Here is a 70,608-nt window from a genome sequence, read left to right on the forward strand (position 1 = left end):
AGGCTATGCAGTGTGCGTGTGTACGTTTGTGAATGTCTTTGTCAAAAAAAAAAAAAAAAAAAAAAAACCTCACTAACCCAAGCTTACGGTTCTGTATATTTCCTGTGCATCGTGTATTTGCAAGTGTATTTGCAGTCCCTATGTCCTCTATTGTAAGTCGCTTTGGATAAAACTGCAATAACACTGCAATTTCCTTCGGGATTAATAAAGTTGTTCTTATTGTTCTTAAAAGCGTCTGCCAAATGCAATGTAATGTAATGTAATGTAATGTAATGTAATGTAATGGAGGTTAAAATCCTGTTGATCAGTTTAAAAGTGATAAATTTCTGGATCAACAAAATATTTGCATTGACATACACTGCATCACAGTCCAATTATCTGTAATAATAATTAGATTTGATTGAATTTGTTATAAAAAATATATTCTATTTTTTTATTTCCTAAACTTATTGACATAGTTTGTTTTCATTTTGTATATTTTCTTTTCAAATTATTCATATTTCATATTTCATATTGCACTTGCAATATCTTTGTTAAAGAACACCGCAATAATTTGGTTTTCCATGAGGGCGCAAAAAGAATCTCTATCGCAAAAAAAAAAAAATGTTGGTATCGCCCATCCCTGTCATGATTACACGATCATGCTCCACTCAAGTGATTCTCCCTCTCGTCCGTGTTTGGTACAGTCCACTAGTGTGACGTTTCGTCTAACCCGGAAGTAAAAAGGCTTTTAATTTGACTGGCGGACAGGCTGATATATTTTTCAAGAAGTTACGCGACGGCAGAGAGTATGGATACCGAATGTAGCGGCAAAAATAAGGCAAACAACTTTACCAAAGTTTCAAGTACGTGAGTATGGTTTGTGATTTAGCTACACTTGCTAGCCGGCTATCGATACCGCTCATTTGACTTGCCCACATACGACTTGATGGACCGATGCAAACCAATGTTTCGTATAACTTTTCACGGGTACTTCTGTTCATGAGATATAAAACAACGGACACATAGGGATGAGAAGGATGTCCTTCGAAGTGGTGGACAGTGAACATATGACGTTACGTTTCAACCAGAATTTATTCAGTTAATATCGGTGACATCGGAAAACATCTTTTGAAATATTTCCCGTTCCACGTTGCCTCAGAGTTTAGTAAGTATTTTGAGTCAATGCGTGCATTCGCTTAAAAAATAACATCACTTTAACCCTGTCGCACTCACTTACTTTTTATTATTTATAATAATAAATAAAATAGTACATTTATATATAAAATCCTGAACATGTGCCCTTTCTCACTGGTGCAACTGTTTTGCAGTTTAGCTCCCGTTACATTTTACAGTGGGACTCTTTCTCATAATGGGGATAAATTCACTGTTTTTTTCTAATTGTCTATGTAAAATTATAACTCCTCAAACATAATTCTGACAGTTGAATGAAATAATAATTTAAGTAAAGTTAATTAGAATACATTTCATCTTTGCAATTGTTAATGTTGAGCAACTAAAGGTAAAAAAAAAGGGTAAAATAGGGTTTTCTGTAAAAACTGTGAGCATTTGTTGAGAATTTAATGTCAACAATGTTAATCTGATATCTTTTAGGCATTGATATTGCCACTCCTAGCTCTTTTGTTCATAGATTATTCTTCAGTGTCACGTTTTGAAATAAATCTTGGTCAGTCAGTCAATCCAAATAAATGTTGTGCTGCAGGTGGATGGATATCAGTGAATGAAGAAACGTCACTCATTCTGTAAAGAACACAAGCGCATTTTGTAAGTATCTTATTCCCTTGAAGCAAAGCTACTCTTCTTTAAGCTAATTCATAAAAGAACACTATCTTGACAGAACCAAACACTGGCAGCAGAGTAGAAACACAATGAAAAAAAAATCTCAACAAAAGGATGGAAGGAGGCCAAACAGACGAGCAGGCCAGCAGACTACTCCAAAAGGAAGAAGCAGGTCATATACAAAAAAACAGCAGGTGAGCAGGGCTGTAGTATCTCAAACATTCAAATAATATTTGTCAGATTCATGCATGGGGCGTGCGTGCGTGCTTGCGTGTATATATTTCTAAAATTGAGGAGCAAAAATGCTCACTGGCTGCCCCATATATCCCACCCACTGGCATTTCAGGGGTCAGAATGTTATGGCTGATTGTTAAATGCTGCATTCATTGCAGTATGATACTTTCATTATGTTACCAGTTGTTTTTGAAACTAAGCACTTGACATTCCATTTATCTTTGCCGGCAGTGAATTTTTGCCTGCAGAAGTCTACCTTAAATGTGTTTGTTATGGTTGTGTTGATGTTTTCTCACAGGGTATTACACATGCAAGATTCATGACACAGGAGTTCAAGGAGAAGAATACTTTAATAATAGATGGAGAATTCCTTTGCAGACATTTTCTTTATGGAAAGTGCATCAAGGCAGGTTTTGTTTTGATAATTTTTGATTAATGAAATATTATAAGGGAGATTGACTTTTCAAAAAAATAGACAAATTATAGTCGAGGCATTAAGTTGTTTGATTTTTTTTTTTTTTTAGCTTGACATTATTCTCTTTCCCGCAGGGAGATACATGCCAGCTGAAGCATATTGAAGGTTACAATGACTTGATTAAAGAACCTTGTAAATTCTTCATCCAAGGCTTCTGTTCCAAAGGGGAGACCTGCATATACATGCACAATATCCTTTTGGGAAGAAAAAAATACCAGCAATTTATAAGCTTTTTTGGTCATGCCCTCATCTCCTCATCCTGATTCCTCAAGGGGGAAATACAATACTCATAGCAATTTCTAACTGTGTCTTAATGTGTTACTCTGACCACTATCGAAACCAATTATCATTGATGAGTGAGGACTTAAGGTTTTGATGACAATTTACCTCTTACTTCACAAAGTGAGTAAGAATGGCAGGGGAATGGTAGGACAAAAAACTCGTACAAGTTATCTGTATCTGTTGCATTCATTATGCAGAAACTTCTACTTTTATCTGACAGTGGAAAGAAAATATTTATTTGTTGCTTGGTTAATGATCTTTCTATAAATTGATCATTTCTATGTTTCGTGAAATAAATGGGACTAAAATACAGCATGCAATTATTGAATTTGATGTCAAGTCAGATTTTATTTGTACAGTGTCAGTTCACAAGCTGTCTCATAATCCTTTACATGTAGAGCACATCTCACTCTCACAAATTAACAGAATCAACTTAACAGATTCCCCCATGATCAACCACTAAGCGACAGCAGCAAGGAACATCTGCCTTTTACCTGGCAAACACCTTGGACTGATCTGAACTTAATGTGGATGGCCTTCTGTCTTTAATGGTTGAGCTGAAAAAAGACAGAGAAAAAAGAGCAATGGTGTGATGCACAGTTTGGGGTTTGGGAAGGACAGGCACGAATGCCGATGGATCTGTAACTACTACGTTTAGCGACATTTTTTTCTTTATACACAGGTATTGCTACTCTTCCAATATTTTTCAATCCATAGTGTAAGACAAATTCACATTATTGGATAAATACCTCAAAATTCATTCATGCATTCACCTAACCCTTCTTTATTGGAAAAATAAAATGTGATTTTAATTTATATATATATATTCACATATGCATACGTCTTACCGATGCTTTACATGGTGTTTTACCATGCATCAACATCACTGTGTGATGATGAACAAATCCAGCAAAACATGATTTTCACACCAAAACAGTTAGGACACTGACTCCCATGACGTCCCGTTATACATGTGAATCCATATAGCACATATTCATCTGACCACTTTCTTTTTTCCTCGACATAATTGGTTTGACAGGATTAAAATATTAAGAAAGAGATCACACGACGTACCATCACGACAGTCAAAAGTTGACTTCAGAGTGCACCAAAATCCCACAGATAGGCCAAGCTGTGTTGCGTAATCATCTGCAGCCAGTGATGGCCATGCGGGCTGTGTCATCTCAAATTATGAGTCGGGTGTGTGTCTTGACCTCCGCCAAACCCCTGAGACTGACTCACCAAACCCAGCTTAAGAACAATTAACCTATTTGTTTTATGAATCTCAGTGAGAGGCTCTTCTTTGGGACCTGTCAAAACGCTTTAAAGTTAAATCTTTTGAAAAATGTCTGACACTGTAGAGAAATGAATAAATCCCTTTAATTTTATAGATTGTCTCAATAACCACTGTCAGGCATGGTCTTTTTTTTATTTTTATATTGTGGTCTAGTGTTTATATATTCCTTCACAAACTGTCACAGTCCATCCCCTGCAAGTTCTTCCATTTATACAAATGTTCTCAAGGGACAGATTGCAGGTTTTCCCATGAGCCACTAAATGACATCACAAAGAAGTTGCTGGAAGAGGTATGTGAATTTTGATGTTGTAAAAAAAAGAAGAAATTTTGCTTATGTTAACATATAATGCCAATATTCATTGCTGACCATTTTTTATTCAATCAATGCACTTTAAAAATGTGATAAAAATTTATTTTACAAAAAAAAACATTTAAGTATTAAAAACAGTTAATTTCAAATGATTCTTAAAATTAACTAGATAAACATTACAACTCAGTCATGCAATTATTGTAAGATATTGTATTGAAATCAAAATGCAATAGAATTGCTTTAAATTAATTAAGAAAACATGAAACTGCTTAAAATTTGGAGGAAAATAATTAAACACAAGATTATCAATAGCATCTCTGAAAAATGTTAGCAAATATTTCAGGCATTCCTCATAACCTGCCAATGTGTTAGAAGTTACCTGACAATTGGTGTTAAATCAACAGATAAAGACAATTCAACTAGTTTAACATAACAGAAATCAAAAAACTGTCAAAAATTGTTTGGGAAAAAAAAACGCTCCACAATAAATCAAAATAAACACTGAATTGCCTATAACTTAGTTGTAAATTAACTGAAATGAACAAATTATATCCTTCTTGAGCTTTTGTGAACAATACGGAAACACCCTGATAATTGAAACCAAAAGGCAACAAGGTACCTCACGAGATTAGGACCACTCTCCCAGGGCTATACCTTGAAAAGAGAGCTTGCTGGTGTATCTCTAGGGGCAGCGCCTTCTGCCATAACCCAATGAGTTCAACAGCCAATTTATATCCTGGCTGGCCTGGTAATGTCTCAGTGACTTTTTGGAAGAGCATTGTGTGTTTTGCAAGGTTACTGGATGTTTGGCTAGACATACGGTGTTTTTGTACCACGACCTGCCACTGGACAAGCAGTGCAACAATGTCTTCTATGATCATGAACAAGTAATGACCAGAAATGACTTCAAAATAGATTAGCTATTGGAAATTTCGAGTTACAATGTATTCAAACAGTCCAAAGGTTTTCTCAATAAGATACTTTGTATTTGCGTGCTGACCATGACTATGGTTCATTCCTTTCTTGCAGATTGTGAAAAATGACATGCGTGCGAAACAGAGGGATGAAGCAGTATCATCAGAACAATCAGAAAACACAAATCAGCCTAACCAAGAAGTAAACCAGATTTCTGATGATATTAAAAAGCCTCTCTGGTACGACCTCTGACCTCCTTTAAACATTTCCCTTAAGCTTTATGTAATACACCTGTCGATGAGTTGTGAAAGTTGACACATGGTAACCAGCATGTTGATATTATGTTTCAGGCTTAACTTTTACAACTCCACAGACTCCGATGTAATAAAGGAAATTAACGAAGGGATTGAAAACACAACAGATATAACGCCAGAACATGAAGCTACTAGCTCATGCTACATTGCTCCAACTAATGAACCCAACAAGGATGATCTAGTTTGTTACTCTGTCAGAGCAGTGCTGGGTCCTCAGCTCGCCAGACCTTTCTCTAATTGTAGTACAACTCCTACAAGTGGGGACACAACTTTTTCTGGCACAAAAATTGCTGACTCGTCAACCTATAAATCACCAGATGCCTCTCTTACCCATCCTGCTGCTTCCCCCCCTCCATCTGACAACTCCAATGAGAGCCATGATTCTCCAAGCTCAGCAGATAAGTTCTTAAATTTTGTCAATCCAGAAAATGAAGAGAAACAATTCCAAGAAGGAGCATTCAAGAGTGTGTCATCGTACACTAATTTAATTTCAGTTAGTTGTCCTAATCCTGTGGCCCCAACCCCCAAGTCTCTTCATCTCGGGAAAGAAACGACGAAAGAAAGTCCTATGTCGTATGGAAGAATACGTCACAGCTGCTTTTCAAGGCAGCTCTGTCAAAAGGATCATCCCAAAAGCCCGACAACATTCACCCTACAAGAAAACCTCATAAATGCCAAATCCCCACAAAGGCAAAGTATTACCAAGCCAGTTCATGCAGTATCTCACTCAGACTCCAGTCAAAGAAATGTACGGACTATCCCTTCATGCTATGACACAAATAATGTAAAACAAACCTCCCTTGAATGGAGACCTAACGAAGTTACTCAAGTTCCTAGTCATGAGCTTCCATGTGTAAAGCCTGCAGAGCAACAGTGTCAGATTCTGGTTCGCAACCCTCTAATGAAACAGGTGTGTAAGTATTACCGGTACTATTATTCTCCCTTTGCAAAGGACATTTTAATTGACTTTAACAGCGTGTTTGTGTTTAATTGACATGGTGGTCTGGCGAATGATTCTCCAACAGGGGGAAAAATCCAATGTTTAATTAATAGATGCTTTGGTGAATACAGATAAAAAAATACAACCATTTTGGTCATTATTATATGTTTCCAACTTAAACAGTGACGGTCTGAAATGGTAGGCAGCTTTGTAAAAGTGGTACTGCAGTGGTAGTCCCTGAGTGGCACTCAACCAAGTATCTAGAATGTCCAAATTGAAGTAGCCACAGAATATTTTCATAATAACTCTTCGAAGGAGTATTCACATTAATTGACAAAACTTCAATAAGATAATATGGTTTATCGGGTACATAACAAGCATCTATTGGCTTCCTCTTGTGGACGCACATCTACCACCAAGTGTCAGCTTTCTGAGGGACTTGCTTTTCCCCAAGTAGCTTCTGTTCCCCCTTGGCCAAATTCCCCTATGCCTTGTTTGATGTGACCCACTATATCTCGGTGCTTGGATGGCAGCTTTAGCATCTAGTACTGCAGCGTACGGGGTTCACTTTCTCATTGTGGCATGAGGAGGGCCCACGACTCTTACCACAGGTTCTCAATATTCAGTGATTGCCATCTCCAGTCATGTTTTAGCACTCTTGCAGTCTTCAACCAGACTGGAAATGGGCAATCAGCAAGCTGAATTGGAAACTACAGCTTCAGTTTTCCGGGGCGGGCAGTGTAGTCTGTCTGTTTGAGACCTTTGATTGTGTTCTGCTCTGCAACTTGCTATGTATCTTTTAGCTTGCCAGTATACCACCTTCTTAGGCTTTTTACAGGCTTCTCTTGCACAGTTGGTATTGCCTGATGTTGAACTTTTCATTCAAGAGCTGTCCCTTCACAGTGGAAATGGTGTGGGATATGTTGGGTTTCACTTCCATTCTTGCCCATGCAGTGTTTTCCTAAAGCTTGTTCGGGAGGCATTTGGTGCATGCCTTTGTGGTTGATAAAGTATTCATCTCATCCATAAATGCTCTTATGGGCCGTGGTCAGAGCACGCTGTTCAGACAATGACCTTCAATCACACACCTTGAAACTCGGAAAATGCGCTCCATTGCCATGGTTAAGGCCAGTGGCAAAGTGACACATCCCACCATTATTCCTTTATCCTAATGCTTCCATCCAGTGCTGTTGTCCTGCATCGTCACACAGAACAGGAGGCCTTCTACATATGACTTGACCAGCCTTGTGATGCTCTCAGGGGTCTTGAAGAAATTGAATGCCTCCCTTATTACCTTGTCTTCTTCCACAGCTTCTTTCTTTGCCCTCTCTTCTTCTCAACCTTTGCCAGTTTCTGCTGCCTCTGGGACTTTGGCTTGATACAGCCATCTTTCCATGGTTCTTGGTTGTTGCTCCAAATCTGTGTACACTGTAGCCATGTATGATATCTGCGAACCTATCCAGTTTTTTCTCCTTAGTTCCTTTCTGTGCCTACAGGAGGCCAACTCGGTCTGAGTCAATGGTATGCCACGCTCTCTGGCTAGATTTGGGCCTTGCAACCTCTGGTTTTGTTCCTCCTTTCTGCTTATGGCCAAGGGTGGTTGGGCTCCTGACTTTTGTCGGTTGGCTGATCCATGCTGGGCTCAACTTTGGCCGAGGTACTGATACCTTGCAGAGTCTGGTCATTGCGCTGCTGCTGGGCTTTAAATCCTATCTTAAGTTACTTTTGCCCATCCACACTGGGAGCTTCTAAGGCGTTGTCCTCTCAACAAATGTAGTTGAAACCTTTCTCCATCTTTCAGTTTACCTATGATATTGTACTGAACTTGAGACCAGAGGTAAAAAGGGATCTACTGAGTTGTGCTGCTTTATTGAAATGCCTTTAGTGAAATATATGTGGTGATGACCATGATTACATATGTTTCCATTATTTACATTGCAGGTTCAACTGAACCAGAGAGCTGAATCATTTTCCTCAGGACAATCGGCAAACACAAATCAACCAAAATTTTCTGAAGCTATCAAGAACCCTGATTTGGTAAAATGTTCGGATGGACTGATGTCAACTGAAGAGATGACAGCAAAAGCAACTGAAGAAGTGGCTAATACTTCTGCAGATGAAGAGGCATCTGTCACATTTTGCATGCCCCCAAGGCATGACCGCAAGAAACAGAATGCAGCATATCATTTTAAAGAAGCAGGGCTCACACCCCAGTTGTCTAAATCATTCAGAAGCCACTTTGGTACTTTGGACCCTGCAAGTCATGGTACTCTTTTTCCATTAGCAAAGTGTGATGGTATAATGGTTGAGCCTGTCCCCAGGAGCATGAAAACCAGTGATTCTTCAGGATTTCAGAAACACATGCAATCTCGCCTTAACCCTGGAACAAGACAACAGTCTCCTAGTTACAGTCTCTTAGAGTCTAAAGCAAGACAATGTGGTGACTTGCTGGGATATAATAAACCCTTTAAAAGATTGTTTAATGGCCTTTTTGCTAAACCGTTGACAGAAACGATAAACTCCTCGACGGAATCTATAAAAAGTACCTGTCAGTCTGCAGCTGAATCAGATAATGCCAGTCACAATCCATTCAGGACAGGTTTTGCCCTTCCTCTGGGGGAGCTGACTGCTATCCATCCATGCAGTGGGACCGCCAACCAGTTGGGCAGTGATCTATCACAGTTACCAGTCTCAAACCAGAAAGCCTCCAATTTAGAGACTCCTCAATCCTGCTGTGGTACAACTAGTTTAAAAGAAAGCCCTAATGCTTCAAACCTCGTATACTGCACCCCGTGTCCCAGTTCTAACACTCAAGTAAATCAGCCTTCAGAGAGACTGGTGGTCCCTAAGGATTCCAGTGTACCTCAATCAACAGCCTATCAGCGACTGACTATTCCCTTTTCTTCAAATGGTAAGAATGCTCTGCTTTTATATTTGAGGTAGAGATTCAACATTTTTTACATCTTGCTTTGTCTTTTTGAATTCAGCAGATTCTTCATATTCAGTTCTGAAAACACTCTTCCTGCATCTGAGCCCTTATCATGAAGTGGAGGACTCCTAGGACTGTGTCCAGATCATCTGTCTCTCTGGTATGACATTCAGCACAGAGGATGGTTAGTGATAGTGGACGCTGAGCTCAGGGTGGAAAGGAGCCTATTCACCTCAAAAATGGTGAAAAAGTTCTTGAGTACCTCTGCCAGAAAGATGTCAGCTCTAGCGGACCTGGGTGGGCTACTCTTGTCGCTCGACTGGTATTGTACGCCCTGGCACACATCGCCACTCACGTTGTAATCCATGCCACACACGCAGTGAGTTGCCGTGTGTGAAGCTTCTGCAGCTCTGATGCCTCTTCTCAGGGTCACCCTTTTGCTGCATTGTGCTCAGTCACCTGATTTGAAGGCTTAGTTGCATGATCTCAGGAGGGATCATTGCGAGTTTTGGTGAGGATAAACCCAGATGTGATTCCCAATTCCTTCACTGTAGTGTCCGTGCAGTGTTTGCCATATGATGGAACAGCCTCTGTCTGTCATACAGGTTAGGTATGAACTAGGCCAGATACTGAATCATTCCCAAAAATCTTTGATCATCTTCTTTGGCAGAGGTGGATTCCTGCTTCCTGTGTTTTCTCATGTGGTCTTAGTCCAGTGGCATTAGGCGTAAGACTGATTTGATTTAATTTGTCCTTATTTTGCAGTTGCTTATATTGGGTTTCGGATTGTACTCATCCATTTTCAAATGACTTTCTACAGTTTTTGATTATGTGTTCTTTTGTGTCTCCAAATAAAAGCAAGGCATACATAATGTTTACTTCACCAGCTATATCCAAGACCCTCTGTGCTATTGCCCCAAGAAAGACCTCCGTTGCTGATGAAATCCAAACCAGCAGCTGTAGAAACCTGTAATCTCTACTAGGTGTGTGATAAGCGCAGTCTGAGACTTTCCTCATTAAGGTATATCTGCCAAAAGCCCTGGTTTACACCTTGTATTTTGCATTCGTTATGCGAGAGACTTCTTCCTTCTTTGTAAGAAGCCGTCAAGGTTCCTTTTTTTATTTCTTGTTTCAAGTTTTTAGGATCTATGCAAATACATATTTTATGCAGTGTCACTACAGTCACCATGCTGTCCCTCACCATTTGTTCAGTCTGCCTGGTTATCACTCCCTTTTTTTCAACACACTAGTTCATCAACTATTCTGTCCCTGAGAGCTGTTAGCATCCTGCTGGGAACATGTATGACATGTGTTCCAGTCGGATGTCCATTGAAAATGTCATCATAGTCTTTGAGAATGTCCTGCTTTTTTCCAACTTCATGAATTCTCTTTACTAAGCCTGGTTCCTAGCATTTTGTTTACTGCAAGGTGCCTTTAGCCTATAGGCTAAAGGTTATAGGTTTTAGCTGATAGAGCAGTCTGGACCTGTGTCCAGTTTGAAAGTGACATGTTTTACATGTATTATCAGTTTTCCATTCATGTTTTCTTATAGTGCTCCACTTTTTGCAGACTCCTATTATTTTGTGTTTTTCATGCTCCATGTCGACTGCGCCAGTAAACATCATTTGTGTTCTCAACTTCCCAACTGCATGCATTCTCTTCTCTTGATGCTGCTGATTTTGTGATCTGCATATCTTGGCTAACTTATTATTAGTGTCTGTCTGAATGTTGGTCACTTCAACATTTTAACCCACATCTGTCACAACTTGACTCATTTTGCTCACTTTTTCAGTCTGCTATCCATAAAGCACTGATCAATTTCCAGATTACATCACACTTTACCTACGGGTAACTGTCAGGTACAAAGTCAATGTATTACAGCATCTTATCAGGATGAATTAAATTCACCTTTTTTTGTATTCATTATTGCCATGTGCACACTGTTGCAAAAGGGCATGTACACAAAAACTGCACTTAAAATGAATGGCTTGGAATGGATTTTTGACCAGTAGGGGGGTTTATATGTATATTTTGCCTTGAGAAATAAACCTTTTTACAATTCAATTAGCTGGAAATCTTCATGAAACTTCTCATTTATTGAAAAGTGGATACCCTATGAACTGGCATAAAATATTCTGGGCTCTTCAGAAAGATCCATTAGTGTTTGTTAATACCCACTGCATGGCAATCACACACCAGAATTCCAGGCTGCGCCAAATGTGGAACAGCCTGGCACATTGTGGTGTGGTACAATGTGGAACCTTAGGTGATATTTTATGTCACCCCCTCCATCAGTGATTTGGATACAGTTTACAAAATACACCAAATAGCATTGTTTTTACCATTGTGTTTAATTTATAAGATAATATGCACACAGTTTACATGCTCACACAGGTAAGAGGTCGATTTTCTTTCACCTAAGTGTAACCTGTATATGCAATCAATACTCGCCAATACTAGATATTGTGGTGTCTTAGAGGACCCCTTCGAGATGTGATTGGTCAGATCTTGATCTGGGGGCTCATTTTAAATATCTCGCTCCCAGGATCTTAAACTTAAGAATGATGTCGGTTTAGTCAGGAGATTGGCAATAGCAGCCTCTGTAACAGTAAAGAAGACTTCCGACCCATGTAAACACACATGATCACAGATTTTTGCAACAGAAAATTCAGGGTCATTTAGTTATTCATATTTCATACCAGACATTTCTTTAACGCTGTATATTTAATTTTGATTCCTCTTTGGTGTAAATACATAAATATACCACAAAAAGTGAGGTTTATCCTTCTAATTAATGCAAACCGATGATGATAATAAACCTCAAAATCAAGAAACGTGTTCTCAGTGCTTAATAAATGATAACCCTAACCACATCCCAACTTTCCCACTTTGAATGTCCCTTGACTGACATCTTGAGTTTCTTTATGACTTCAGTATTTATTCATCTTTCCAGCAGGACAATTGGGATCCTAAAACTTTCTCACCACACCAGCACCTTACCCCTCTCCCTTGCAACATGGCAGCTCTCATTTCAACAATTTAATACAGTTTAAGTCTAGTATGGAAGGTCCTGTGTTTTATTGGTTCATTTGTTTTTTTCCCGTCGTCATTGACAGCAACATAACCGTCTGCTGTAGCATGATCAGCCATGCCATGGATTGCTACGAATTGGCAAGGGACTCCTCTGACCTCACTGATAACTGCATTTGAGGTGTTTTGGTCCCTGTAAATTACAATACTTACCAGATATAGATATGCATAAGTAGCATTTTAATTATTACAACCAGGGTTACATACGCATGAGAAGAGATCTATGCATTTTGAACATTCTGATTTTCACTGCACTCACATTTTAGTGTGTCCTTTGAGTTGATATGAACGTTTAGCTAAACATGGGCTGTACTGACACTACTTAGTAGGGGCCTGCAAACCTACAAATCTTGGTAGTAGTCCAATACCAAGTAAATACAAGGCCAGTAATTGCTGATACTGATACATTTTAGAAGAGTAGATTCTCTATTGTCTTATAGAGAAAGCATCATCAATCTGTACATTTGAATGAAAAATGTAAATGGGAATTGTAATTTCTCCTTTAATTAGTTGATCATGATTATGATGATAGAACACAGGACAAATTTCAGGCAAAAAAGAAATCAACAAACTCAACATGAATTTTCCTTTTTCCTTCACGTTTTGTTCATAAACAATATAATGTATGAATACGACTAATCCCACGGTAACTTGTTCCTGCAAACATTACACCTAGCAGTAATTTTGTCTGCAGCTGTCAAGTATTATCTAATGGTGCTCTTCTTTGCTAACATGCAGTCAGCAGTGTACTGCTGAACTCACAGTATAGGAGGGAAAGAGAGAGAGGGGCAAAATGGGATTGAGTCAGGTTAAATAAGAATAAGAATAAGAATAAGAACAACTTTATTAATCCCGAAGGAAATTGCAGTGCCAGAGTTACAGAAAATATAACAGTAATAAATAATAAAAGAAAGGCAGAATTAGAAATAAAAATAAACTATAAACTATAAAGTGTTTCAGTGAAACCATAAAGTGTCTTAGTAAGCAGTGATAAAACTATAAGTGTCTTAGTAACAAGTGAGGTAAGGAGTGCACAATAGTATGATAGAAGGGAACATTATAGTGTAGCTGTTATGAGATGAGATGAAATATTGCATAGTGTAGCTGTTATGAGATGAAATATTGCACAGTTTCTGAATATTGCACAGAAATGAGATATTGCACATTTTTGTTTGTTTTTAAGTTAAAGATAGGTTGTTATGGTTGCCGGCGGCTGAATGGAGAGGAATTAAAAAGTCTGATCGCCTCAGGGAGGAAAGACCTCCTGTGGCGTTCAGTGGAGCTCCTCGGTGGTATCAGTCTACAGCTGAAAGAGCTCTGACAGGACGTCAGTGTGGCATGCAGGGGGTGATGGATGTTGTCCATGATGCTGAGGAGCTTCTTCAGCATCCTCCTCTCTGACACCTGCACCACAGACTCTAGCTCCACGCCAAGGACAGACCCAGCTCTCCTGATGAGCTTGTTGAGTCTGTTCGCATCAGCTGTCTTGAGCCTGCTGCCCCAGCACACAACAGCGTAGAAGATGACGCTGGACACCACCGAGTGGTAGAACATCTGCAGCATGGTCCTGCAGACATTGAAAGATCTGAGCCTCCTGAGGAAGAATAGGTGGCTCTGACCCTTCTTGAAGCTGGCATTGGTGTTAATAGTCCAGTCCAGTTTATTGTCCAAGTGGACACCCAGGTACTTATAACTGTCCACAATGTCCACCTCCGTACCCCTGATGGTGACTGGGGTCGGATGGGTCCTCTGTTTCCTGAAATCCACCACCAGCTCCTTTGTCTTTGTGACATTGAGCTGGAGGTGGTTCAGTCCACACCACTCCACAAACCTGTCCACCACGCTCCTGTACTCCTCCTCCTGGCCTCTGTTGATGCAGCCCACGATGGAGCAATATCTCTTAACACAAACACGATTACATAACAGAAGATATGTACTGAATTTGGATAGCTACGTATGTGAGAGTCATATTTTCAAAAGCAAGTCTCCTTTTTGACATGACGAGAGTAACTAAAACTAGAGGAGAAAACCAAACTGAAGTATTGATCTGTTAGGGCCGGTATTGATCTAACAGCAATTCCAACATTGGTAATTCATTCATATTGATACTATCAATATTTGGATTGATCTGGCCACCACTGTCATAATCAGTGTTCTGTTCTGACAAACTGGACCTCCACTTCCTCTTTGCCACGGTCCAATATGCCATGAGTTTATGGCCAGTTTCACTCTTTGTAATTTGCTACAGTTGTTTAATAAATGTGTTTATTTTTGCACAAATTCATGCAGCCTCTGCTCAAAAGGTTCTGCTGTTTTCAAACTCTCACAGTTTCACGATTCAACAAAACTCTGCCCCTACAGTTTTCTGCCCCTGTTGGTCTTTACAATTTCAGCTTCCAGCAGACCAAAGTACACTCAACTTGAACACAGCATACACGTGAACAGCTTATTCTGTATCCATATGCATATACTGCCAGTGTAGAGCATAAATAAGCCACTGCATGCATTCATTTGTCCCACTGTGTGGAGGCATATGTGAATAGCCTTGTCCAATATGACACTACTGTTATGTTTTGTCTGTGTTATCTTTTTTAGTTGCAATAAGGGGAATTGAAAACCTTTTCTCCAAATATCACCACCTGCTGTGGCTGAGAGCAACCAAGAATACTTTTGAGTTGAATTAAAAACAACAAAGCATTAATAAAAATATTTGTATATTTTTTCAAATACCAGCTACCTTCATATCCTCTCTCACTACATCCAAATCTTCTCCTTTGTCTTCCTCAAGACCTCCTGCCGGGTAGTTCCAATTCCAACATCCGTCAGTTGAAAGATATGAATCAAGTGAATCAAGGCCTTCCAAGTAAAATGCTTGCCATTGTAAGACTGGCTGAAAATTTGCAAAAAAACAAATCAAAGAATACATGGTACAAGAGGTCAAATCAAAAGCACCACAGGAATTCAAACATGAGTTAAAATAGGTTTTATTCAAAGAGGGGGATTTTTTTTTTTGAGAAAAAAAAAAAACATCAGAAATTATTTCCAAAAACACAAAATAAATATTTCATATTAATAGAACAGACACTTGCTTCTTTATCCTCTGTATTAACAACTATCTCAAAGACAAAAACAAAAAAAATGTTATGACTTTCAATAATGAAAATATACTAATAATGTTTTGAGATTTTAGGATTTTTTTTTATGACAATGAAGTAATAGTAAAAATATCAGGATATTTCAAGCATTGTTTGCATCTAATTAAAATTTAAAGACTAAATACAAAAATATCTACAAAAATATTCAAATACAGGATTTTTTAAGTTAAATATCCACTGCTTTTATTATTTAGTATAAAGTCTAATCTGCTTTATTTTAAAATATTCTGATTAATTCTGTGATTCAAAACAGATGTTCTTTGGAGTGTTCCTAGCAGGTGTGCTGCTAAAATCATCGATGTTACAGAACAATTATATAATGCTAAAAAAAATATTGAGTCTAAAGTCTAAACTGCAGCTGCTACAATTGTTGGCAGATTCCTCTTTTTTGCAAGTTTCTGGTAGGCAAGAACACATTACAGGTCACTAATTCAAACCTGTCCTCAAACCTAGTGAGCAAAGCAAAGACATGACCCTACCTTATCAAGGAGATTTGTTCCCTCCAGGATTGGAAGACTTAAATTGGAAAAATAGATATTACTTTCTAAATAATGCCTACAACCTATAAGAGTCATGCTTAAATTGTAAATCTTAAATATTTTCTGACAAGAAGGGGAAAAAAAAAGTGTGCCGGACAGCCTCTGAGCTACTAATAGTAAATTCAAATCTGTATTTTCTATGCATCTCCATTCAGCTTGCAATCATCTTTCTCAAGAAATGCCTGTTTTTCTGCTGGCGTGTCAGGTTCTGATTGGTTGGTCTCTGGTTTGTTGGTTTCAAGAATGTCCTCTTCTTCTTCCTGTCCCTGTTGTTCCTGGTTATACATTGGTGTTTTCCTCTTGAAGCAGCCACACTTTGGAAACAAGAAAAATATGTAAGACAAAAGCCAGACCATGTTCTCAACTAATTGCATTCATTGATGATTAAGCTCTATTGTCTGACGAATCACAGAGGTATTGGAGTGAAAAACATTAAAACTGGCTGATGATCACTGACCTTGTACATAATAATTGTTATTATAATCAACAGCAAGAATCCCAGTCCCGATCCAGTTGCGATGATGAGTGGTCGATCAAGTGGAATTACAAACTCCACATAGATTTCCGTCTGTTTAGAGAAAATTAAAACTAGAATTCTTTACCGATAACAACTTAATTGTATTTGTTTGATGGATTTTACCAGTTTCTTTGTGGGATCATTGTCTTTCTCCAAGTCAGTCTCATTGCTGTCCTATGTAAAACAGAAGGTAAATACATAATTTGATGGAAATAAATCAGGGTAAATCAAAATGGATAGATCAAACAGGCAGTTTCAGTTTAGTAAAAACCTACCTTGTTTTTGTGGGAATCCAGAACATAGCGTTGTTTGTCATAATTGACATGTATAAAGCTTTTAAACTGTACCTTTGCACTCTCTCCAGTAAATCGTTTCTGAAGAGGAATATTCTGTGAAGTGGAAGAGCCACTTTAACATGTGCATGCACACATACGTGCACCTGTGCATCTGTGTGTGTTCTTACTCACAGATATATACTGTTCAATCTCCCTAAATTGTGCATCACCGGACAAAGTAAACTCTGTGGTCGATTCTTTATCCATGATGAAACTGTCACATACTATGATTTTGCAGTGTTTTTCCGGTGAGCAGTACTGAAACAGATTTGTGATTTTATTATTTTTCAACATACATTTTAATACCTACTTTGTGATACATTTTGCATTTTGAATACTATGCATGATTTACTTACTTTTGAGTTCCAGTCAGAAGTGTTTGTGCATTGACTTCTATTCTGAAAATATTAAAGTGAGAATGGTTGGAAATGTTTGACAAATATATGATTGTATAATTAAAACAGTAGTGGCAAGGACGTTACCTCCTGAACAAAGATGTGATAATTTTTTATTTCAAAGTTATAGCCAAGCTTTGTTGGCAACATCAGAGAGACACTGACGGGAAACGGGTGCACACCAAGATTAGCCACCTGAACACAGTTTTAAAGAGAGTTGGTTGTTAAATCTTCACGTTGTCACGGCAAAACTTGCCTATATAATGTTAATGGCACTTTTACAGATATTTCCTTTCACTCTCCCCTGTTCATGTCATATGAAAAGTGATTAAATGAATGAAAAAAAAATAACCTCACCATGTATCTGGCAAATATTTTTTTTGGACCCTTGTCTTCCAATGTAAAGTTAAGGTAGGAAATAGTGTCTTCACTCCTGTGAAGGAACAGGATTATGATCATGGTATGAAAGATGATGCTGAACAGACCCAAACACCATTAACATGGATTGTTGCACTTACACTGTTATAGCCATTTCTGCTTCAAATTGCACTGGAAGGCTCTTGGTCAAAGATGCTCTACTGGAGTTGCTGTTATCACTGAAATGGCAGATTGTATTACTAGGTATTAATATGAATCAATTACTTGACAGTATCTAACATGGAGATTCATGGGCAAGGGTTCACCCAAAATCTTAATTCCTGAGCAAAATATAGATGTGTAGTTCCTTTTTGTGGTAAAACATAGTTGTTTTTGCTGATAAGAGTTTTTCTGGACACCCCTTTTCCTATTCTTTGAATAAAAAAATGAAATATGGCATTTATTAACATATTGATCTTCATCTTCTTTTCCTTTCGGCTTCCTCCTCCATCTTCCCCTATTCTCTGTATCCTCTTCTCTCACACCAAGTAACTTCATCTCCTCTTCCACAACATTTACAAATCTTCTCCTGGTCTTCCTCTAGACCTTCTGCTTGGCAGCTCCAATTCCAGCATCTTTCTACCGATACATTCACTATCCCTCCTCTGTACATGACCGAAAAATTTGAGTCTGGCATCTCTGACCTTATCGGCAAAACAAGTGCTGTCCCTGTGATAGAATCATTTTTAATACTATCTATCCTTGCCACTCCCAAAGAGAACCTCAACATCTTCATCTAAGCTTCCTGTCTTCTCTTCAATGCCACTGTCTCCAAACCATACAGCATCGCTGATCTCACCACTGTCTTATACACCTTTGCTGTCATTCTGGCTGATACGCTTTTATCACACATTACCCTTGACACTTTTCTCTAGCCATTCCAACTTGCTTGAACCTGTTTCTTCATCTGTGCTCTCCATTGCTCGGGACTGCTGACCCTAAGTTCTAAGTACCTTCTTTATCTCCACTCCCTGTGGCCTCATCGTTCCACCTGGGTCCCTCTCATTCACATAGATTCTGTCTATCTATGACTAACCTTCATCACTCTCCTTTCCAGAAAATATCTCCACCTCTCTAGATTTTCTTCCAGCTGTTCGCTGCTCTCACTTAAGATCACAATGTCGTCTACAAACATCATGGTCCATGGAGATTCATGTCAAACATCATCCATCAGCCTGTCCATCACCACTGCAACAAGAAGGGTCTCAGAACTGACCCTGATGCGGTCCCACCTCCACTTTGAACTTCTCTGTTAGACGTACAGCACACTTCACCACTGTCTCACAGCTTGCATACATGTCCTGCACCAGTCTAACATACTTCTCTGTCACTCCAACCTTCCTCATACAATACCCTAGTTCATCTCTCGGCAATCTGTCATATGCTTTTCTAGGTCTACATAGGCACAATGCAGCTCTCCCTGACCACCTCTGTACTTATCTACCAGGATTCTGAAAGCAAATACTGCATTGTACTCTTTCTAGGCATGAAACCATACTGTGGCTAACAAATGCTGACTTCTGCTCTTAGTGTAGTTTCCACTACTTCCCATAACTTCATTGTATGGCCCATCAACTTAATCCCTCAATAGTTATCGCAATTCTTCACATCTCCCTTATTCTTAAAAATGGGTACCATCACACTTCTCCACTCCTCGGGCATCTTCTCACTCTCAAAGATCCTATTGACTAATCTACCGGTAACCAGAAACTGTACAGCTGCCTCTCCTAGTCACATCCATACCTTCACAGGTATATCACCAGCACAAACTGCCATCCACTCTCCATCCGATTCAATGCCCTCCTCACTTCACTTTTTCTAATCCCTGCATGTTATCTACCATAGTCGCCTCTTCTACCCTTTGCCCTCTTTTCCTTTTTCTCATTCATCAGATCTTCAAAGTGCTCTTTCCATCCTCCCATCACTCAGTCAATGCATTTCTAGCTCAATCCTTAATCACCTAAACCTGTTGTACATCCTTCCCATCTCGATCTCTCTGTTTTTGCCAACCTGTATAAATAATTTTCTCCCTTCTTAATGTCCAACCTAGCATACAAGTCATCATACGCCCTTTGTTTGGCCTTGTCTACCTCTACCTTGTTTCTGAACATGCCTTCCTCCTCTCCTTCTTTGACCGACAGTAGCCCAATTTCCACTGGTACCCTGTAGGTTATCTGCACCAATGGCCATCATTGTTAAGCCAGGCCCCAAATCCAGTATAATATTCGATTCAGATAAGTTCGATTCACATATTTGGGTTTTAGCACAATTTTCATGCCAGATTCCCTTCCTGACGCACCCTTTTCAGTTACCGGGCTCAGGACCTGCTCAGAGAGACACTCGTTTGTGATGGATGTAAAATCCAATTACTTTAACATAAAGCTGGCATGAATTACAAATTGTTCCTCTGTACCTTTGCCCTGTGACACTGATTGAAACAGTATCATTCCATTGATAGCCATTCAAGATGTGGAACGAGGCCATAAATGTTGCCTTTAAAATAGAGAAGACAGCATTAGTTTTAGTGAAGAAACCAGAGACAGAGTGAAGCTGGGTAGATTTCTGAAGGATAACTCACGGATGTTTGGCTGCGATACACAGGAAGGCTGATGCCACATGTTGTCCTGTTCAGGACATCTACCGGATTGTCACAAACGAAAAGTGTTGGCCTGGTTGCCTGATAAGAAATGAACAAATGCTAAAACTGAGGCTCCAAAGTCCTTCTTCCCATCATTTTGAAAATAAAAAATCATGTAAAAAGAAGTATTTCGAAACTCTGTGCTGGCATGTATCCACACAGTTTGATTAGGTGTATGGGCTTAATATACACAAAGTTAACTTAAAATACATTAACACATTAAAGTATTGTTTTATCAAAATACACTGAGTGTTGAGAGACAAAATTAGCACAAATCATAAAAATTAGTTTGTGTGTTGAATCCTGTGAGCTCATCAAGCAAAGCAGTGCATACACACTGTGGCCACCAACATTAAAATTTTGCTCTCGAAGTTTGTGACATATTGTGCCGTAAGTAAAAGTGCTGTCTAAATTAAAATTGTTGGTATATATGTCGGTATACATTAGAATTGCACATGGTTTTTATACAGCTGTTTGAGACCTTTTTCTTAAATACACTCCACAGGAAGATTTGGATCCCCAGAGGTTTCAGGTGAATAAAAGGAAAAAGGTCACTTTGCACTTCAACTTGCATTTTGCTAGTGCAGAATGTATCTTGCATTAAGTGTCCACTTTATATAATGATTAGAAAGCGTTGAATAACCTTTGTGAGTTGTAACGAGGAGAATGACAGGCCTGGAGGGTAGAATATTGTCAGGTTGGTGTTATATGAGTCGTCACCATGATTGGTCAATTTAATAGACACCTTGAAACGGTTATCCTCTGCTACAAATAATGAAGGCCCCCTGAAACACAAAGTAGATCCTCTTATGTATGTATCTTTTTTGGTTTATTATCTTGCGGCGATGTATACACGATTTTACATACTCGAAGCTGAAATCCACCTCTAGATCAGCAATACATGTATCATTTTTTTTACATTCCTTCTTAAAAGGCACCTGGAAAACAAAACAAATTTAAATAAAAGAAGTGACTTCTTGAATTAGTAAACATCTTTAACACATCATTCCATTGAAGCACAAATGCACGTTTTCTAATCAACTCTTTTAGGCAGGTGGAAGATGGATAGAGACTATATCTAAATGCCTACACATAATATTATTTGGTTAATTGTTTTCATACTAATAAATTATATATTTTACACAGCCACATTTTTAGCAGTATCTTAGTACGTACCTCAATGGCAGTTTGTCTCTTACTGTCCAAGTTGAGGAAAGCACTCACACCCTCACTTTTTACTTGTGAAAAGTTAAGCTTAATGACGACAGGGGATAATGTATCTTTCACACATGTCTGCAAAAAACAAAGAATGTGTTAATTCCGGTTGACAATTTTGCAGAAAGGTTAACTGGTTCACATAAATGTGGGTTTGAGATGTGATTGCTCATCATATAGTTGCTTGACAGTGATGTGATAATAGTCACAAATGATGAGTTAGTTGTGGTAGTAATAAGTTAATGAGGCTTAGTAAGAAATCTCCTTACAGGCATGTGCAATGAAACGTTGATGCAGGTCTTCCACTCTCTCAGGTGGCAGACAGAAGTTAGGGTCCCAGACTCTCTGTCATGTGATTTAAAAAAGCCTCGATGTGCTTTTCTCGTGGGATCCACATTCAGAAAATATGAAATGTTTAGCCCAGAGTTTATTCCGCCTGAAGAAAGGGAGAAGAAGATTTGAATGTAGAAGACTTAAGCAAGACGGTTATTGTCATTATCATTATATGTCATTTTCTTTATGAATCATTACTAGTTGTTCTTTGTTTTACTTATCACATTGCTTTGCTTGTTTTTAAAATTTGTTTTTATAATAATTTGAATATTTCTTTTGCTAAATATTCTGATGTTCTTCATGTTGATTTTGATTTCATGAGAAGATATTTCCAAATCAGGTAACTACTTTGAGTATCAATTTTGAGTATTTGATTTAACGTTATGTTTGATTCAGGCTTTTTCTCTTTTTTTTTTCATAAATCTATGCATGAATGTATAATGCACAAATTCCTATAATTTCCTATTAATGTAGGATGAGACATTTTTTGAACAATGCATTGCCAAAGACAGTAATTTTGATTTCCTTTTGTTATGATATTGCATCTGTAATGTTATTTGAATGATTTCTCTGTAATGTTGTCTTTACTCTCAAAAATTTGAGTAACTTGCAGCTAATATTATTTGCAAGTTTATGCGCCTCTTAAAGCCCATTTGGCTCTGTACTAATGCTTAGCTTAGATATAAGGCATCTTCTTACCTATTTTGTTCTTTGTTGTCTCTTCCATGACAAAGCAGATGTTTATATTTGCCATCGGTAGATTGACGTTTGTGTTGCTCAAGCAGTCAATTTTGTCAGTGTTTATCTCCTTCGGTTGAAAAGACAGGTGAGCCATAACATTTAACACAGGCCAGGACCTAGAAGACAATGAATAAATTAATTAAAAAAAATCTAAAAGGAATTATTAAAATGTAATACACTAAAAGCCAGTTTTTAGAGCTGTGTAATTGTTGTGATAAAATTACAATGTTGCAAATAATTTTTTTTCTACCTTGCCATTCAGTGAACATTTGGACAATTGAACATATATACATAGATGAACCATGTATGTATAGCGTGTGTATGTGTGTGTGTGCATGCATGCGCACCCTGTGCAGCTTCTTGTGGCAATCAAATTTCTGACACACTCACTGACATGACAATTTTGATAACTTTAAGTGTTGTCAAGCAAGACACTGAACCCCTAACTGCTCCCCTGGCGCTTGTCGACAGCAGCCAACTGCTCGTGGTTCATCCATGATGGGTTAATTGCAGAAAACGAATTTCCCCACGAGGGATTAATAAAGGTTAAATTTGGCACACTTATTAGGAAGAAGCTCTGAGCTACTTTTAAGCGATCAAGGCTGATGCTCGTGCAAAGTAAAAATAAGTGACATTCAAAAATGCATACGCTTGCAAGAGATCCAAACTGATACGTAAACAGTACCAGCTCCTGCACCTATGCACAAAACGTGTTTTCCTACATTTGGATGCAAACTATAAATTCCCATTGGTCATATGCTCATGTGTGTGTCCATTTGATTCAACCTCTTGTTTCGATCTTTGTCCCTGCAACATGGAATATGTATTTAAACCTCATCTGGAGTAAAGATGGTATTGTGTCAAATAAGCTGTGCACAAGATAGTACTTTAGAAGGAGTTAGCCTGAAACACATTCCATTTCCAGAAAAACCCAGGTCAATAGTACATATTGGTGCACAGTGAAAGAAATAAAAACTCTGGCAGGTTAAATTGGTCAAACAGTCCTTAAAAACAATTTGGACTTGGCTATGACAAACCAGTGATTCAAATTTCATGCACTCTATTGAAGACTGGGATTTTAAGAGAACGGCAGATGTCACCTCACTTTTTTAAGATATAATGGCATCTGAATTTCTGAGGATTTACTTGTTTAATTGAAAATATGTAGATATTTGAGAGCTTGCATAATGAGCGGATATGTTAAAACCTCTAGCCAAAGATGGGGATTCAGATGTTGGTGAAGAATTTGTAACAGATACAAATAAGCACAGTATATTTGCATAATTTCTTGCTTCCTGCATGCAAATTAAATTAGAGTGTCTGTACCTTCCTCTTAGCATTGATGGGGTTTCAAAGTGACAGTTTTAAGCCCAATTTCAGTTTGCTCGCTACATCTCTCTTTGAAAACCCAAACCCCTGACACACACTCCACAATAAAATAAATAATCAAAATAAAGTAAATGAAATCAACATGATTGATTGTTGATTACAAGCATTTTTCCAAAGAAGAGAAATGCTGTTGTCTCTCAGAAATTGACATTTTGTCTCCAGACCTTAAGACAACAGCAGCGCCATCAGATCCAACCACAATATCAGGCAGTCCATCTTCCCCCAGGTCAATGTCCCCGTTGATGGCCTGTCCAAAGAATCTCAGGCCAGGCTTTATTTTGCGTCCCATTATTCTCTGGAATTACATTTTATCATTGATACAATCAATAAATGATGTGTGCATGTGTTACTCTTCAAAGATGGGGTTAAGAGAAATGCTGACCCACATTGGAATTAACGGTAGCTTTCCACTATAAGACAGACTCATCTTGTATTCAGTTTAGTTAATTAATAACAAATGAGTTAGGTATAAAAAGCAACATAAAGATTACAGTCTATACCCTGCTCTATGAAAAGTACCTTTAGATACATTCTGTTGTGATTTAGTGCTGTACACAATATTGAAATGCATCAAACTGACTTGAGTTACATCAAGGATAAAAACAAAAAATAAGAGTCCAGGTTGACATGTGAATACGAAGACATCCTCAGGGACAATTTGATATTAGAAACTGAAGATAATTCATGACAATTTTAAGCTGTTTTTATGTTACGCTGGTAAGTGATTGAAAGTAATTGCTCTCCTTGAGGAAAAGCTACATTAATTTATGTTAATATTTTGTCATTTTCAGGTTCAATGTTAAATATTAACTTTGACCTCATTTTCAGATTTAGGATCAGCCAAGTAGCCAGACAGTAATACCCAAGGCATGTGACTGAACCTACATCCATAATGTATTTACCAGTTGAACTTGAGTTAATGATTTACCTTTCGATCTTAAGCTGTCAACACTCTGATTTTAAACAAGTCTTTCTGATTCAAATTTGACACCTTTCCAATTTTTAACTGATGTCATTTAACTGAAATCATCGTATGAAAATCATTTCTATATCATATCAACATCTTTCTAATGTTAAATTGAAGTTATGCTCTGTATTGACAGAGAGCTGAATGTTACACGTGTAACATTACAAACAATACAAAGGGAGATGTAACATTATAAACCACGTGTTGAAATTATTCCCATTTATCATCCCCACTGTGGAATGATGAATGTGACCCAGAATTCCATCCATTATGTTAATATAGCCATTCTTTCCAATCCTACAGGTAGCATTTAGAATCCTGTGTCAGGCTTGAATTGAAAGATTTGATAAACTGTGGATAACGTTATCTGTATATAACATAATTTATAAAACAATCAAATCAACATTTGCAACATTTTCCTCCTGTTTTTTTTTTAAGTAAAACAAAACAAAAAAAAAAATAAAAAAAACACAAAGTTGTCAATATGTACCTGACTGAAGTCGCTGCGTATCCCCTTGTTTCGGTCACCTAGGTAGATGTACACAACCCCACTGTTTTCATCCTCCAGAGGAGCACCAACAGCAACGTCTTTAAGTCCATCTCCATTCAGGTCAGCAAGGCTGGCTATGGTTGTGCCAAATCTGCCCATCGAAGGCGCTTTCATCCAATCTTCCTTTTTCAGTTGCAGCTGTGGCATACAAACAGTTAGGATGGTAAATGAGTTTTAGCACCCAAGTGAGGCTTGGCATTGGCTCACCCCATCGGTAAGAGAGTAGATGTATATCTGTCCTTCAGCCCTCTCCTGATAATGGAAGAACATTGGCGCACCAACCAGGAGGAAATCACTGTCACCATCTGTGTTGACATCCAACGTGCACAGCTCTGCCCCGAAGTAGGAGCCAATCTGTAAATATGTTGGGTGTCAGTTTTATTTATGTTATTTGGGAAGATCAGTCGTTCACTGAGACTTTTGAGTGCTGTTTAAAAGCTGACATTTATTCATGATTCTTCAAAGAAAACATGGTAAATTAATAAATCTGTGCTATTTTCACAGCATAACCATAGAAGTCAATGTCTCTACACATATTAAGATTGAAAAGCTGAAGTGTCTTATTAAGATGAAACGCAATCTTTAATCAAACCTTTTTGATAGTGAATCAATTTTTCAGTGACAACTTCACAGTGATGTGTAGCGTAATAACGAATGCCAATCCACCAGTTTGTTTTTTCTTGTTTTTATATATTTTCTGACTGTAGTTTTGCCCTTTGCTTTTTTTACTTGCATTACTAATTTAGTGAAATACTAGAATGAGTAAAACTCACATAGGCCCTTTTCAGCACCAAAATGTAAATAAACAAGCTCCCGAGGTGGACTCAAAACTGTCAGAGATAGGTGTGCAATGTGCACGCCAAAAATGATACGATTGTGCTCCTATTTTATTATTATCCTATTTATTATTTATTATTATCCTATCAGGTGATCTTCACCACCCTCTTATCCTCTTATCCTCACCAGCACCTGATCACTCCACTCCTCTCAGCTCTGTAGCTATCTGCATTTCTCATAGCTGTATTACTGGTTATAACATTTTCTCTTTAACAGCATCTGGCAGCTGCTCATCTGGTTACACTATTTTTGGTTATTTTATTTTATTATATCGGTTAGGCTTGTATATTCTGTCAAATTTTGTGTATTCTGTATAATTGTTCCTATAACACCTCTGTATTATCCATCCTGTAGAGTTACTGTATAAGACATCTGTATAGTTCTATCCATATATTGCCATCTATTAATCATACTAATCACTACCTATTTGAACATAATTTGCACATAACAATTATCCACCATACTTGCACTAGCTGTAAAAAAAAAAAAAAAAAAAAATTGCATGCATTCTTTAATACTGCATTTATCTGTAAATACAGCACATTCTGTTCATATGCACTTCTGCTTTTTGCATTTCTGATTAGATGCTAACTGCATTTCATTATTTTGTATTCTTACATGTGTAATGACAATAAAGTTGAATCTAATCTAATCTTATCTTATGTTTATAAAAGTTCAATGTAAAAGGGGTTAACAGGTGTTATTTTGTTCTTAGATATTGGCCGGGTACCATGCATTCTATGATGATCTGGTTATGTTCCAGTATTTCTAGATTAAAGAAATTACTTCAAAGTACTGTACACCAAGATGTGTTTTGATGTGCCCAAGTGCGCAACACTTGTTACGATTCACAATCTTCATGACTGAAAAAGATTTCACGAGTGACAGCCACCAACCTGGTCTCCATTTATTCTTTGGGCTACAGTCCAGTTCTTCTCGTTCTGTCTGAAAAATACGACCTGTCCTGTATGGTCATATCTTGGTGCACCCGTAAAGTACAGAGGCGTGTTTTTCTTCATTCCCGAAGATACTGCATATCCTGTGACAACACACCATTGCCGAAATATTATACCATGTAAGTGAATCAATATATAATTGGGTATGTTACTAAAAGTGTTGATAGGAATATATCCGCATTTATTGCCCAAATAATGATGGAATCAAGATTGAATTTTCTGCTTTTGTCGCAGTCCAATTTGTATGTAATACAAACGTCACCAAAAGATAAAAATAAAAAATAAATTGAAATTAAAAAAAAAATATGCTTGATAATTTAATAAAAGGGTAAACTATGGCTAGTACCCATGTATGAGTCATTGTGCATGATTGGATCTTCAATCTGTCTCTCAATTTCTCCATGGCGTTCATACAGTGAACCACGCCAGCTGTTTGATCCAACTGAACCAAGAACCAAGGTGTCCTGTCAACGCAAGAACAACAACATATCAAATCAAATGTATTTCTGAAGACCAGTTATTTGGACAAATTGTTGTATGATCAAAGTAACAAGGCATATAGAGGGAACACAAAATGATGTGACCTGCAGCTCATTCCTGTGTTCAAGTATTACATACATTTTAAAAAAAATCAAAGAACTACAAATAGGTTTGTTTTGTAAGAAATTATGCAAAAGGTTGTGTGATTTGTTATGTCTTGAAGTCTGAACAATGCTTGTGAGTGCAATGTGTGAAGGGAATCTGTTTTTGCCAGCCTGAGAAAACATTGAAACAATATGTACGGATATGTACGGATTTATCCCACAAGAGTGAGACAACCTTATTCATCAAAAGAAAATTCTAATTATATTTTGTGGCATGTTGTTATAGTGAAGACGGTTGTCTTGTGTCTTTAACCGTGTCACGATGTGCTGGGGCGGACTCGAGCAGGGAACCACACTTCGGGACAGAGATGGGTGGAAAGCGCTTTTAATTGGGTGAAGTTGCAGACTGGACTGGACGGTTTGCAGACTGGCCGAGATGCAGACAGAACGGCAGAAGCTGGGCCTTAACAGTTCGGATTGCAGACTGGACGGGTTGCAGACGGGACGGGTTGCAGACGGGACAAGACGAGTTGCAGACGGGACAAGACGAGTTGCAGACTAGACGAGTACAGGTTGCAGACCGGACTGGACGAGACGAGTTGCAGACTGGACGAGACGAGTTGCAGACTGGACGGCAGAGGCTGGGCCTCAACAGTACGGGTTGCGGGAGGGAACAGAGGTCACGCCGGCCGTCTGGGCCCGGCCGTGACTCGGGAAGGGAACAGAGGTCACGCCGGCCAACTGGGTCTCGGCCGTGACTCGGGAAGGGAGGTCACACCTGGGGTCCGGTCATAGCAGGGGTGAGGTCCGGGTTGGCAAGGGTGGGGTCCGGGTCGTGGCAGGGTCCCACAGTAGTCCATGAAGACCACAATCCCCCGGCGCCAGGCAGAGAGTGCCGCTGCCCTTTATAGGGATCTCGATTAGCGGCATCTACTGCAGCTGGCGCAGATTACAACGGGGATCAGCTGTGAACCCTGACAGTACCCTCCCCTCAATGGGCGCCTCCTGGCGCCCCACGGAGCTGGCTTGGGTGGGTGTGGTTCCCAGAGTCCATGATGGCCGGGGGATTCTGTCACGATGTGCTGGGGCGGACTCGAGCAGGGAACCACACTTCGGGACAGAGATGGGTGGAAAGCGCTTTTAATTGGGTGAAGTTGCAGACTGGACTGGACGGTTTGCAGACTGGCCGAGATGCAGACAGAACGGCAGAAGCTGGGCCTTAACAGTTCGGATTGCAGACTGGACGGGTTGCAGACTGGACGGGTTGCAGACGGGACAAGACGAGTTGCAGACGGGACAAGACGAGTACAGGTTGCAGACCGGACTGGACGAGACGAGTTGCAGACTGGACGGCAGAGGCTGGGCCTCAACAGTACGGGTTGCGGGAGGGAACAGAGGTCACGCCGGCCGTCTGGGCCCGGCCGTGACTCGGGAAGGGAACAGAGGTCACGCCGGCCGTCTGGGCCCGGCCGTGACTCGGGAAGGGAACAGAGGTCACGCCGGCCGTGACTCGGGAAGGGAACAGAGGTCACGCCGGCCGTGACTCGGGAAGGGAACAGAGGTCACGCCGGCCGTGACTCGGGAAGGGAACAGAGGTCACGCCGGCCGTGACTCGGGAAGGGAACAGAGGTCACGCCGGCCGTGACTCGGGAAGGGAACAGAGGTCACGCCGGCCGTGACTCGGGAAGGGAACAGAGGTCACGCCGGCCGTGACTCGGGAAGGGAACAGAGGTCACGCCGGCCGTGACTCGGGAAGGGAACAGAGGTCACGCCGGCCGTCTGGGCCCGGCCGTGACTCGGGAAGGGAACAGAGGTCACGCCGGCCGTCTGGGCCCGGCCGTGACTCGGGAAGGGAACAGAGGTCACGCCGGCCGTCTGGGCCCGGCCGTGACTCGGGAAGGGAACAGAGGTCACGCCGGCCGTGACTCGGGAAGGGAACAGAGGTCACGCCGGCCGTGACTCGGGAAGGGAACAGAGGTCACGCCGGCCGTGACTCGGGAAGGGAACAGAGGTCACGCCGGCCGTGACTCGGGAAGGGAACAGAGGTCACGCCGGCCGTGACTCGGGAAGGGAACAGAGGTCACGCCGGCCGTGACTCGGGAAGGGAACAGAGGTCACGCCGGCCATCTGGGCCCGGCCGTGACTCGGGAAGGGAACAGAGGTCACGCCGGCCGTCTGGGCCCGGCCGTGACTCGGGAAGGGAACAGAGGTCACGCCGGCCGTCTGGGCCCGGCCGTGACTCGGGAAGGGAACAGAGGTCACGCCGGCCAACTGGGTCTCGGCCGTGACTCGGGAAGGGAAAGGAGGTCACACCTGGGGTCCGGTCATAGCAGGGGTGAGGTCCGGGTTGGCAAGGGTGGGGTCCGGGTCGTGGCAGGGTCCCACAGTAGTCCATGAAGACCACAATCCCCCGGCACCAGGCAGAGAGTGCCGCTGCCCTTTATAGGGATCTCGATTAGCGGCATCTACTGCAGCTGGCGCAGATTACAACGGGGATCAGCTGTGAACCCTGACAAACCGTCATATGTTGTCATCTTTTGCATCATCCAACACCACTCATTTCCTCAGCTATTTGCTCAGCAGTTATTTTCTCAGTTATTTGCTGTATATTTTGTTCTTTTAGTAATCAGATTTATTTTTCTGCAGTTCAACAATTACTCAAATGCTCAACATCTCTCATTCTTGTGATATAAATCCGTCCAAGTAATTGATAGTTGATACAGTTTCAGAATCTCTTTCAGCATAAATACATTCAATGTTTTCTAACAATTTTACCTAACATACAATTGAAGAGAAAGACTCTAAATTTGCCACACAGCTGTGTAAAATAATGATTAAATGTTTCCTATTCAGAGTCCTGGCAAGATGAGAGGACAGCAAATGATGTTTCAATGTGATATTATCAGTACTCACTTTGTAGTAGGCAGCACTGAATCCATTCTGGGACATTTCTTCCTTCAGGTCCCCAGCCAGAGCCAATTTTGAGTCTAAACATGAGAGAAATCCTGAATAATTTTTACCTGCAACGCCATTTTTTTGGAACGAGGAAAGAGAGATGAAAGATATACCACCTTCCATTTTGAAGATCTTTTTTTGTAAGTTCTCCAGTAGTCCCGTCAGTCCATTATAGTTCTCTATCTTGAAGGCATTTTGTTCTTTTGGGTTTGAGGCAATAGTTCTAACTTTATCCAGGTTGTCAATTTTGACCTTAATATGGTCAATTAAGATAAGAAGAGCATTTTCATAATTATCAACCCGATATTAGGGGGAGGGGGGTGCTTGGATAACAAATAAATGAGTGTGACAAAATTGTTTAAGTGTAGCTACACCAGTATAATGATGTCACAACTTACCCCAATGACAAAACGAATTATGTTTTTTTCATCATATTTGTTAATGATTCCATTGTGATCTCTGTCACTGGGATCTCCATCTGTGATCAAAACAAGAACTCTGGTTGCATCAGAAGAAGCACCTGCATTTCTATTTTCCAAAACGTTTTCCCTAAAGAACAAAAGAAAAGGGAGATAATGGGAATTCTGTATGATGTGCAAATAGCATTGTTCAAGTAGAACTGCATGTAAAATTCCTCCAGTTAGATTGTTGTATTTCATTTTTTTTTTAGTGTCTATAACCCGTTATCATGTTTTAGAAAGATTTCCTTCCTGGTCATTCACTCAAAACAATTCATATTGTGATTGATTTATTTTCTTTAATGGATTTTTATTGTTTTTTCACAGAAATCTTACTATACATTTGTAATATATGGAAACTTTCTAATATATTTTTCAATCGTGTATTTGCTGTCTAATCAGTTTGTATTAATCTATCACAACATGGTGATTGCACAATCTGTCTTTGAGGTGTTCTGAATATGATGACTTTTTCAAAGGTCCGCTATTGATACAAGAGACCAAATATGATACCTTGAAAAAGTCTCAAGAGCTACACTACAACATAGCCAGAAAAGGCAATGCTTTGTCTTACCATAACAATTTATTTTTTTAAAATGATAATAATACTATGTGTAATATTGAAAAGTCATCTTCTTGTATGGTAGAAAAAAACAAAGTTTGTTACATTACTGTGGATCATGCCAGGATGCAACTTACAGCACAAACTGTAGGGCCAGGTGGGTGTTGGTAAGCTCTGCCATATGAGGTTCATCATAGAGCTTTTTCAGCGCATCACCTTTATCATAATCTCTGAAGTCAAAAACAGTCCGGGAAGATGTACTGAACTGAACAGCTGCAAACTGGGCATGAAGAAAATATTTAAGTCACCAAAAAAAAAATCAAGTTTTACTTTAACTTATCAATATAAATGTATTATACTCAGAATATTGTGAACATAAACTTTAGAAAGATGTTAAATACAACAACTGATTAAGTTTTACCAAACAATTATCTAGATATGTAATGTAGTAATAATGTGACAGAGCTTAAGCTGAGACGTTAACAAATATAATCTGTAAAATTTCAAAACAAAGCTCAATGTAGACATTTTACAATGCTTGCTGGTATGACAAGTTTAAAAAGATAACATAATAGCAACTTGACAAAGCTTGTAATGTAGCATATACCGGTAATTTACAAAAGTTGTCCCATGACAAATTAAAAAGACTCATGTAGTTATTGAAATGAATGAATTACAGTTTCACAACTAAATTATATAAGCATGCTTATGAAAAATGTTGATGGTTTCTACGGTTAAATTGCATATCGATATGCATATAACAATATATATAATCTAACATCCCACTGACCTTAATTGATGAGTTCATCAGGCTTTTCATTATATCCTCTATAAAGTGCTTATTTTTTTCAAAGTCCCTTTTATTCATACTCCCCGATCCATCAAAGAGAAAGACAAGATTTATGGTCTTTTTGGTGCATTCTAATTGAAAAATTCATAAGTCATGAGAATTGTTTCCAACAACACTGCCGGAAAACAGACACGTCTTTTACCTTGAAAAAATGGAGTGAAAGAGTTGATTTGCTCAAGATCAGCAGTCACCTTGTAGCACACACCGTTCAGATAGGTGTTATCATAACACTCGTGTGTTATACTGGGACTGCAAACCTGCATCACATATGAGGGGCGTTCATCATGGGTGTATCTCCAACTTTTAGTACATTCTAAAATACAAAATATCCTTCAGGATCCTTTTTTTGTTGCAAGTATCAATCATATTAAGCTCTAGTGGTCAGATTTTTCATTAGAACTAAATGAAAACTAACACATTTTGAAGGCATGGGTAAGATTTGTGACAAAAAACTAACAGTTTAAAGATAAAGAATTATTACAAGGGAAATAAATACAAATACAAATGAGATTGAAATTCTGCTTAGCTGTGACTTGGTGGTTGTAGTTGTTTTACCCTGTGTCAAAATTAGGATTGATATATCCGTTTTCAGCTTTGCACATAAATCGCATGAATATTACCAGCAAAATGTGATACAGAAATACAAATATCTCAATTCAAAGGTGCCACTGTGCAAATGTCCAATGTGGATTTTCTTTTTTATTCATAATAATTACCCTCCCCTCACACACACAAAATAGGTGACAATCTGACAGTTAAGAAACACTTAAAAAAGCTGAGACTCTTACAATGAATTGGGAATTTGAGACATCTTGAGTGATCGACAGTCCCAGATGCTTGACTGGAATTGTTTTGTTTTTGAAAGAAAGTTCTGGAACAGCGACAACAAATTAGTTCTTCTCAATTACATTTTTGCACATCTGCTAATTCACTTTGAATTTGATGCAAATACATACCTTCTGGGGAGAAATTGGAGATGATGTTGCCCCTGATAAGTTTGTATATCCCCCCTGTCCCATTCTTCTGAAGAGGTGCAGTGACCAGGATCCTATAAGTCAGAACACAATGATTAGGTTAATTATTTAATGGAGAGCCCTAAGCCTTATTTTTAATTTTGGTGTCACAAGAAAATAATGGTGTGCATTGGAGAGGGGAATAACATTACAGAAACTGCTTTAATGGAGAATATCTGTAAATAAGGTCAGGATGAACGTAAATCAGTTGGAATCAATATTGTCTTGAAGTATGATGAAGTATGAAGTATGAAGTATGATGATGATTAGAAATTAAAATTTAGCATTGAGCTATTATAATTGCTAGGACCCATTAACTGGTGGTCTTATAGGAAAAGCATTTTGCTGATATCTGTGCTGCCCACGACTGGCTCAGTAAGAACTCATGACACAGCATTAACAAACACAGGAAAGTTTTCAATACTTCTCGATAAAAGAAACTGCGTATCCAGTATAATTAAGAGTTAAAGATGTGCAAGCAGAAGATACCAAGTCCTATTAGTGTGCCATCAAAAAATTGTATTTAGAGTTATATTTGGTGACATTTGTGACTCAAGGCAAAGAACATGATCTGACAAATAGTTGCCCCCATCCCATACGCTCATGAAATGCACTGAACAATGTACAAGGAAGACACAATGTTACTCCATCGACTCAATGCTTCATCATTAAACTGTATAATTTGTAGGTCAGTACGAACCTATTTGTATATAAAGATAATCTGGCACCTGCTCTGACTCTTTTTCAGGCTGAAGAATCCCAAGTGACAGAGTATTGAATCCAGGTGTTTGAATCATGTGCAAAGAATTTAAAGATGTTGTATATATTTGCTTTAAATTGAAAAAGCTTTCATTAGATATGACTAATATATTTTCCTAATTTGTTGTTTTAATCTAATTTAGGAGTGAAATGTGGTTTTAAAAAAAGAAGCCTGTACATGCAATTAAATAAGTGTCATCTGCAGATTTCCACACAGAGTATTTTGTCCAAGGTTGTCTCTGCGTTGTTTACCAAGAGTGTTGTTATTGAACATTTCTATTATATCACTTGAGTGTGCAGGGAATGTAATTTTTTTTTTTGTATAACTCGGAAAACAAATATACGTCATGATCGACAGATAAAGTATGAATATGTTGCTGAGCACACTGCAATGATTGGCGCAGTTTTAAGTGAAAGAAAATGTGAAAAATATAAAAATTATGATCATACAATATAATTTTGCTTAAGATTAATAGAATAAATTCGGTGAGTTCCTCTGCCCTGCTCTGTGTGTGGTTTTATACATCCTTAGTTAGATACCGGTTGTCTAACTGCCTGCCCCCCTTGTGTTTGTCATGCAGGTGTTCTGTGTTGTCAGTCAGAACAGCTGACGTCAAAAAGAATACGAGCAGTCAAACAGCTCTTGCCAAACACCTTGTGCTGACTTCTTTCAACCCAGACACAACCGTTCAATGGGGCAGCTGACTTGTAGCACACCAAGGGGAAAAGCAGTATCATATTGTTCAGGTTTGAAGCCAATACTGTCCTGGTGTTGGTGACTGATGTGTTTGTGTTTTTCCACCAGTTTCAAGCCGGTGGATTTTCTTTCCTTTTGTCATCCTACCGGCAGACACCTAGACGGTGCAACATTCTCCTTATGCAGACTCTTCCATTTTATTCCTTTCTGTGATTTGAGCAGAACCTAACCTGCTTTTTTTTCCTTAGTTCAGTCACTGATTGTAACTGTACTTTCTTTGACAAGCTCCTGTAATGGTTTGTTTTTTTTATTTTATTTTATTTTTTTCTTGTTTTTTTTCTTTGACAAGTTCCTGTAATGGTTTGGTTTTTTTTTCTTTTTTTTCTTTTTTTGTCTTGTTTTTTTCTTTGACAAGCTCCTGTAATGGTTTGGTTTTTATAAACACTAATAACATCTGGTTTTATGTTGCTAAAATGTAACATAAATGGGAGCTTGTCTGGGATCATTGTTAAAATGATCAATGCAATAAATCTGTTTAGGTAAGGAGCTGGGATTGTTTAAAGTGAGTGCAGCTGGTTTCAATTGTGTGATTGAGTATTGTTTTTAGCCATGCCCATGCTTCCCCATGTTATTATGGGGTGTCATGGTGCAGGAGGTAGAGCAATCGTCTTTGGAAACCAAACATTCCTGGTTCAATTCCCTGCTCCTCCCAGTGTATCGGAGTGTTGTTGAGCAAGACACTGAAAACCCAAACTGCTACCTAGGCGCTGGTTGACGGCAGCGTACTGCTCATGATTCACCATTATGGGTTAATATCAGGGAACAAATTTCCCCACTGGGATTAATAAAGGTTAAATTATTATTATTAACAACTGCATTAAGAATGGTATGGCCAAAACAGCTGATCACGCCAGCTTACTTTATTCTGGATCTATCCTTAAATGGGATCTTGAGGCCCTAGTTATGTGTAAGTTGATGGAGCTTCTGTTGCCAGCAGCATCCAGTCTGAAGTCGAAATGCATGTGTTCAGTGACGGCATACAGTGAGGTACCAGGTAGGGAAGATTTGGAGGGTGAGCCTCAAGCTACGGCTGCCATTGCCAGTCTGAGTGTGCAAGAGTCAAGATGCCATGTTTTTTGTTTTGATGCTCTCTCACCAGGAAGTACTTTTTCTTAAGGTGAGAAATGGGTCAAAGTCCGCATTGGCCTTCTCCAAATGGAAACCAGGGGGTATGTTTGTACTACAGGAGATACATGAGGAACTCCTGTGTTTTGGGATCTTGGAGTGTGGAGTACTGGATCCCATGACACAGGCCATTCAGTCAGGGTGCAACTGGTCAGAAGCTGGTCTGCATTGCCAGTAAGTCTGATTTGCTTTCATTGTTGGTTGGTCTCCAAAAGGCTGCCCTTTGTTTCCAACCGCGACTAAGCTTTATGGACAGATTCCTTAAGTTTGAGATGGCTTTTTTTTGTATTTTCTATGTATAACAAGCACTCAGACTTTAGGAATTTTAGTGACCAGATACAACGTAATTCAAGTTCTAGTAAGAAATAATTAAAATCATGAAAATAGAATGAGAGTTGGAAACACAAACTCACCCTTTATTGGTTCCAGAGATGAACTGAAGAACTTTGTATCCAAAGAAAGTCTTGTGCTCACCCTCATAGACTTCAGAATTTTTCAGATCAATGTTGAAAGTCAAAGATGTAGGGACGGCTGGAAAAGAGACTTTTAATTTAGAATTACGAATATAAAATGAACAATTCTATTACTTTGGGAACATTCTGGAAGTGAAAGGAGAAGAAAGAAATTCAAGATGTGATGCTCACTGTTCGTGGCCGTGCATCAATTTTCCTCAACCTGTACCCTGCCCTCACTACAGATCACATGTTTTGCACCATTTCCAGTGTCCAAAGAAGGATCACAAATGCAAAACCTCTAAAAGTCTTTTCTAACCTTTCGATTTGTTGGATCGTCTGCAGGCACCTGGACCTGAGCGATGGCATGAAAACAATGAGACATATGGTTAAGCCATGTTCCTTTGGTCAACCTTGACAAATAACTCCATTTGTTATTTCCAGAAGTATTCTGATGAGAGTGCATGTATATCTGTGGGTTTATGGGACCAGCAAAAGAGAGGAGTACAAAAGAGAAGGTGAATGAGGGAAAAGAAGGTTCCATTATTGTGAGAGAGTTACGTAAAATCAGTTGTACCAATAAACCCAGAGACGTTCAATGTCAGTAGATGAACCAGCTGCAATGAATGTAGCTTTTTTTTTTTGTTCATTTCTTTTTGTAACCAATAAATTCAAATTTCCTCTAACATGTTCTGAGAGACATCCACTCTATACAACAAGTAATTTGGTGAGTTTAGATTAATGATAAAGAAAAACAATGCAAACTGCAGGTGAAATTTCAATTAAAAAGCGCAAAAATTTTACAATTTGGTGCTGTTACCTCGGTCCTTGAGAGAGAAATTATTCATTTACTTATTCATTTTAAAATTTTCTTGTCTGTTTCTTCATAAGAAGCCGCTAATAAACTCAATTTACTAGGCTGATTTTTTCAAACAGTGACTTTGTGTTTTATCTGTGGTCAAACACCGATCCTGTGTTTCTGAGCTTTTGCAACAAGGTACAATATCTCATAGGAAATACAGCTGTAACTTGGGTTAGGTTATATAGAAAAAACAAATTCAAAGTGCAAATGAAAACAACTTTCTTCAACACTTAAATTATTACTTTATCTCGCCTTGATTCATTCTTCATCTTTCATGGTTTTATCCTCAAAATGACAAGACAATTGTTAATTATCTTTAAGAATCGTCTAGAAATCATGTAAAAGGAATCCAACAATTTTAGCTTACCAAATGCCAGTGTGTAGAAGAGCAGGGAACTGAAATGCATCTTTGCATTTGCATCCCAAAGGAAATGATTCTAGAAGGGGGTTGAAATGTTCTCAAGAGCAATACTTCCTGTTTTGTAAAACAGGAAGTATTGGTGTGTCCAGGGTGTGCCCTTTTCATCTTCACTTCTCTTTGCAGAAAATTCTCTCTGCAAGATACTTTTGATAATGTGATCTAGCAACTACATAAGATCAATAGGATCAGAGAGATTTTTTTGTCTTTCTTTATCAAAATATTAGATCTAACCTAAGGTTGCATCACAAGCGCTTTCTCAAAAAAATCCACAAAAGGTTCATTAGAAAAAAAATTAATTATATCTTTGGAGTTTGTGTTTGAAGTGTACGATTATACTTGAAATAGTTCATGGAAGCTAGAGGTTAGAGGAATTCCTGTCACATAAGGGTACGAGTAATTTTAACTCTGCAGTCTTGCATTTCCTTTTTCAGTGCAACAGTATGTGACTTTTGAGGGGGATATTGATATGAGCCACGGGTGTGTGCATGCATTTGCATGTGTGCATGCGCCTGCATGTGTGTATGCATCTGCATGTGTGTTTTTTGTGATCATAGGTATTTATGTTTTTACTTTGTGTGTTCATGTTTTTACTTTGTGTGTGTGTGTGTGTGTGCGTGTGTGTGTGTGTGTGTGCGTGTGTGTATGTTATCTTATTACATTACATTATTACATTACATTGCATTTGGCAGACGCTTTTATCCAAAGCGACTTACAATAGAGGACATAGGAACTACAAATACACTTGCAAATACACGATGCACAGGAAATATACAGAACAGTCTTATATGTCGACTCCACTCAATCTGCATTTTATATATGCTATTTTCCCCTGATTTTGTGGCGCCCTGCAGAGGCCATGGCGCCCTCAGCATTTGGCTGTATTGCCTAATACACAGGTCTCAAAAGGCTTTTCAAATGGTAAAGAATATGTCAGCACAATTGAGAGGTGCAAGGAAACAGGACCAAATCATTCGTGTATTAATCTCCTGTCTTAGGAACTGGTGATAGACCTGTGAAATTTTCATCTCCTGAGGAGACAGAGGTTGGTGTTGGAGATGACCTCTTTGTATTCCTGATTGTTCGCCCTGCGATATACAAGTCGGGACAATGGCTGTGTCATTGGAAAATTTCTGGAGGTGGCAGCTGTCTGTGGTGTATCTCTAATCTGAAAGTGCAAAGTGGAAGGGGGGGTTACTGTGCCTCGTGCTGCAGTGTGTTGGTGAGGTCGTCACTGGTTTGTTTGTTTGTTTGTTTAGAAGTTTATTAGGACAGTGTACAAATACATTAAGCACAGAGGCAGAGATGTTTGTACCAGATCATAGCGCATAGCTAATTTCCATCTGTAGTCCTGTGGTCCCTGCAGCCAGGCTATAGTCCATTGCCACTTCTTTCCGCTTCCCCTTGAGCAGTGATGGCTGGATTTGGCTAAAAACCCTTGAGAAGTCAAAGAACATGGCTGTCACAGTGCTTACAGCATTCTCCAGGTGCAAAAGTAACCTGTGGGTGAAGTAGATCACAGCATCTTCCACACCAATGTCCAGTTGATATGCAAACTGGAGTGGGGCCAGCTTGGTGCTCACCATGGATCAGAGATGGCTGAGGATCATCCTCTCCATGGTCTTCATCGGGTTAAGAGGTTGGAGGTGAAGGCCCACAGGTCTGTAGCGGTTGAGCTCCTGAGAATGCGTGGTCTTTGGTACTGGAACCACACGCGATGTTTTCCACAGAAGAGGAAGTGTCTCTCAACTGAAACTCAGATTGACCCTTTGCAGAAATACTCCGCAGAGAGGATCTGCACAGTCACTGAGCAGTCAGGAGTTGATGTCATTGGGGCCTACAGCCTTCCTCACCTTGATTACCCTCAGCTGTTTCTTCACCTGGTGTATTGTTATGGAGAGGCTAGGGGTGGAGCTGCAGTGTGTGGTGAGTTGAGGAGGCTCGTGAGTATAAGAAAGCTGTATGCTGAGATGGCAGCGAATGTAGAGCAGCAAGGTTGGAGGGCAAAGATGTGTCCTGGAGAGGTGGCTTGCCATGGTTTTGTGGCAAAGTCGGTCATTGCTCTTCTGAGTGGTGTATTCGTTGTTGGTGCCTGAAACTTGTAGTCAGCAACGAGTCTCTGGCTGCAGAGCAAGCAAGTGGATGGATGCGCTTAAAGAGGAAGCATGGAACTGAGGATGTTTCTAAGGTAGGATTGTTTGCTTATAGATTAACAACGTAGCTTGGAGGTGGTGTTTCCAGGACACTGGATTTCACTGACTTAACGAAACATAGGTGAAGGATAGTGCCCACTTGAAAACCCAAATGATATGCTTCAGCCTGCATTTGGCGAGAGTAGGTAATTGGTGATTGCATATTGTTTATCAGTCAGTTCTTAATTTGCCAACTGGATGTTTTGAACTGTGGGGGGGAAACCAGTGAGCATGTGATTCATGTGATTGTGCATAAAATGAATTTACATTTTTACTAATTTCCTGCTTGCATATGAACATAAGTACTCAGATTTTTCACCCAGTTCATATGTGTACAATTTTTGCGCTGGGACTTGTAATATCCAATTCCTTATTTATTATGACTGGAAAAAAAAAAACATGTCAATATTCAAATGTTCCATAATCACTTCTTCTATATAACACAATAAGAGACATTTGAAACATGAGAATTATTGCAACACGCAGTAAATGTAAATGAGCAGTAAATGAAGACGACGAAAGATGTATTCGGAAAAGTAATTTTGGACTTTATCCTTCTTATGTTTAGGACAGTACAGCGGGCTTTTGAACCTTTAGGGAGAAGTCCACAATTGGACAGCCCTGTGTAATGCAGCCGAGGGAAATTATATCTACATGTGGGGAAAAATACATATTAAAGTTGTCTGGAGTCATTCCTCCACTGGCTTCAATCAGCAAAGCTGGGAACTCCTTCTTCAGAGCGCTGGCTGCTACATGAAGCTCCTAGAAGACAAGAACAAGATTAGATGGAGGAGACCAAGGCTATGAAGGTCAAAAACAACCAGACATCACATGTACATTGAATTGTAGAGTTATAACTCAAGTTGAATGTTACAAAACAGAAAATTGTTCTCACTTTATTATAAATAGATTTATTAAGCTATACCTATCATAGTTACGCTTCAAGTACATAAGTTGGTGCTGGGGCTAAAATGTTTATATGCCTTTTGACAGATAAAGTTAGCTGATTATTGGCAGCAATAAATATTTGATGATGACAATTTCATGAAAGCATAACACAGACCAAAAGCTCAAACCAGAAAATATTTAGCAGGGAAACGGAGTGAGGATATGTGAGAGGGTATTTGATATTGTGAGGAGAACTAGGCACCATTTTTTGAGTGTAGAGTGTACAACAAAGTCTGAGTGACCCTGCAGACATAATTTCAATATTAATGACTATCTTTGTCGATAATTGTAGCACAGAAGTGAAATAGATCTAAGAAAAACTATCATGAAAAATTGAATGATGAAGTCAAAGTTAGAAGGATGAATACTTTGTAGTTTGTAGATGGTGGGTAGGGATTTCTAATATGCCTTGAGTTTGTTTGCTTGTAACTGTGATTTAATTTACCCATGTGTGTTTTTGTTTGTTTGTTTTTTTGGTTGTTTTTTTTTTTGTGCAGGAATGTTCCATTAGCCAATGTTGTACTGTTTGCATACCACTTTAGCTGGATTACTGCGATATTTGTGTGAGCAAGTCTCATGAGTAAGAGCATCCATGTTCATAACATGCGTTCATAATTCTGTTTTTCATTCATCAACTTCTGCTACCTCTCTAAGTATGACAGCGGTAATTTAAATTACACCACATTGTTGCAGGTGAAGCTGTATAGGTGTGTGTGTGGGTTGGGGTTGGATGGATAATGTGTATTTTTATAATGCATTTATACATCTGGTCTCTAGACATGATTAGTGTGAAGAAATGTTCTACCTGAGGCAAAAAGTTGTCCAGCATGACAACATCTGCTCCTGCTTTGGCTGCCTCTCTTCCTTCCTCAGTGGATTGACACTCTACCTCAATTTTACTGCTAAAGCCACAGACAGAGCGTGCAGCTTTCACTGCCTGGAGGAAAAAAATAACAAGAGAAAATATAAAATCTAAAGGGCATAGCTTAAGACGCAATGTGTTTTTGTAAATATTCAACTGTATAATGAATTTATGGGAGATAAAAAAACAACAAAATAACGGGGGAATTCATAGTAAATTCATGTGTAAACAGCCATCAGTTTGAATTTGTATGGGTTTAAGCAGCATGGCTAATTGTGTAAGTTAAGGATCAATATGTTGTTGCAATTTGATGCTATGGTGGCACTTGGAAAAAAAAGACATACAACTTACCAAAACATAATGCTACTTCAAGACACATGCCAAAGAATGTCCAAATCATCCGTAACCGTTTGTCAAGAAGTAAAGAGTGAGAGTATTTCCCTTTCCTACGTGTTTCTTTGTTTACATGTTTTGTCTTGCTCACCTCTGTGATGCTTCCAGATGCCCACACATGGTTATCCTTCAACATCACCATCCCACTGAGATCATGCCTGTGCATGGACACGGTTCCCACCAGCATTGAGTATTTCTCGACCAGTCGAAATCCAGGGGTAGTCTTGCGTGTTCCTGCCACAACTCCATGCCAGCCCCCTGCCACTGCCATTTCGTGCAGCCGACGGCAGCGTGTAGCGATTCCTGAGGCCCGGGCCAGGCAATTGAGAGCAGTCCTTTCCCCAAGGAGCAGGCACTTTGCTGGACCTCGCACTATTGCAGTCAGTATTACATTAGCTGGGCCTGGTTTGAGATCAGACATTTAATTGTTGTTGCAGTTGTTAAGTTCTCCAAAAAAACACTGGTGTCATCAAATTACTGACAGAGGGTGGCCCATGAACAATTTAGGTGTAGCGGCTATCCTCACTGTCCTGTACAAAAGACAATTCTGCTGTTACTGATACTACCAGCCGTTGAACTAGTATTAATAATTAATACTGCAGCATGTTGTGAGAGTACATGGCAGAGATTTCCAGTTTGCTTTGAGTTTTATTGCTTATAACTGTGTTCTAATTTACCGATATGTACTATTTTTGTGCAAGCATGGTGCCCTTATCAGTGTTGTAGTGTTATAATACGAGTTTGGCTGAATTACTGTAACTTTCACTTGCAGTTACGTATAAACTAGCAAATGATGTCTATCTCTATTTGTACACTTTTACTGTTAAATATTTTTGCTTTAAGTAATATTCTTCTTCTTATCGTTTTGGCTTTTCCCTTCAGGGGTAGCCACAGCGAATCAACTTTCTCCATCCAACCCTATTCTCTGTATCCTCCTCTTTCACACAAACTACCTTCATATACTCTCTCACTACGTCCATAGATCTACTCTTTGGTCTTCCTCGAGACCTGCTGCCTGGCAGCTCCAATCCCAGCATCCGTCCACCAATATATTCACTATCCCTCCTCTGTACATGACTGAACATCTCAGTCTGGCTTCTATGACCTTCTCTCCAAAACCTTCTCTTCCTCTGATAGACTCATTCCTGATCCTATCCACCCTTGCCACTCCCAAAGAGAACCTCACTATCTTCATCTCTGCGACCTCTTGCTCTGCCTCCTGTCTTTTCGTCATTGTAACTCTCGCTGGTCTCAACACTGTCTCTTACACCTTTCCCTTCATTCTGGCCAAAAGTCTTCAATCACATAGTACCCCTGACACTTTTCTCCACCCATTCCAACCTGCTTGAACCTGTCTCTTCACCTCTTTTCCTCACTCTCCGTTGCTCTGGACTGTTGACCCCAAGTACCTTAAATCCTCCATTTTCCTGATCTCCACTCACCGTTCCACCCAAGTTCCTCTCATTTACACACATACAGTCGGTCAGGCTGCGAATAACTTTCATTCCTCTCCTTTCCTGTGTATACCTCCACCTCTCTAGATTTTCCTCAAGCTGTTCTTTGCTCTCAACACAAATCACAATGTCATCTGCAAACATCATGGTCCATGGAGATTCCTGTGTAACCTCATCTGTCAGCCTGTCCATCACCACTACAAAACAAGAAGGGGCTCAGAGCTGATTCCCGATGGAGTCCCACCTCCACCTTGAACTTCTCTGTTACCCCTACAACACACCGCACCATTGTTTTACAGCTAGCTTACATGTCTTGCGCCAGTCTAACATACTTCTCTGCCGCTCCAGACTTCCTCATACAATACCAGAGCTCCTCTCTTGGCACCCTTTCATGTGCTTTTTCTAGGTCTACAAAAACACAATGCAGCTCCCTTTGGCCTTCTTTGTACTTCTCTGTTAGCATTCTCAAAGCAAATACTGCATCTGTAGTACTCTTTCTAGGCATGAAGCCTTACTGTTGTTCACACATGCTGACTTCTGCTCTCATTCTAGTTTCCACTACTCTGTCCCATAACTTCACTGTGTGGCTCATCTACTTTATCCCTCTATAATTGCTGCAATTTTGCACACAGCCACTTTAAAATAGGCACCATCACAATCTGTCTCCATTCTTCAGGCATCGTCTCACACTCTGAGATCCTGTTGAATAATAGTCAGAAACTCTACTACTGTCTCCCTGAGACACTTCCACACCTTCTCAGGTATAACATCAGGACCAACTGCCTTTCAACTCTTCATCCTCTTCAATGCTGTCCTCACTTCACTTTTACTAATCTCTGCTACTTTGTGGACTACAATAGTCATGTCTTCTACCCTTGCCTCTCTTTCATTTTCCACATTCAGCTCTTCAAAGTACTCTTTCCATCTTCCCATTACTCTTCAAGCATCTGTCAATGCATTTCCCTCTCTATCCTTAATCACCAGACCTGTTGTACATCCTTTCCTTTCGTTATTTCTCTGTTTCGCCACCCTGTATAGATCATTCTCTCTCTCCTTACCGTCCAACTGAGCCTACAAGTCATCGTACGCCCTTTGTTTTGCCCTTGCTACCTCTATTTTTACCTTACGTTGTATCTCCCTGTACTCCTGTCTGTTCTCTTCAGTCCTCTCAGTGTCCAACTTCTTCTTTGCTAACCACTTTGTCTGTATAAACTCCTGCACTTCCTCATTCCACCACCAAGTCTCCTTATCCACTTTCCTCCAGATGACACACCAAGTACTCTTCTACCTGTCTCCCTGATAGCACTAGCTGTGGTTGTCCAATCATCTGGAAGCACTCCCTGACCACCTAGAGCCTTTCTCAACTCCCTAAAAACCATACAACACTCCTTGTTTTTCAGCTTCCACCACTTTGTCCTCTGCTCTTCCTTTGTCCTCTTGATCTTCCTTGTCACCAGTCATCCTACAAACCTGTTCCTTTAATTAATATAAAAAATATATTTTATGATTTGTATTTTCTGGACCAATTCGACCAAAACAGAACAAACTGGTCCATACTGTTTAGATTAAAAGCTTTGTAAGTGTGTCTTCCTTCCTAGATCAATCTATTCACACAGGAAGTAAGTGGGGGGGGCATTTGTCTTCATTTGTATTTACCCCAAAAATGTTTGTTGTTGATGACAAATTGAGAATTGTCAAATATTTTTAAATTTTTGAGGACACCCTACCTATTTCTTCTCCTTCCTGGCGAATCCAATCAACACTGCAGCCCAACTCAGAGAACACAGCAGAGAAGAAGGGACTCCCTGCGAGGATGCTGTGTGGTGTTTTACAAAGCAGCCGAGCTTCAACCTCCCGGGACCCAACACTCATGCCTGCCGCATCAAAGCTGGGCATGTCTTCGGCAAGCCACTCCCGGGCCAGCCGGGTCAGTGTGGGTATAGGAAGACAGTGTCCAGGCTGAAACATTCTGTTTTCAAACTGTTTTAAATGCAGTACATGAGGGAACAGAAACTGAAATCATGTAGTTTCATTCAAAGTCGTTTGTTTGTTTGCCATGTTCTATTTGTTAGAGATAAAACAAAAGCAACAGAATCTAAGTTTTCAGCCAAGTCAAAAAGTTTTTCCTGTCACCATCACCAAGTGCTTCATCATAGGGGAATGTTGTGAATTACCACTACATACACATAATTTGACTCCTCACAAATTAAAAATCTGACTGAAAATTGCATGACGTTTAAAATCAAGTAACTTAAATTATGACCTATCCAGGACACAAGATGCCACCAGTAGCTAAATTGTGTGGCTTGACTGATGTACCCTTGACCATAAGGTTAACTTAAGGAGGTCAAACATATTCCACAGAAACAGATTCTATTTCTTTAAAATATCTGGGTTAGAATAAAAATATTGCAAAAATAATCAAATCAACTTGATAGTACCAGAACATTCTGAGAGAGATTGTAAAAAATCAAACAAATTACATGAAAGTGATCCAGAAATTATCAAACTATGACCAAGATATAACATGAAATCTTCAAGTTATTACCTGCTGCCACTGGTCACACTGTTTCAAAAAGCTGACCCCAAAGACACAGAAAAACACAATGTGGAATTTGACCTCGTGTCTATGTTGTAATGTTTACGAGCTTGGAGTAAACATTAGATTTGATTGTTCGGACCAAATCGGTTCGATTTAAAAGAAAATACGTTACTTCAAGCATTTTGTAAACAACAGTTGAGTTGTTAAGTGTGCACAATACATCACAAATTTGTTATAAATTCAGATGAAGTAAACATCTTAAAATTCAATTTAAGTTTGTTATGTTTTCAATATAAACGAATGGAAATCAATTAAGAATTGTTTTCAATAGTAGACTTTTAAGATATTTTACAATAAATTTGAATGCTATGATTTTTATTGTACGATAAACCAGATAACTACAACCAACTGGTGACCGATCCTTGAAAAAAATTAAGTGACCACTGGAAATGTTTCAGTTCCTCTCTTTTGCCGTTTCTAGGTTTATGTTTGAGAAAAATGAACATTTTTGTTTTATTCTATAAACTACTGACAACAAAACTCCCAAATTCAAAAATTGTCCTGCTGGAAAAAGTATTCCTCAGAGTTGGGAAACATTGCCATGACAAGAATATTTTGACAACAATGCACATCAAAAATCAAAAGGTTTACAAAAAAGTGATGAAACAACACTAAAATCAGGTTCTCTGACTGGAAATAGAAACAGTGCCATGGAAAGCTTGACCCTAAAGCAACAAGGTCTCCATGATAACACCAATTGCGTGATTGTAATGTTCAAGTAACTACATATAATCTCTTTCAGCTGCTTGAGCGATACAAACTTTTCAAATTACATGACATAATAATGCACATCAATGCCAGGTTCCAGATTGCAAGAAAAATGTCGAAGGACCACCAGACTTATATAACCTTTTCTAATGTCTTAACAGCCATTCAAAAGTCTTTACTCAGACTTTTAATTTTGCCTCTTTTAAAATGTTAATGGCTGGAATGATGGAACCAAAGGAGAAGCCAGTCCAATAATATTTTTGCTGTTAGTTCCTTTATGTTAGTTTAAGTAGCCATCTTTGAGTACTTGCAATGCTGTGACCAATTAGCATGGACTGGAATTACGTGTTCGTCATCACCAAGAAATAGTGTTAAGCAATGCTCCCTTTGTCTGTCTTGTGGCTTACTTTTTTATTTTGAAATCCACTCCTCCTTTCATTTCAGGGGTCCTATTCCCCATTTCCTTGTGTATACATGGTCTGTGCTTCCCTTTGTCCCAGTCCCAGTCTTTGCTAGCAAGTCTAATCCCAATGCATCGCAAGCCAGTCTCCATATCCATTCCATGTCAAAGTCAGATTTGTTTGGCAGATTCTTAGTATTACAGTAACCAATAAAAGAGAGATTTTTGGCTTAGTTTTTTTGGCGACTGTCTCCTGTCAGAGCTATGTCTTTTACTGGACTTCTGTGCTCGTCATGGACTGCCTATAAATGTTCATACATAAAGGTGTGTCATGTGCATCTGGCACAAGCACACCTTAGGCCACAGTTCCGAGACTGACATTGTGGTCGTATCATCAGACTTTCGTCCTGGTCGTGGAACATTGGACCAGCTCTACACCCTTGACAAGGTCCTTGATGGTGCAAGGGAGCTTGCCCAACAACCAGCCATGTCCCACGGGGAATCTTGTAAGGGGTTGCTCCTGCAGTATGAGCTACCGAACCGGGGCGGTTCAGTCCTCGTGTGATCGGTGCCAGAACATGCTCCACATTGCTAGTTGTAAGTTGGACTTGTTACTCTGGAGGGGCTGTCCTTTGCTTCCGATTCTGTTCATGACATTTATGGACAGAATTTCTAGTTGCAGCCAGGGTGTTGAGGGGATCCGGCTTGGTGACCTCAGAATTGGGTCTCTGTTTTTTGCAGATGATATGGTTCCATTGGTTTCATCGGACCAATATCTCCAGCTCTTGCTGGAGTGGTTCACAGCCGAATTTGAAGTGGTGGGGATGAGCATCAGCACCTCCAAATCCAAGACCATGGTTCTCAGCCGGAAAAAGGTGGAGTGCCCACTTGGGGGAGAGTGGAGAAGTTCAGGTATCTCGGGGGTCTTGTTCACAAGCGAGGGTAAGGATGGAACAGGCGATAACACTGTTGATTTAAAGTTGTGATTTAGTGTTGCTACAGACTCGTTTTACCCTGTCATTAGCCATCTTAAATCATTATTTACTTGATTTTTCAGGTATTGTCAAGGTAAAGAACGCATAGGTTCATATAGAGTTGAAGATAATAAAAAGAATTGCAACATTTGAAGTTGTTGGAATCTCTGTAAATCAGCATATGAAAATAATTTGTCATACTAAGAATAAGCAGTCGCATTCTGCAACAATGCAGCGTAGCATGGAGGCAGGCAACCGGTGGCACTGCCAAGGTGTAAGGGAAACCCAGGTTGCTTTGATAGCAGCCTTCAGGTTATGCATTGTCAAGTCTGGTGTCTCTCATCTTCCTTTTAATTATGTCCCATAGTTTCTCTTGGAGGCTCAGGTATAGGAACAGTAAAACCATAGTCATTGAACCAGCTTTTGGTACCTTTGGCAGTGTGGCCAGGTGCTAAGTACTGCTGGAAAATGAAAACAGCATCTCCATAGATCTAGTCAGCTAGGAGGCACAAAACAAAGTCAGCTTTATTGTAAATTTCTCCACTTGTACTAGACATACAGAGGAATTGAGAAAATGTTTCTTACTTACCCACTGTGACATGAAATTAACAAAATAATAGCGTGCACATTAACAATGAAGTGGACAAGAGACATTTTTCTCAATAGCCCAGGTAAGACGCCTGATATTTTCTCTGATTCAAGAGTGGCTTGACACTGATTCAGGAGTGTGACATTTGTACAGGATTGGTCTGTAAATAGTGGCTCTTGATGGGTTAATTCTGGCTCAGTCCACACTCTGTGAAGCTTCCCCAAATTCTTGAATGGATTCCGCTTAACCAACGTCTCAAGGCTGCAGTTATCCCTTTTGCTTGGACTGTGTTGCCTACTGACACAGACTCAGACCATTTGAAGGCTCAGGAAACCTTTGCAGGTTTTTGAGTAAATTAGCTGCTATTTAGGTTGTGACACCACAACTTTCCAATTTATGGAAATAGTGACAAGCTTTTTCACAATATTCTATTATGAGACACTAAGTGTATTTTATCTATAACTCACTATGAAAAAATCATATTTAAAATTCAACAAATAAAGGTTTGAAATATTTCATTCAACATGCAATGCATCTACATAATTAATGGTTCTCTTTCTTAAACGAGAGAAAAAAAGAAACAACTGTAGTGACACAGAGAACTGCTTTGAGTTGACAACAGGAAACCAGCATATTACGATTTACTTCACCTACTTCCTACCACCTAGAAATTGCAGCTCTGCAGGCATCAAGTGCAAAAGCACATGCATACACAACAAGTCAGATATGCTTGGTGTAAAGTATGACACCCTTTGTCAAAATCGCCTTTCTCAGAAAAATATAACCATCTTGATGACCAATATTTCAGGGAAAAAACTGACAAGACTTTTACAGTAAAAAAAAAAAAGGAAGTTTATTGATATAAATATGGAAAACAAAATTCCATCAATGACTGGCTGTGTTTTTCAAGCTGTTTTATATTAACATGAAAATTTCAGTTTAAGCAAACTTTTCAACTTTATACACAATTCCATCCGTTTTCTGAAAATTACGGACATGTGCCAAAGATTTCGATTTGATTGACATCTAGCAAAATTGATAACACTGTCAGAGAGAGCACAGTACAGCATCAATGATCAGATGATTTACAAATGGATGCACAAGTAGAATAATGAAAACTGCAAAAAATAAATAACAAAATTAACAGTTTTGAATGACTAAGAACTCCTGAGATGATCTGGTGACTGCAATACTGACAATAAACAGATTTATTCCTGACAGGAGGTCACGCTGTTTAACAATATTCCAACTTGTTTTAACATGCAAAAATTAAACAAAAAGGCATAAATGACACTGCAATACATTGGTAGATTCAACACTGAACAATGATCATGAATTTTATCTATATCCAAATAGTCCATCTACTGCAAGAGATATGTGTACACTGGAAAAGGGCCAGTGGAGGTTCCTTTTCTGCAGAAGAAAAACAGATGACATGGCGCAACGAAGCAGCTGTTGATGTAGGATAGGACCTTGCTTTGCCAGCTTCGAGTGCTTGACATTTTTAATAAATGAAAAAGCATCATTCACTTTGGCCCGTGAGATGACATCGCCAGCAGGTAAGGTGATTCAGTCTACTGTTGAGAGTCAGTTGCCAGATCGGCCCCTGCTCAGGACCTCTGATGGTTCACAATTCAGGGCGTCTTCAGTCTGAGCCGAGGTTGTCTCTGAGCCTGTGTTGCTGTCACTAGTTCCCTCCTCTATGGTCTCCTCCATGACACTTTCTTTGTCTTCTGATGCAGCTTCCTCACTGCCTGGGTGAATTTCTAGTTCCACAGAGGCCTTCTGTTTCACTATGGAAGACACATGCTCACATGTGAACTGGATCCACTCAGTCACAAAGCATCTCTACTTAGTTTCGAAATATTTTAAGAGACAGACGGACAAACACTACTTCCCAATTTGACAGGTTCTATGGTTCAGTGATTTATTACAACAAGTTCAGTTACAACCGGAACAGCTGACTTTGTCAAGAGCATTTTACCTGTCAGAGAGAACAACAAGCAAATGGAGTATCTTCATCAATAGTCACATTTGGGGGTAAAAAAAAAATTGCTCGCATTAATAGGTGAATCTTGCACTTCTTAGTTCAGCTTCTAACTAATTAAGGGCCGCCCTAGTGGATCATCTGTTTCCATATTCCCCCTTCCTTTGAACTAGTAGCTCCATCTCCAGCATCCTTCTATCAATGTCCTCTCTCTCCTCCTGACGTGACCAAATCTTCTCAATCTGGCTTCACTGATGACAGATGTGTCATCTGGCCTGTCCTATTGATGTACTTGTTTCTAATCATGCCCATCTTCACCACTCCCAGATGAAATTGACCTAAACATCTTTACGTCTGCCATCTTCAGCTCTGCCTCCTGTCTTTTGGTCAGAAATCACCTCCTAGTTACAAATTACACTTGACAGTCCCACTTCCTCCCCTCCACTTGCTACATTATTACTCTTCCAACTTGTTGCTTTTCATTTGCACACAACCTACAGCTTACTGCAACTTATGTTTATTCCTCTTCTCTCCTGAGACTATCTCCATGTCTAAAAGTACCCCTCCACCTGGTAAATACTCTCACAGAAAATTAAAATGTCATTTGCATACATCGCAGTTCATGGAGACTTATGTCTGACAATCTATCAGCCTTTCTATCACCAATAGCAAGAAAGAAAGGGCTCGCCAGTCCTTGATGCAGTTCCATCTCCACCTGAAACTTATCTGAGACTCCTCCTGCACACTTCATCTTTACCACACGACCCTCATTCATACCTTGGACTACTCTAACATACTTCGCTACCATTCCTAATTTCCACATGGTATTCAATAATTCCTCTCTTGGCACTCTGTCTTACACTATCACTAACTCCATAAAGCCACAATGTAGCTACTTCTGGCCTTCTCTGCACTTCATCAGCACTCATAGCAAACATAGCATATGTAGTGCTCTTCCTTGGCAAGAAATACTGCTGCTCACAAATTTGCAACCAATTTTCCCTAACCTAGCTTCCACTTGTTTATCCCAGAATTTCATGGAATGTCTCTTCAGCTTTATACACCTGTAGTTGATGCAGCTCTGAACATTACCCTCGTTCTTGAAAAATGTCACTATTCAGAACTTTCCTCCTCCATTCCTCAGGTATCCTCTCACTCTCAAGGGCTGTTTAACAATCCAGTCAAAAACCGCACTGGTGCCTCTTCAAGACACTTCCATACCACTACCATTATGTCATCAGGACCAACTGTCTTTCTATTCTTCATTCTCAAACCCTCTCCCGCCCACTCTGGTTGTTCATCAGTTCTTCAGAGTATTCTATCTTGCTATCTATTTAACAATCTTGCCATCACACTTTCCTCATTCGTAAGTTCATGTCCATCTCTATCCTTAATCACCCTATCCTGCTGCACATCATTCCTGTCTTGAGCTCCTTACGTTGCCAATTGGTACAGGTCTCTCTCTTTCTTAGTGTCCAATTTCACATAAAACTCACTATAGGCCTGTTTTTACCTCATCCTTCTTCACCTTATGACACATAGTCTCCTTTTTTCCTCTGCCCAGGTGACACAAAAAGTGTTTTACTGCGAGTCTCACTTGTCAAGTTTGCTGTCTTTGCCCAGTTGTAGTTCTTAACTACCACCCGGGGCCTGGCTCAACTATTCCCTGAAGTTCTTGTTGCTGTCATCCTCCACTTCCAGCATGTCATCTTCTGTCCTACCTTTGCTCCTGGTAATAATGGTCTGATGCTATTTGTATATTAAGTCAGCCATTGTAGTTAGAGTCCCAAAGGTGAAATTTGGAATTTTTGTATGACCAATTTATTGTTTAACTTTAAATAATGTATACATTACTAATGTTACAGAGATAATTTCATGTTGGAAACAAATGGATGTTGTCTTGTAAGGAATTTAGTTCAGTCAGTTAAGCAATTGAACTTGAGCAATAGCCCAGTTCAATGTCAGCTCAGGATTTACATGTTGATATTACATAAGCGCAGCTTTTATTTGATGTCAAAAAATATACATTTTAAGGGAAAACTGAATTAAAATAAACTTGACATTAAAAGCTAAAAAAATATTAAAAATCATTTGTCAAAAGAGAAATAAAATTCAAGTGGGACTTTGAACATCAACTGGGCTAACAAACAATAGGCACTTTGTCAGAACCTAAATTAATAATGAGTCAGCAGATACACATGCATGTTAATATATAGTAACACCATATGTTTCCAGGCAACACCACTATACTGTTCGGAAGTTGACAATAACAATGTCAGAGATATAGCCCAAAAGTTCTATTTTACTGTGCTCCTTTATCATACAGTATGTTGTTTGCATCATCATGGGCAGTGCCCCCAAAAATGCAGTATTCAAACAGAAGCACTGCGAATGCCTCACAGCATCCTTCCAAAGATCAAATACGATAAAATAAAGCAGGTTAGGCCATTAAAGTTTATTCCTTGTAGTCCCATTGTTAGTACTTTCTTTTACCTATCTCACCAATAGCTTTATAACTTTTCAACTTAATCCTGCTCCAAAGATCACAGGGCTAAGTTTGTGTCAACATATAATCACTCTCTCCAGATTTCAGCTGAGTTTGAAGGGAGTGAGTCTCACCTGCTTTATCCATGTTGTTTGACTCAGGCTCATCGCTGTCTTTGTTGTTACTTTCACTTAAAGGATTTTGCTTGGATTTGTTGCCATGTGTTGCACACACATGTTTCTCTTCCTCAGCTAACACACAGGTAGGAGCATCTCTTGCATCATGTTCTCCAGCATCCTTTTCACGCTCCACCATGCGTTTCCGGGCGGCCTCTTCAGCTGCGGTTATCTCGGCCGAAATTTTCTCCATGTCTACTTCCACCTTCATGCAGCATAACTGAAATCAGTTTTGAATCATTTGTATTAGTTATAACGATGCCTGATTGGAAGATTTTTTTTATATATTGAGTTGATCTTCTTTTCTTTTGTCAAATGTCAGGCTTCGAAAATCAACCTAATTAATTAATCATTCTATAAAAGAGGCACTCTGGGGAAAAAAAAAATAAGAAAAAAAGATGACATGTCCTGACAACAAATGCAGCAAGCAGCATATAGTTGAAACCAAAACACTTAACAGTAAAGAATGACAGCTTAATGAGTACGTAGATCTATTCAACAGCAGCGTGGCCCAGATCTCCAGCTACACAATACACTTCAGGAACATACATGTAGTTTCAATGCAGAATGTGCTTGCAAGAGTTTAGGAGCTTATGGCTGTCATACCCTTTTGAGCTCATTTGTGAATGACTCTGTCGCTTCAATGAATTTTCTTTTCTTGTCCTGGTGACGATCTTCAATCTGAAGCAGCTCAGCTTCCAGTTTTCTCTGGGCACAGCAACAGCATAGTTATACCAGATTCATCACGGTGATGCGAGGATTTCGAGTAATCTTACCTGGTGAACCATCAGAGACTGCACCTGCCTTTTGAGGACCTGCATTCGAGCTGTGGTAACAACGGAGCGCACATCAGGAACAACACTTTCACTAAGTATTTCACTGATCAGCCGGTGGTTGCGTTGGAAACGAGCTGCAGCTGAGTGCTTAATGGAAAAGCCATCATCGTAATCTGGAGGCATGAAACACATTTGAGTCATAGACAATAAGTCAGAGAAGCATCGGGAATCTGGCATATGATTGACCTATAATGAAACATTGGAAGTCCTGTATATGGCTTCTTTCATTTATAAAACCATTACAAGAAGAATACATCTGTCATTGTCTGTATTTGGGCATATAAAACCCATGATTTTTTACACACTAAATATGAAGTGTAAGTTTAAGAAGACCTGTAATTAACTAATATACATTTATTACAAACAAATGTTCTTTCCTTTTCTGAATTATTTCTGCCTCTTAAGAGGCCTACTTTAAATCAATTATTTAAGAGTTAAAATCTACATAGACTAAGGACAATAACAATGTGTAGTTGTTTTTCCCACACTGTCTGGTGTTGGAGAATTATGTCCAAATAGATTGTCAATTGTAAACCTATTGCAAATTTCAATAAAGTCCAGCTTTAGAGGTTCATGAATGGTGAAATATCATTCAAGTTAGCTAAACATTATACACACACACACACACACACACACAGGTATTTTTGAATTATTATGAAAAAAGTTGTGCATCTCAAGCTAGAAACTAAACATTAATCAACCTCTTACTCTCAGATTTGATGGAATCCATGTTTTATTCTGTTTTGAAAGTATTATTAAGAACTGAAAGGTACAGTTACAATGACGAAAAGACAAGAGACAGAGCTAGAGGTTGCAGATATGAAGATGCTCAGGTTCTCTTTGGGAGTGACCAGGATGGATAGGATCAGGAATGAGTTTTATCAACACAATTTAAAAATTTTGAGAGACGGTCAGAGAAGCAAGACTGAGATGGTTCAGTCATGTACAGAGGAGGGATAGGGAATATATTGGTAAAAGGATGCTGGAGTTGGAGCTGCCAGGCAGGAGGTCTTTTTGGAGGTAGTGAGAGAGGATATGAAGTTAGTTGGTGTGAGAGAGAAATAAAAAAAAAAAAATTAGACACTGTTAATTTCTTTGTGAGTGGCCAAACATGGCAGTACGGTAGAGGGACAGGGGAGTGGAGTAGGATAACTGGCGACATGTTATTATGCGGCAATTACAAGGTCTTGTTAAAAAGCTCAAATCTTAAAACACAGACTTCACTCTTACCATCTGGATCCTCAGCTGGCTGGATGCTCATGTAGGGCTCGCCCTTGTCTAGTCTGGACTGCCTCTGACGATTCTCCTCCTCCAGAGCAGCCTCTGCTCGGCTCTTTGCATTGACGTAGGCCAGATAGGCTGGCGAGTTGTGATACGCCTTCATACTTTCATTATACTCAATCTATATTTGGTAATTAAAGAAATGACAAAGAAACAGAAGCAGCACAACAGTGTTTCATCAACTAGGCAAAAATTGATGAGAGGAGGAGAGAGGAAGTAAACATGACTGTTGGAGACACATCTACAGGTCATCCATCAGAGAGTGACCCATAAACATCCCTGGTAAAACAACCAACCTTCTCTGCTTCGTAGTCATTCAAATAATCCTGTTTCTCCTCATCAGTGAGGTCCCTCCACATGCCACCGATTATCTTCCCAATTTCCCATAGCTTCAGATCAGGATTGGAGGCTTTTACTTGATCCCAAACCTGGTGATGAGAACCAGACATGGGGTGGGGTTGGATTGGGTTGGAGGGGCTATAAATGGTTATCTCTTTGCAGAGAGGTCACAAACCAGAGGAGGCCGAGTGCTTTAAGCGCCATCTCCAAGCTGATAATTCCCATTGTGTAACGTGGACTAGTTATGTCCTGACTTCAATGGCTTTACCTACCTTGCAAAACAACTACTAGTGTCACGAACAGTCTTACTTATTTCCACATAATATAGTGAAATCTTCAAACCAAACAAATAATGATGCGATCCCAATTCATCACTGTGCTTACCTTTCGACTATATCTCATGTATGGCATCAGTGGTTTATCGGGGGGCTTTGGGGGCTTTGGGATGTTTATTCCTGATGAGTTCTGGCAAAGGAACAAAAAGGGTCATCATAAGAGCTGGTTGCCGCTCTAAGCAGGTAACCAGCTGGCCCACTAGGCAGAGCAAAGCTTGGGAAACCTTGGGAGAAGGGTTTCATCAAAACTCTTTAAATAAACAACAAAATAAAAGCGAATGCAAAAATCATTTAAAATAAATAAATGAAACCAAAATTGAAATCAAAATTGAGAAGTATAGTAGTTTCGAAATCATTTCACCTGCATTAATGTATGATGCAAATGTTGAGGCCTTATACAAACTACAACTCTAGCATACAACAGAAAAACATTGTTCATGAACAAGCCAAAAAAGTTACACTAAAGATTTGCTTTCATTAAGACATGTTATAATCAAAGTCAGCAAGACACAGCTTGGATTCAGTAAATCAATTGCTGCTCAACAAGCAGGGGCAGGTTGAGCAGCTAGTTAAACTCAATGGCAATATGGATTGCAGAAGTAACTTAACTTGGCTGTCAAAAATGTAGTCTTTGAAAGGAAGATATTATTTGAACATATACAAAATGGAAGATACAGTATGAGCCAATCCACAATGTTGGAGAGAAGACAGTGACACACGGCGACATTGATGTAATAGTCAAACTGATTCCATTGCAACATTACTAGATGTTATGCAAGAATGTTGATTATGAAGGTCAGTCATCAGCAATTCTTCGTTTTCTCTGGGCAAAGCCATTTGTTGAGTGAGACTGTACTGGATGTGAACTGATGCAGTTTTTTCTTTCTTTTTGCTTTTCTAGAGCCTCCATATATTTGCATTTATAAGGTTTCTTTAGTGTTAATATTCATACCGTTGCCCGATTGTTGCTGCTTTGGCTCCCTCCCAGTCTGTAGTTGTTGTAGGCCAGATGACTGTAAGGGTTGTACCCCACAAACCCTGCAGTGCTGGGCATTTGCTAATGGAAACACATGAAACAAACAGCAATGAGAAATGATCCAAATGAAGAAAAAGAATAAAAGCCAAGACAGAAAATTGGAGAAACTAATGAAAGAAGCTGGGAATATGGAAAAATAAAAGTAACTTTCGGTCTGGCTGAGGCAATAAGGAATATTATTAGCAAGTAATGGAGTATAGGCGCATTGATCTGTTCAACATGGGGCTCAAAATAGACCTTTAATTTCAAGGACAGGTCTGGTGGAAGTGCATACCGCATACTTACTGTTGTTGGTGCAGGGGGCGGAGGAGGGGCATATGACGGCCTCTCTGTTGGAAAAGAAGTGGTCAATTGTCAGCATGACAATGGTGAAAGCTGCCACCTAGTGTGTGTGTATGTGTATTTTTTTATATGACTAACATATTTGTTGGATAAATAACGCTGTAGTTTGACAATTATATATAACAGAACAGATAATCCTTTAATAGTCACACAAGGAAATATAGAGCATATACAGTAAAACAGTAATAAACAGACTACAATAGTGAGCACAATTAACAATATGAAATGATCCAGGTAAAAGAAAATACATGTAGTATAAAAACAAGGCTGACACTACAGAGAGAATAAATTGAAGAAAAATAACTACAGTTGAAGTGAAAAAGAAATCATAGAAATATTACCGATTTTGTGGTGATAAATTGTTTCATTGTTTGTCAGAATGTAAATTCACTTAAGTTAATTTCAATGAATTATCAACTTGTCATCTTGAAATAAAAAACATGCAAATAAAAGAAATGACCTGTTAGTCAGAAAACGTGTGTTTGATATGCAGATCATTTCTAAAAATGGGGAAAAAATTTCTGCATAAATATTCAAGATTTTACAAAAAAAAAAACAAAAAAACAATGCAAATGCTTAAAATGTTACTGGAATTGAAACGGCCCCTAACTGGACGAAGACTCAGGTAATATATGAGTACCACATATCTTATTATTAGCCCTACCACCTGACTGTTTAGGGTAGATTATATCTTCAAAATCTATATAAAAAAAAAGCATTACAGCATCATGCAACCACTAAAAATGTTTTTCACATTTCATTGTACCATTTTGTCCTATTATTGTGTAAATATGATGACCATATTTAAGTTTTTTATGACTATACGTTTTGCCACGAAAACATCCAAAATATACTTGCAGCTCCTTACTTGACATTTTAACACTTAAAACTTGGAACCCCTGTCAGTCTGTCCCAGTCAGTGGTTCTGTAAGAAACACATTTAAAAATATGTGAGGTTAAGACAGTGCTGTAGTGCGGACAAAGCGTATTGTTGAATCAAACAGACGTTGGATGGCATGAATATACTCATGATGATTAAACGTTTTTTACAAATGTACCCACTATCTGCTGTATGAGATGCAACAGAGCAAAGCCTCGTCAACTAATCAATTTGTGTTTGCTATAAATGTCATCAGTTTTCTTGCATAGTGCATGTTTATGGGTGAGTTGATAAACTGCACATTACATTGACCCCCCCCGCCCCCCTCTTTTGCTTCGCCGCTAGTAAAGCGCTGTCATGTAATCGCAATAGGGAAAAAAAAAAACAACCAGGCTCCAGCTATGCTAACGGGCTAAACGTAGAAATGATAGGGATTTATGACTGACAGATAGTAATAAGGCTAAATTCCGTTGCTTTTTACAATAAGGTAAAATAGTCTTGATGAGACGCCTTCGAAAGATATATCCATCATTAGTGAGGTGACTTTGTGAGGTGATGAAGACTATTATGACCCTAAATACCCGGTGAGCCAGTTTAGCTCATCAGCTGTTGTAACCAGCATGCTGACGATTAGCTAAGCAGCTCAATGAAAAGGAAAGTAGCATCTCATCTTAGCATGCAACATCAAGTCACATACGCTTAAAGACGCAAGCAGCCTCCTTGGTGTAAATGGTGAAAAAGAAAGTATGTCTCCCTTTTTAATTTTTTGCAATAATGACCAGCAAACTCACCGTAAAATCTTTAATCCCCGCCACACTGTTAAACGTTGTGGCTTTGTGGGGGACGCTAGCTCCCTCAAAACAGTCCCCCACTCAAACCCACTGAAACGTGTTCCACTCATAAGAATCTTCCAGAATTGCCCCCCACTCAACCCCACCCTATTCCGTCTTTGCTAATGTCTCGGTTGTCCATGTTGTGCCTCTGTCTTATTGAGATGACAGTGGAAGAGGAGATTCTTCACCGGGAGTAGCTGTGCTGAGAAAACTACGGGCTACATACGACGCGACAGATGTGCACCGACAATGTTATTCTCTGCTCCCTGTGGTGCGTCTTGACAACTTCAATGTGGCTAAAGACGGGGAACGATGATAGAAAGCAACGGCAATTCAATTGTGTCTACACCTTGCAGAGTCTGTACTGTGTACGGCCACTATTTTTCTGAGAGCTTATACATTCGAGCCTCTTTATTTACGGGACAAATTGAAATCATTCAGGATTAAAATAAACAATTCAACAGCGGAAACATTCTTTGGCAGTACACAGTAGCGTCAGGCTGTGAAAGACGTGGTAACTTTGAAAGTTAGCTTTCTGGGTGGTTCCCTGACACATCGCGAACCGATTGTTAGACGTCAAAGCTTCAGCATTCTTGTTCACATCATTTAAGAGCTGCACACATCAGTGGTTGTAATTGGGTGTTTCCTCAATATAAACAAAGAAAAGCCAGGGGGGGTTGACCTACTTCACAATTAGCCTCTATTTGTATAACTTCTTCATGACATGATTTTCTTCTTACCAGTTAGAACACCTCGAAGCTTATTTGTATTTTTGCTTTGTCTACATTTTGCGAAAAAAGTGGCGAGCCAGCACATAGAACTTCGAGCTGACTCAGCAAGAAAGCTCTGATTTTTGTCAACCCTGCTTCCTACACACCACAACCGAGGAAAGTGGCTCTTTTAAAGATGCAAAACAAACACACATGGGCATACTGTAGGTGGTATCTCATACCTCAGTTGTGGCGACCACTATAAAGTTAACCAAATCGGACCAACTTTATCCCAGTTGTCACTGACAAGCACTGCTATGCATAACTACATAAAAATGTAATAAGAACATTAATTGAGAATGAATATTTGAGAGGCAATGCAATACTCTATTGAGCCTTTGCAGTTTTGCTGCTAATCAGAGGGATTATACTAACCCATTTTGACAGTGCTGGCAATCTCATCAACAGGTGTAATCCTCTATCTTCTTTGCATGCACAAGGTGCAGGTAGGAAATGCTGCTTGGCCAAGGGAGTAGACTCCATACAGGCCGTGAACTTGTACTCCACTGGGCAGATTTGAAGGGAGACATCTGGAGGCTGGTGAAGGTTACATTTCTTTTGTAAGCTTCTGTGCAGGCTGAACACAAGACACATGCAAGGCGTCCAAGGCCAACTGAGGGATTGCTGATGCCCAGGGGCAGACCTGTGCTTGTGACATTTTGGGCCAAGCTGTTATGGTAATCCAGATTTAGACCCAGATGTTTGAATTGTGTTGCCCATCAAAAGAGGCTCAATACCACAACTGGACAGACCTGAACTTTTACTCTCATGACAAGTTTAGGAGGTACTTATAAGAACTGTTGAAGTCCCATTATTATGAAGTAGCATCCCAGATGTACTTCTAGATAGATTCATTAAGTATTAAGTTGTCTGACTATTGAGTGTTCAAACTAAAAGTTGACACATTTTTAATGGCCGATATCAACCTTTCACAGATATATCTGTGTCATTATATCTTGGTTCAAATGAAAGTGAGGAAAGCCCGCTTGGTGGTGGGACCGAACCTGGACCATCTTTAATTGGTGGCAGTGGGGAGGGTGAAGGCCAAACTGGGAATTATTCTGGACAATCCTTCCCAACCCCTATACAAGCTGTGGCTGATGGGCAGCTCCTTCAGCCAATGGTTCATCCCACCTGAACTGAACGCTTCAGACGCTCCTTTCTGCCCAAGGCCCTCAGACTGTACAACAGCAGTCTGGACGGCACACAACTCTGACTGGCCTGAGGTGCATCTGCTGTTTCCACAATCTCACCACCTCACCCATCCACACGTCATGCCCTGACTCTGCTGTCTTTCTTATCCTTGCTGGAGCCAACCCGCACACATCCTGCCTATTTTTGTTTATTTATTCTATTCTTGTCATCACTATTGTTACTCTATTTATAATTTCATTTGGTTCTGGTCGTGTACTTTTCACCCTCACCGTTCCTTTATGTTGTCCATTATTATCCCTGATGTTTTTGCTGTTGTTGTTGTTGCTGCTGCTGTCTATTTATTCGTGGATGTCTTGCTTTTTCTGTATTCTGTCTCTACTTATATTTATCTAGATATTTATTTTACTTTTTTATTTTTTGACGTTATAACTGTTATGCTGCTGTTACAAAGGAATTTCCCCTATGGGGATTAATAAAGTTTATCTTATTATATTTGCAAACTAAATATTTTCCGAGTCAGAAATTGGATCAGCTGTCATTGCCAGCTCAAATCACCTATTCATGGCATCCTTCTAACACTCAGTATGTATCAGTCTTACTTTCTACGGCTGAATCGAGGTTTCTCGAAAATCAGAGTTCATTACATTCTTAATGCAGTGCCATGACATTGAATTGTCATTTATTAGGTATGTGTTTGTGATTGTTCTGACATTAAATTGTCATCTTTGTCGCATGCCATTAATTTCTCTCAGATGTAAACTTGATGTCTTTGATATTGAATTGGCATCAATTGTAGACTAAATTGATACATTCCTCTGATGTCAAACTGATGAGCGACTGCGATTGGTACCAATGACCTACAGGGAACCAGTGGAAACTGGGCTACTGTAGGTCAAAGAAGGAGAGGAGGAAGGCGTGTTTGGAAGCAGAGAGAGAATAGGAAAGGCAAGAGTGTGGGACTGAGAGTAGGGACTTTGAATATTGGGACTACGACAGGAAAAGGTAGAGTTGGTCGACATGATGCATAGAAGGAAAGTGGATGTACTGTGTGTCCAGGAGACCAGGTGGAAAGGTAGTAAGGCTAGAAGCTTAGGAGCAGGCTTTAAGTTGTACTATCATGGTACTGACAAGAAGAGAAATGGAGGAGGATTTATCTTGAAGGAGGAGTTTGTTAGGAATGTTCTGGAGGTGAAAAGAATGTCAAATAGACTTATGAGTCTGAAACTGGAAATCAAAGGTGTGATGCTCAATGTTGTTACTGGCTATGCCCCCAAGTGGGATGTGAGTTTGGGGAGAAGGAGACGTTCTGGAATGAGCTAGATGAAGGGATGCAGAATATCCCCAGAGATGGTACAGACTTCAATGTTGGTGCAGGCAATAGAGGGGATGAAGAAGTGATGGGCAGATTTGGTATACAGGATAGGAATGCAGAGGGACAGGTGGTGGTGGATTTTGCAAAAAGGATGGAAATGGCTGAAGTGAACACTTTTTTCCAAAAAGACAGGAACATAGGGTAACTTATAAGAGCAGAGGTAGGAGCACCAAGGTAGACTACATCTTGTATTGACGAGGTAACCGAACAGAGATCAGTGACTGCAAAGTAGTTGTAGGTGAGAGTGTATCCAGACAGCATAGAATGGTGGTTTGTAAGATGACTGTGGTGACAAGGAAGATCAAGAGGACAAAGTGGTGGAAGCTGAAAAGGGAGGAGTGTTGTAAGGTTTTCAGGGAGGAGTTGAGAAAGGCCCTGGGTGGTCAGGGTGAGCTTCAAGACGATTGGACAACCACAGCTAGTGCTATCAGGGAGACAGGTAGAAGAGTACTTGGTGTGTCATCTGGAAGGAAAGTAGATAAGGAGACTTGGTGGTGGAATGAGAAAGTTCAGGAGTATATACAGACACAGTGGTTAGCAAAGAAGAAGTGTGACACTGAGAGGACTGAAGAGAACGGACAGGAGTACAGGGAGATACAACATAAGGTAAAGATAGAGGTAGCAAAGGCAAAACAAAGGGCGTACGATGCCTTGTGGGCTCAGTCGGAGGGTAAGCTGAGAGAGAACGATCTATACAGGGGGGTGAAACCGAAATAACGATGGAAAGGATGTACAACAGGTCCAGGTGATTAAGGATAGAGAGGGAGATGTATTGACAGAAGCTTGAAGAGTAATGGGAAGATAGAAAAAGTACTTTGAAGAGCTGAATGCGGAATGTGGAAAATGAAAGAGAGGCGAGGGTAGAAGAGGTGACTATTGTAGACCACAAAATAGCAGAGACTAGTAAAGGTGAAGTGAGGACGGCATTGAAGAGTGGAAAGGCAGTTGGTCCTGATGATATACCTGTGGAGGTGTGGAAGTGGGGCAGTGGTAGAGTTTCTGACTGGTTTATTCAACAGAATCTTAGAGAGTGAGAAGATGCCTTAAGAATGGAGACGAAGTGTGATGGTGCCCATTTTTAAGAATAACGGGGATGTGTAGGATTGCTGCAACTACAGAAGGATAAAGTTTTTGAACCATACAATGAAGTTATGGGAAAGAATAGTGGAACCTAGACTGAGAGCAGAAGTCAGCATTTGTGAACAGCAGTATGGCTCATGCCTAGAAAGAGTACTACAGATGCAGTATTTGCTTTGAGAATGCTAACAGAGAAGTACAGAGAAGACCAGAGGGAACTGCATTGTGTTTTTGTAGACCTAGAAAAAGCATATGACAGGGTGCCAAGAGAGGATCTCTGGTATCGTACGAGGATATCTGGAATGGCAGAGAAGTATGTTAGACTGGTACAGGACATGTATGCTGGCTGTGAGACAGGGGTGCGGTGTGCCGTAGGTGTAACAGAGAAGTTCAAGGTGGAGTTGGGACTCCATAAAGGGATCAGCTCTGAGCCCCTTCTTGTTAGCAGTGGTGATGGTTGATTCGCTGTGGCGACCTCTGAAGGGAAAAGCCAAAAGGAGAAGAAGATTTGCAGTGAATTCAAGTCCAGGCCCTTGGTTCAAGCCCAACAGGGTGCCTTCTGCGAGGATTTTGCATGTTCTCCTCATGTCTGTGTGGGTTTCCTCCAGGTTCTCTGTTTTTCTCCCACGGTCCAAACAACATCCAGTAGATCAACTTGAGACTCTAGATTGCCCAGACATGCGAGTGAGAGAGTAAAAGTTTGTTTGTATCAATATGTGGCGCTATGATCAACTGGCGACCGGTCAGGGGTGTACTCTGTCTCTCATCCAATGTCATCCGGAACAGGCTCCAGGTCATAAGTATAGGATAAGGGGTATGCATGGTCTGCCTGTGTCTGAATGGGTTTCCTCCAGTTTCCTTCCACATTCCAAAAACATGCAGCAGGTTAATTGGGAAACATGACTGACTGAGTGAATGTTTTCTGTCTCTGGAAGTGGCCCTGCGATTGACTGGCGACCAGTCACTCTCGCCCGATGACAGCTGGGGTAAGCTCCATCATCACGCGTGACCCAGAGTGCAGGATAAGCATCAGACGATGGATGGATTAATTCAGGTCCTCTCCTAAAAGCCAACTGTTAAGAATACAAATACACTTCAATTTTTAAAGTGTTTAATGTATTACAATGTGTACATTTTTATCAAGTAAATATGATGTGACTGATCATATCTGGTTGAAACTCCATATTTTAGTTCATGGATCACCTCAGTGTATAGCAGTTCTGATGTGAATGAGAAATTAACTCTCATGCCAAGTTGATGCATGCAGAGCTTCTACACAACCTGATAGAATGAGAAGCACAATTCAGTTGAAGAACAAGAAATATATATAAACTTTAAAAAACACTTTTCATGTAGTTAGAAGGCTTTTCCTAAAACATTAGATCTCTCATTAATATACTTTATGTGTTCAAAAGTTTGAATATTAGCTGAAATTGTGTTAGGACGGTCTATGATGCATCTAGAATTGTTACTGATTCCGGATATACAACGCCTGCAGTCTTTGGAAATATTTCAGAGCATGTTTTTTTACATTTAGCTTTAGCTCTAATTACACGCTCTGCTTAGAACAGTTAGGTTGTGTGTGGTTTTTGTTTTTTTTTACTTCATACTGCCTTCTTAGTTCAGTGCTGCTCAGTAGAGCTTATTTGCAGCACAAACATTTTTATACCTAGAGATAAAAATGAAATGAATGACAGACTCATCAAAATAAAAACAAATATTAAAAACAAATTTCACAGCTTCCCCTCATATTGATTATCTGGAGGTTTTACTATCATGTGGGATTAATCACTTGTTTATTAATCAATCATACTCAGAATAATGGCACTGATTATCTTCTCATGTTGATAGTTTAACCATTTTAGAAAAAATATTGTTTTATGCTCTTTTGGTCTCCCTTGTTATTTCCTTTTTTCAACATATCTTGCATAATTCCAATTTTACTCAACATTGACTATTTGGCTGTTATCAAATCTTCTCAATCAAAGTTAGTGCTTGATATGTCCTCAAAATTCCTGCCACCATTCTCTCCTAACCAAGGATCATGTGCAGTCAACAAAACTCATTTTAAATATGAGAAGTTACAAAACTTGTAATTATTGATGTGGTAGAAGGCAACTCTGGCTTCCGGGCGATCATTAAACTATTTTGCTACAACACATAAATCCTCTATCCAGCATTTGTTGCTTGGCTGCCAATAATATAACGTTCAAAGATTCTGCATTTGTATTCCAGCTCATTTTGCCCATTATTCTGCTACACAGACTGATAAAATATTGTAGCAACAGTGCAAAGCTAATTAGTTTAATGTTCTGACATGAACAAAACAAAGACATGTGTGAGCTTGTGTCAACAGTTTGTGCAGATGTTGATCCTCCTGAACTTATTGATACTATTTGCAAGTCTTTGCAAACACCCCAAAAGTTTAAGAGGCTTTTTTTTTTTTGTTTGGAATAATACCACATTTCAGATGGCCAGTCTGGAGAAAGCCTCTACATCACAGCACAAAGTAGTAATAATGGTATTTTGGTTTCAGCTGGAGATTTTGGAGCTTGTCCAGCACCACTCAAGATTCTTTGATTGAAGGGAGTTATGAAACAAATCTTTTCTTATTTTAAAGGATAATGAAGCAAATCTTTTCTTATTTCAAATTTCACTTTAACCTGGGTGTTTTCTAAAGATGCAACTAATAATTATCTTCTAACCAAAAGAAAAAAAAAGGATGCTTAATGACTGTTTACCTTATTCCTATTTTCATTTAATCACTTGCACGTATTTCATTGTTTACACTTAAGGTACCAGGCACATGAAGGAACAAAAATTACAGGGCCAGGGCAAGAAGTGTCATTAATTAAAATACAAGCTCAAAATCTTTCCCAGTATTTGGTCCAAATGATGATTTTCTCCATGTTGGTCATACTTTTTCAAGAACAGAAAGATGTCAAACCAGAGAAAAAAAATAATACGTCGCACTGTCTAACACTGACCACATCATACAATCTGATATTTTAAGGCGCATGTGTCTAGGGTCACAGTTCACATAGTGGAGACAATATGTGATAAGTTTTACAACTTAATTGTCACAAACTCATACACAGAAAAAAATGGCAAAGTAACTCAATTCATTGGGTTCCCTTTTTGTTGTACATGCTCAGGCACCATTGAACACAAGAGAATTAAGGATGTAGGACCTTTCCTCTTGTAGATCTACTAATAAGCACCAGGAGAATTTAGCTGATCCTGCTCCCTCTAAACATCTCAGTCCCTCAGGGTTGCTGTCATTAATTGGTGACAGTCCAGTTCCCCTCGCAGCTCCAGTGGCCATGGCAGTCTAATGCCCGTCTTCTGGTCCACACACCAACATTTCCCCCGTTGGCCATCACGAGCAGGATGGCACTGTCAACATAAAATTGTACATTTTATTTAATATTCATAGAAACATGAAACAACATGCTTAGCTTTGGGGCACAATTGTGACATTTAACTCTGGTTGCAGCATATTGGTACTTTCAAATCTAGCAGTCTAAAGACTAGACCTGAGCAATATGTCATTGGGTTGACTTTTCATCCTTTTCATCCCTTCAAAAATATTGTATCAGTTAGCTGGATCAACTTTTTGATGAATGTCATTTGAATGTTGATACAGTATCTGATAAAATAAATGTCAGGTTTCAAAATGCAGCTATTTGGTTTTGATCAAATAAATGCCGGGTAGCTGACAGCTTTGTTTGAATTGTGTTTTTTTTATCCCCAAAGTCCCCTGATTTATCTAAATCTAATATAACATGTGTCTTAAAATATGTTTCATATTGACTTTTTGTTTTTAAATGGTGTCATGTTTAAGTTGTTTAAAGTAAAACCAGGATCAAGGTATAAGACCGAGGTTTTTCAGAAGTTACAGTGACTACCCTTTGTAGGTTTAGGTGATTTTGTTCTTAATTGAAGTGATATCCATGGACTGAATGGATGTGTTTTGTTTAAGACATGAAAATATCAATCAATAAGAGGTTGATAAAATATCCCGGTAAGCTGGCGGCTCAACATAAACCAACAGTATATTACTTTTTGTACAGGTTGACAGTCCTGCCTGAAATGTAACCTTTTTTGGTGGAAGAGGACAGTAGTGAAGGAGGCCTGTAATGATCCTTTATTTAGAGTCATTTCTTTCTTTTGTTTTTTATTTGATGATTTGATTTAATATTGATTAAAGATAAAATCGATGCATTTGCACACGTTTCTTGTCTATATTAATCATAATTTGCAGGGATAAAGAAAGGATAATATTTGTTTCCATTCAAAGAGCCATTTGGATCAGTTTCCCCACCGTAAAGAAAACACCAGGAACCACTCAGCCCTTTTGAAATTTAAAATGAAGTAGTACAGCACATAACATTATTTATTTTTTGCCTTTATGCTCTGTATCAGCAAAATATATGTTGTATTTTTTATTTTTTTTGGCAATGAACAGCTGAAGAGAAAACAAAATTACATTTCTGCATGGGATAAAATATTTTGAACTCTGAAAAAAAAAAAACCTTGGGCTTAAGGTTACTTTTAAGCAAAATACTCTATTTGAGTACTTCTTGTATTTGTGAAAAAAAATAGCCGAACTTAAACTTAACTTAAATCATCCAAAGGCAGCAAACCAAAAATGCTGTCATCTCTCTGTGTGCCGTCATCCTCTTATTGGCGCATGCAGTCGCTTATTAAGAGAGTGACAAAAATATTTGAACACATTTTATTTAGATGTTACAAGATCACCATCATCTTCAAATATAAAATTACATTTTCAAAATGAACAAACGAAAATAAAATACATTTCAATCAAATACTTTTTAATTATTTTCAGAAGCCACAGGGATGCGGCACCAGAGCCATGGGTTGCCGACCCCTGGTCTAGGTGATTAGTGATCTTTTGATTCAGGAGGAACTATGTTATTTCCACCCAGGTTGTAGAACAGTTGACCAGCTCGTCACTCCTGCCTGGATCGTCTGGGGATATCTACACGAACACGGCAACAGCTGTGTCAGCATTCTTGCCATAACATCAAATACATTCCAAGTTACTGCTCCATTTATGTTCTAATTCCCATCTATGGCCATGACCAAAATAACAAAATCTTAGCCACAAGTGACTGATCTGAGTTTCCTCTACAGAGTTTCTGGGCTTTAGCCTTAGAGATAGGGTGGGGAAAACATGCTCTTGAATATACCTTGTAGTCCAACCTGAACAGATCATTAGTGATGTTCCCAGGGTCATCAGGCATTTCAGGTCTTACATCAGACACCCTCACCCAGTCAACCCAGCCAGGGATGATCAGAACTCAACTTGTGTTCAGGAAGCGCACTAGGCTACTTGTCCACACTTCTTAACCAGAGCCACAGTGAAGGCTTTTCAGCACCTCCCATGATATTCTTGATGACTCTTGCAGCTCTTGATGCCTGTGCAGCCCATAAATCCCCAAGTGCGCGACCATCAGATGTAGAGACCGGCCTGCGAAGCTCCAGCAGCCCACTTTGACAGACTCACAGCGGGATCCACCTATTACTCAGACACCAGATCCCCATACCTTGCCATCTTCCTTCCCTGGGCTTCATCCATGTGATCATGCCACGGAACAAAGTTATTAAGGACTTCTCAGGGTGTTGTTGTTTGTTGATGTTGATGCCAGAGCAGATTATGTCTTCTACAGCCTTCAGGATATGGTCATGGCCAAGCCAACGATAGCGCCCCTCTCCCAAGGCCTTTGGCCAGCAACTGAGGATGTGCTCTAATGATCCCCTTTTCTGGCAGAGTTGGCAAGCAGGTGAGTCCACCAAGCCCCAGGTGAACAGGTTGGCAGGGCTGTGGAGGACATCATACACTGATTGCACAAAGAATTGAAATTGGTGTGACTGCCTTCCAGAGATCTGTCCAGATAATCTTGCAGCCAGTTGTCTGCTCTAACTTGGTCCAGGCCCACTGCTTGAGACATGCCCACCACTCTGCTGAAGCCAGCTTCCTCCACCTCGGCCCGTACCTCATTAGTTTCCGCTTCTACTTGCCTCTGGCTTTGCTGAAGCATGGCTTTGGATTGCTTCCCAGCCCGGCCTGACCAGTTGCTACTGAGCCCACCAGGGTGCTGTGCCCCAACCTTGCCTTCGCCGTTCCAATTCTTCCTGGACACATCACTTCCTTCCTGTTCTGATCTCCATCCCCGCAGAGGAGACCTTGGAGTCAGCCAAGACTTGGTAGAGC

At 39.6% G+C, this 70,608-nt stretch overlaps 5 protein-coding genes across 8 annotated transcripts in view; 1 reads left to right on the forward strand and 4 right to left on the reverse strand.

Moving 5' to 3' along the window:
* Window positions 1–743: 743 nt before the first annotated feature.
* Window positions 744–13,098, forward strand: LOC147216936 (uncharacterized). Of its 2 annotated transcripts, none has more exons than XM_086176985.1 (10): window positions 744–845; window positions 1,703–1,764; window positions 1,838–1,973; window positions 2,312–2,423; window positions 2,567–2,677; window positions 4,250–4,356; window positions 5,407–5,531; window positions 5,643–6,516; window positions 8,488–9,457; window positions 9,534–13,098. In XM_086176985.1, exons 2-10 carry the CDS (start codon window positions 1,721–1,723, stop codon window positions 9,605–9,607), a joined length of 2,553 nt encoding a protein of 850 aa, XP_086033111.1. In that variant the 5' UTR covers window positions 744–845; window positions 1,703–1,720; the 3' UTR covers window positions 9,608–13,098. The 2 variants fall into 2 exon arrangements, with proteins under 2 accessions (XP_086033111.1, XP_086033112.1); XM_086176986.1 differs by having other exon boundaries at window positions 9,537–13,098.
* Window positions 13,099–15,533: 2,435 nt separating this feature from the next.
* On the reverse strand, window positions 15,534–38,353 carry LOC147216937 (integrin alpha-X). 2 transcript variants are annotated; one of them, XM_086177135.1, is made up of 31 exons: window positions 38,294–38,353; window positions 37,026–37,143; window positions 33,915–34,006; window positions 33,747–33,829; window positions 33,101–33,215; window positions 32,899–33,029; window positions 32,246–32,388; window positions 31,487–31,637; window positions 31,205–31,340; window positions 31,047–31,120; window positions 27,896–28,013; window positions 27,490–27,632; window positions 25,964–26,110; window positions 25,697–25,894; window positions 24,404–24,534; window positions 22,809–22,966; window positions 22,046–22,212; window positions 21,738–21,854; window positions 21,429–21,499; window positions 21,205–21,346; window positions 20,502–20,600; window positions 20,337–20,416; window positions 18,025–18,102; window positions 17,864–17,939; window positions 17,594–17,701; window positions 17,468–17,509; window positions 17,244–17,369; window positions 17,052–17,165; window positions 16,900–16,950; window positions 16,717–16,827; window positions 15,534–16,573 (listed from the first exon to the last, which is right to left on the reverse strand). In XM_086177135.1, the coding sequence occupies exons 1-31, from the start codon at window positions 38,331–38,333 to the stop codon at window positions 16,397–16,399; spliced, it is 3,537 nt and encodes a 1,178-aa protein (XP_086033261.1). In that variant the 5' UTR covers window positions 38,334–38,353; the 3' UTR covers window positions 15,534–16,396. The 2 variants fall into 2 exon arrangements, with proteins under 2 accessions (XP_086033261.1, XP_086033260.1); XM_086177134.1 differs by having other exon boundaries at window positions 31,047–31,340.
* Window positions 38,354–41,063: 2,710 nt separating this feature from the next.
* LOC147216938 (nicotinate-nucleotide pyrophosphorylase [carboxylating]-like) lies at window positions 41,064–46,791 on the reverse strand. The gene is made up of 5 exons (XM_086176759.1): window positions 46,742–46,791; window positions 45,921–46,173; window positions 42,831–43,141; window positions 42,290–42,421; window positions 41,064–41,298 (listed from the first exon to the last, which is right to left on the reverse strand). The coding sequence occupies exons 2-5, from the start codon at window positions 46,159–46,161 to the stop codon at window positions 41,101–41,103; spliced, it is 882 nt and encodes a 293-aa protein (XP_086032885.1). The 5' UTR covers window positions 46,162–46,173; window positions 46,742–46,791; the 3' UTR covers window positions 41,064–41,100.
* A 3,501-nt stretch (window positions 46,792–50,292) lies between these two features.
* LOC147216939 (SWI/SNF-related matrix-associated actin-dependent regulator of chromatin subfamily E member 1-like) lies at window positions 50,293–60,088 on the reverse strand. 2 transcript variants are annotated; one of them, XM_086176760.1, is made up of 11 exons: window positions 59,955–60,088; window positions 59,152–59,208; window positions 58,227–58,270; window positions 57,858–57,962; window positions 56,955–57,035; window positions 56,528–56,659; window positions 56,181–56,352; window positions 54,891–55,063; window positions 54,721–54,822; window positions 54,073–54,334; window positions 50,293–51,259 (listed from the first exon to the last, which is right to left on the reverse strand). In XM_086176760.1, exons 2-11 carry the CDS (start codon window positions 59,156–59,158, stop codon window positions 51,054–51,056), a joined length of 1,284 nt encoding a protein of 427 aa, XP_086032886.1. In that variant the 5' UTR covers window positions 59,159–59,208; window positions 59,955–60,088; the 3' UTR covers window positions 50,293–51,053. The 2 variants fall into 2 exon arrangements, with proteins under 2 accessions (XP_086032886.1, XP_086032887.1); XM_086176761.1 differs by lacking the exon at window positions 56,528–56,659.
* Window positions 60,089–67,111: 7,023 nt separating this feature from the next.
* Window positions 67,112–70,608, reverse strand: part of LOC147216940 (insulin-like growth factor-binding protein 4) — a 24,993-nt gene continuing 21,496 nt past the window's right edge. The window contains exon 4 of the mRNA XM_086177239.1: window positions 67,112–67,766. Within this exon, the coding sequence (XP_086033365.1) occupies window positions 67,629–67,766 (138 nt within the window). The 3' untranslated portion in view covers window positions 67,112–67,628. The remainder of the gene's footprint in view (window positions 67,767–70,608) is intronic.

The sequence above is a fragment of the Fistularia commersonii genome, chromosome 29 (assembly GCF_037954325.1).
Source record: "Fistularia commersonii isolate RoL2024-O1a breed Wild chromosome 29, RoL_Fcom_v1.0, whole genome shotgun sequence".
Taxonomy (NCBI): Eukaryota; Metazoa; Chordata; class Actinopteri; order Syngnathiformes; family Fistulariidae; genus Fistularia; species Fistularia commersonii.

What these genes read in the sequence shown, in the direction of transcription:
- LOC147216936 (XM_086176985.1), top strand. Translation starts at nt 1,721, where the DNA reads ATGAAGAAACGTCACTCATTCTGTAAAGAACACAAGCGCATTTT. An exon ending in GATATTAAAAAGCCTCTCTG is followed by an intron (nt 5,532 to 5,642) that starts GTACGACCTCTG and finishes ATTATGTTTCAG; the next exon opens with GCTTAACTTTTACAACTCCA. An exon ending in TATTCCCTTTTCTTCAAATG is followed by an intron (nt 9,458 to 9,533) that starts GTAAGAATGCTC and finishes TTTTGAATTCAG; the next exon opens with CAGATTCTTCATATTCAGTT.
- LOC147216939 (XM_086176760.1), bottom strand. An exon ending in GCCAGCTGAGGATCCAGATG is followed by an intron (nt 55,064 to 56,180) that starts GTAAGAGTGAAG and finishes TCATGCCTCCAG; the next exon opens with ATTACGATGATGGCTTTTCC. An exon ending in AAACAACATGGATAAAGCAG is followed by an intron (nt 51,260 to 54,072) that starts GTGAGACTCACT and finishes TGTCTTCCATAG; the next exon opens with TGAAACAGAAGGCCTCTGTG.
- LOC147216938 (XM_086176759.1), bottom strand. Translation starts at nt 46,161, where the DNA reads ATGTTTCAGCCTGGACACTGTCTTCCTATACCCACACTGACCCGGCTG. An exon ending in CCAGGAAGGAGAAGAAATAG is followed by an intron (nt 43,142 to 45,920) that starts GTAGGGTGTCCT and finishes ATCTCAAACCAG; the next exon opens with GCCCAGCTAATGTAATACTG. An exon ending in CATCTGGAAGCATCACAGAG is followed by an intron (nt 42,422 to 42,830) that starts GTGAGCAAGACA and finishes TTTTTCCTCCAG; the next exon opens with GCAGTGAAAGCTGCACGCTC.
- LOC147216937 (XM_086177134.1), bottom strand. Translation starts at nt 38,333, where the DNA reads ATGCATTTCAGTTCCCTGCTCTTCTACACACTGGCATTTG. An exon ending in AGAGACAAACTGCCATTGAG is followed by an intron (nt 21,500 to 21,737) that starts GTACGTACTAAG and finishes TTTGTTTTCCAG; the next exon opens with GTGCCTTTTAAGAAGGAATG. An exon ending in CCTCGTTACAACTCACAAAG is followed by an intron (nt 20,601 to 21,204) that starts GTTATTCAACGC and finishes ATTTCTTATCAG; the next exon opens with GCAACCAGGCCAACACTTTT.